A 60,948-nucleotide genomic window follows, 5' to 3' on the forward strand; every position below is an offset into this window, starting at 1 on the left:
GGCATGTCTCAAACTAAATGACTCAAATAAGGAAGACTCAATGACTTGAAAGCTCTTACAGTGGATCAGCTAAGTAAAAATTGTGGCCCTTATATTACAGCATGGCACACGGGACCAAAAATAAAAAATGACCAATTTGATATTAAGAAATTTAATGAGAAGGTCAGAGAAGAAAATGGGTTACTACAGTGCAATTTCTACAGACTTTCCAAGGCAGTTGTGCTTCCAAAATCTTGGAATTAATAGCACTCAAAATTCCTCAGCCTCACAAGTTTATAAAGCGGCAGGGTGTTTAGCAAAGAGAGGGCTAGACTGAAAATCAAGAGACCTGTAGTTTAGCTTTGACCTTGTACTAAACTGTACAGCTTAGGCTGAGCCATTAAACCTGCCATACAACAAAGGGGCTGGAACAGATAGTGGGTGCCTACCAGTCACCCTCAAAAGTGGCAGTGGGCCTCCTTGCCCTATTTTTGCTTTTCAGAAAAAGCCTAACAGAAATCATACATTTATCCATGATAAGATAACACAGGAAAATTTAAATGTTACATTTATCTGATTTTTCTATTATATTGGGTTGGCCAAACATCTTACTGAAAAACACGAACGAACTTTCTGGCCAATCCAATATCAGCTGAAAGAGGGAACACTAGGTATTCCATGCTAATGCAATACTCTAATTGGAGGATCATGTTTTTACTTAGTGGGAAATCAAGTTAATTGCTACTTAATAAGTGCAAATTGTAAAGGGAATCTTTCAAAAAGTAAAACTCACAGGGAAAAATAAGTTTTAATAGAAACTTGATGGTGGCCAGTTTAGAAATGGTTTCACAAAAATCCCTTCCAGCTCAGGATTTCTATTACTACATATCTGTAGAGATTAAAAAAAAAATTTTTTTTTTTAGTTCTTTCCATGTCTTTCGACTTTCAGCACAGAACGTTTTTTATTTACTAAATCTGTGGCTTTATAACTCCTTTCCCATTCAGTTCTATACATACCTGCAGTAAGAGCATTTTAACCAAACCTCACAATTTCCTTGGCTTACACACTCCTTGCTTCACTGGCCTAATTATTTTAATAAGCGGCTTAACTGAAATGCTGGCTTACATTTATATTTCAATTTAATTGTGTACAGGTCCTAGTACAATGAAAACCTTGAAAGTCTTCCCTATTTGTGACAGTGTTTTACTGCGTCTAGCTGTTAGGGACACTAATAAAGTAACTTCATTTTATTTCTATGCATACATCTTTTCTTTCCTTTTTTCTTGCTATTTTTTTTTTTTTCGGATTAACAATGGAGAGGTCCCAAAGTTCTATCATTTTGGCTGTCTAGATGAAAAGAGAATCTCCATCCAGGCCTGCAGGAAAGCCTAGATCTGGCTGGCGAGAATAAGAAAAACTAGCAGCATTCCTTGGGTCAGCCATATGGCTTGGGGTGCTTGGGTATCCCCACTCTTTTTGTTCCCGCCATTTACCAATTTTCTCAAACAGGAACAAAACAGGAAGTGGAAAAAAGAATGACATGGAAAGTCACTTACTAATCCTACTCCCTGGGGAATGGAAAACAGAATTCCCCTCATGGTCTAATTATTCTTTGGTATCTTTAATGAAACCAAATCATGAGAGTTTCCAGCGTCTGGCTGATGTTTCAGAGGCCTGATTTCCACGTGTCCTTGGCTCTGAAAGGAAATATCTGCTAACTTCCTGAAGTCTCCTTATTATCATCTATTACCATTTAGTTCCCAGAAAAAATCTTTGTCATTTTTCTAACATGGAAGGAAAAATCTAGAGGAACAGAAATGATCTCTGTAAACTGTCATGTGTTTTTGCTTGCTTGAAACCAAAATAGCGTGACTTCAGAATTTGGTTTTGGAGCCACTGGCTCTTTGGTGACCACTTGGTAGGCACGTAGCAATCTTAAGCATGACCCTGCTTTACCAGGCAAAAGTGAACATACGTGTCTCTTTTCATCCATGCTCCTGCATGTGGGTCTATAAAAGAAGAAAAATTCTATAGAGAGATGCTTTAGAAACTGAATTCTATTGCCTACTACAAACTGCGGCATACCAGAATCAGGGGATTTTGGTAAATCCGTTAAAACACATTCTGGAATCCTTGGCTCGAAAGCCGTATTTACAGAGTCACAGAAAAAACAGCAAGAATACCATAATAGCTACTTCTATTCTGCACTACTATTAGGCCAGGCTAGACTTCAATCTTCATTCCGTTGAAAAAACACAAAAAACCAAACCCTTACAAATTGGGCATTATTTCATATTACTTATGCAGGGTTTGAAACTCAGAAACGTTAAGCACCTTCCCCAAGACCACACAGATGCCAATGGCAGAGCCCAGCTGAACGTTTTCCAGGTACCTTAAGGATTTTGCAGACCCATTCCCCTCATTTTACATACGAGATGCTGAAATCTAGCCATAAGGTATTTAGACACGGTAAAATAGTATGAAATGTTAAGGATTTGTATACATCCAACTCTGATGATTCATGATAACTGAAGAGAATGTTACTTTGATGGTTAGCTTCTTGTGGGCCAGAAAAAAAGTCTGTTTTGCTCACCTTAGTGGTGGCACAGACTAGGCATTTAATCAATATTTGTGAATGAAAAGACAATGTATACAACTGAAAACAGAAAATATAGAAGTCAATTTATATTTGGTTTGGAAATACATGTTCTTCTTAGCAGATTTATCCTCTTAGGAAATTATAACTTCTTCAGGGTTACCACAGCCAGTTTGCTCTTTTTCCTTTCCTTTTCTTTTCTTTTTTAACACTTTAGTGAAAATCAGAGCCAGATGTGTGCTGCTAGAAGCCAGATGAAGATGTGAAATGCAAAACACCCCCATGCGCAGTCAGATTATAGGTCCCAACTGTGATATTTTCTGGGGCCCTGGGGCTCCAAGCCCTCTCCTCCAAGCAATCCCAACTCCCTTCATAACCACTGTATCGGCCCACTCAGGTCTCCATGCTGGATGGGATGCGGCAGGGAGAAGGGAAGGGGTGTCGGATGCCAGTGGGAGAAATGATGTGCCCCTCGCTACGTCTTCACACACAAGCCAGCTCTGTCAGACTATTCTCCCGCTTGATTTCCTTGGCATTGAAGGCACATCTCAAATCTGATCGTAAACTCCCACTAGAGAAAGCTGCAGCGCAACCTACTCAGTTGAACAGAACTGGCCCCCAATTTGGGACATCCTGCCTGCTCAATCTGAGGGCAGCCTGCTTTCATGTCAGACACATCTGCCTGCCAGGTTAGGTGGGGAAGATGCTTGCTCAACAGTGAGGCATGAGCTGACATTCAGGGACTTGAGCAGAACCTGCTGTGCAACGTTGGAGAGGAAAGCTCTTCCTTACAGACTGACAGCCAGCAATACCATTTTCTTGTTCGGTGAATGCAAATCTTTTCATTTCTACCCCAAAGCGCGGGAGCCTGGCTATACATTTTGACTCTCCCCTGAGAGCAGTCTGAAAAGACTGACATGGGTTTAACAGACACGATCAACTTAGGTGGGCACTGTAGTTGGCAAATGGAACGTAAAGTTAATTGTTTCACTAGCGGAAGAAGAGATTCAGAGGCTTTCTTCGCTGGCAGAGCTGGGTGTGTTTCAGGCACAGTGACGCTTGGCTGAAATTACCAGTAGTTCCGTGTCAGGAGGGCCTGTTTCTGAAAGGTTTTTTCCAATGTGACATTAATAATTTATGAATAGGCCAGTACACAAAACTGTATCTGTAAGAAGAACTGAGGGGTAAGATAAACAGGAACTTAACTTCTTAATAAAAAGTGAAGGATGAAAAAGACCAAAAAAAAAAAAAAAAGCACTTGTGGGTAATATGTGGAGTATAAATATTATCTTGTATCTACCATCAATAATCAGAAAAAAAAGAAAGGAATCATGTAGGATCATGCCATAAAAGGTGACGCTTTGTGTCTTCTTTCTCCTCTGATCTGCTGTGAGCATCTGGTTGGATCTGAGTACATTAAATCTGATTAAAGTTTGTTTTTTACAATTGTTTAGACTCATCTAGCTAAGGAAGGCTGGGATGCATTCTATTCTATCTTGTGTATTGTCAACAGAATTGTCAGCGAAGTTTGGAATGTGGGATCTTTATTATGTAATTATGTGAGAGAGAAAGAGGGAGAACCCAGTTTTAGTTCGCAGTTTTGGCAGTTGGAAAAAATAAAACAGACTTTTTATTTTTCACTTGAAAATTGGGCCAACTGGGCATACACGTCATCTAGACACAAAAGAAATGGAGTTTGTCTCGGTCAGTTTTTGGCATATTGATTCGCTTAGACTTCTCCATCAATTAGATACAACATAACGTGAAATAAAGAGAGAATTGGATTCCTCTAATCAGCTGAATTACAAGGTTAGAGTTCTAAATTATTGCTTTGTTGTTGGAGCAGCAAATTATTGGTGAAAGGATATTTTTACTTTTATGCATGCATTTAATCTCTGTTTATATGCTTTTCTGATAGCTATCAGAAAAATGCTGTGATGCAAATATATGTTGCCACTAAATATATACAGATTACATTTTTTCATCATTCTAAATCTTAGAGAAGCTTTGAAGCTCTGAAATAACCAACACTCCACTTGCTGGAAAATAAAACCATGTCCAAACCACACAATCAAATCCCAAATCCCAAATGGATAACAAAGGTGCATAATTCCACATATGAAAGTATCAGATGTCTAATGGTAACCCCAGCTGTCATTTATTGAACATTTACCAAGCAGTTCACACCAGGATAGGTGCTAAGGGGCGGCGGGGGTTACCCACTGAAATAGAAGACCAAGTTCTGGCTCTTAATGAACTCAAGATATAGGTAACAAAAGGAAAGAAAGAGGGAAAAAATGACCATAACTGGGAATTTCTATGGGCCAGACATTAGGCAGTTACACATATACGTTTTATCCTCAAAATAAACCTACCAGGTAGGTGTCACCAAGCCCTTATTGCTGGTAAGGGTCAGTGTGTCTCTCCCTCATCACATAGCAAAGAGCTACAAAGACCTTATCTCCAGCTTCATCTCTCAACACTCTCCACCTCTCTCTGAGCTTCCTGGCACTTGTTTTTTCCTCTGTTTCTCCAATGCATTTTCATCTTTGAATTTGTGTTCAGAATGCCTCCTTTGCCATATGAGGTTGAAATACCCCTTCCTCAGAGAAGGAAGCCATCCTTGAACACCCAGGCCAGGTAAGCCTGTTATACGACTGGCACTTAAAATCTGTTATTTCCCTATTTATTTGTAGGAACATTTGATTAATGTCTCTCTCTCTCTCTCTCTCTCTCTCTCACTAGACTGTAAATTCCCTGAGAGCACAGAGCCAAAGTTTAGAAGTGAAGCTTGCCCTTTTTCTAATGCCATTCAGCCTCTATCGTGTATTTGTCACCTGCATTATTCAAAAGCATTTGCCATCTTGTGCTGTATAACAAAAGAAGGTAAACAAAGCTTGGGTCTTGATGCCCAATTGTGAAGTGTTGGTTTGTTCATTCATTCATTTATATTTTCATCATGTATTCATTTAGTCAATAAATATTTGTTGACCACCTAGTCTGTGCTAGGAGCTCTTCTAGCTGCCTGGAATACAACGATGAATAAAACAGAAAAAAATCCTTAGGATGAATGACATTTAGTCAAAAATATGCTTGGTCTTCAATCTTGATCCAGTTTCTAAGTGTCTGCTACGTATAAGACTATGTGTATAAGGTTGCATGACAGACTGACATGCAGACTAATGGACAACTTTTAATTAATATAAATACATTAAATATGAAGTCTATAAAATGATGAGGTGGATGTAGTGAGAAGCCTTCCATACTAGATATAGTCAAACGACTGTGGTGGCTTTCAAGAGCCACGTATTTATTCTGTTCATGTTCTCGTGGCTCCACAGGTAACTGGAATGCCTATTTGACAGTTCCTGTCATGGATGGTTTAAAACCACAAAAGAAAACTGAGGTTATCACCATGCAGTTGCTCTGCAATTTGTCCGTAACTTGATGATATAACTAACTGGTCCTAAGAATATCCAAGAAAAAATAACTCGGACTCTGATGGTCATTCCAAAAGAAGAATTACCCAAACGTTTAAGCCATGGCCATGTCACTAGTATAAGGAAACCACCTTCTAAAGGGACAAGATGTCACAGGGACAGCCAAAAGAAGAAATACAAATGGACCGTAAATCAGACAGGAAAGTAATTCAACCTTATCAGTAAGATAAATGCAGATAAAAGTTGCTTGTCATTTTAAAGCTAATTAGAAAATATTTAAAAGGAAAAAGAAATACCTAGTTTGTAGAGGCTTTTTCAGGAAGGTAAATGTTTTACATTTTTGATGGGAGGGTAAATTTTTATAAATTTTCAGAAGGGCAGTTTGTTCATATGTGTATGTAATATGAATTCTTTAAAGTGTTCATACACCTTTTTGAGCGCATAACTTCACTTGGGAAAAAATAAAATAATTTTTATAATGTTTATTTTTAATTGTAATAATACACAAACAGAAAAAGTCAAATGCAGTGCTTATAACTGACAAAAGCATTCTGCCCACTGCTGCCCATCTAGTGAACTTCCTGTCAGACACAACCACTTTTAATATTTTAGCTCTTTCTTGTAGTATTTACATCAACTGTTCATACACTTATACCAAGGGATTCCCTTGCAAAGAACCTAGAAATAGATTTTTGGTAGATCTAGAAATATTACCAGGTATGTGCAGCCTGTCATTATTTATAATAATAAGAAAATCAGAAGCAACATTTGCTTGGATTATTTGAATAAATGATGGCCTAAATGTGCAACAGAATATTAAGTAGCCGGGTATATTTAAATGACATGGCAATAAAATAAACATAAAAGAAATTGTCTTTAGATAGAGGCTGGTACTCTTCTGAATTTCCACATTCTCTTCAATAAATGTATGATTACTTATCAACAGAGCAATGAACACCATTTTAAAAGGTGAAACTTCTATATTCTGTAATCTAGAGGCTTTGATTTCATGTAAGGTAGTGTGGGGTAGTATGCCAGGAAAGGGTTGAGGGAAGTGCAGTTATCATAAGGTATAATTGGGAAAAATCTTTGCTTTTGGTTCACTTCTGTGTGAAGGAGACATTAATAGGGGCAATGATATAACATTTGCATGAAAAAGGAGGAGAGTTTGACTAGAGTCTACTTTAGTCACGAAGTGCGCTGTGTGTGGAGGTCTGGACAGGAGAACTGACAAGTAAATGGGGTACCAGAGCCTGGCAGATACCCAAGTAGGCAAGTGGTCAAATTCTTCAAGGTTGGTGGGACAGGAAGGGGTCATGCACATCCAGGCAGAGTCCAGAGAAAGGGGTGGGTCAGATTCAGCAAAGTATCACCAGCAATGGGGTAAAGGAACAGGGATCATCTGGGAGGGTCTCGAGGCTTATAACCACGATGAAGGATGTGGGTCACTCAGGGCCCATCAACCTTAACTGTGAAGATGCCTAAGGGGAAACTATGCCCCAGTCAAGTCAGTAAGCCAGAGAGAAAAAGACGAATATCATTTGATATTGCTTATATGTGGAATCTAATTTTAAAAAATGACACAAATGAACTTATACAGAAAACAGGAATAGACCCACAGACATAGAAAACAAACTTATGGTTACCAAAGGGGAAAGCGGAGGAGGGAAAAATTAGAAGTTTGGGATTAACGTATACGCACCACTATATATAAAATAACCAACAAGGACCTACTGTATAGCACAGGGAACTATCCTCAATATTTTGTCATAGCCTATAAGGGAAAAGAATCTCAAAAAGAATAGACGTGTATATGTGTGTGTGTTTCTATAAATCTATATCTATATAACTGAATCACTTTGCTCTACACCTGAAACTAACACAACATTGTAAACCAACTATTCTTTAATTAAAAGGAAGTTTTCATGAAGAAATAAAAAGAAATTATGGGATGACTTCACTGGCAGAACAAGGTAGAGGAGGAACAGAGGCAGACAAGGAAGAGCTGCCCAGTCATGTGCTTTGAATGAGAGGAAAAGGGCCTTGGTTTCATTCAACATGAAGTAACGGCTGTGTGCGTAGAACCATTTTGAGAGTGTAAGAATAGTGATTGAGTCCAAGGAGCTGGCAGTTGGAAAAGTTCAGATGAAAGATCATCACCCCAAAATGTACCAAAGTGGCTTTAGGAGATGTTCTGAAAGATTAGCAACAATCTCTTTGTAGCCTACAGACATGTGGCTCTAAGCTAAGTACATATAAGTCAATTTAAATAGATTTTTGTTTTTTTTTGGATGGGGAAGCGTAGATGGTAGATTGATTCAATCTCTCAAACTTGCATAGTAAAAGTTGCCTCAGAGCTGGGCAACTGGTGCATCTCATGACCACGTGGAAGTCATGTATATCAGGGTGAGTTAGGCAATGCTGCCCTGAAACTCAATGACTTGATATAAATAACAAAGGATTATTCTTCTTTCATATGACAGCTTTACGTGAGTAAGGCAGCTTTCCTCCATCACAAACTCACAGATCTAGGGACCCTCCATCTCGGCAGGCCACCATCTTGAATACAAAGTCTCCACTGTTGCCCAGGGAAGGGGCGAGAGAGAGTGGAGCACGACGCAGGGAGCTGTGTGGCCCAATTTGGAGGTGGCATATACATGCCACTGGGCCAGACCCAGTCATCTGGTCTTAACGTAAGTATAAGCACAGCTGGGAAATGCAGTGTTTCTGTGTGCTCAGGAGGAGAACTGGGATAGAGATGGTTCTCAACATCTGGTCCCAGATCAACAGAATCAGAATCAACTGGGATTTTGTTAGAAAGGAAAATTCACAGGCTCCCCTGAAGACCGACCGAATCAGTAGTTCAGCAATCAGTGTTTCGACCAGCTCTTCAGGTGATTCTGATGCACACTGAAGTTGGAGGATCACTGGGGAAGGGGATCATGTAGCCAGTCTCTTGCACACTTTTTTTTTGACTACCTACTATGCATTTATTTTTCTAAAATTGGGGTATAGTTGGTCTACAATGCTGTGTTACTTTCTGCTGTATAACAAAGTGAATCAGCTATAATGTGTACATATATCCCCTCCCTCTTGGACCTCCCACACCCCCCATCCCAGCCATCTAGGTCACCACAGAGCACTGAGCTCCCTGTACTACACAGCAGGTTCCCACTAGCTATCTGTTTTACAGATATAAAAATATCTGTAATATATATATTACAGATATATATACATATATAACAGCTATATATACATATCTGTTATACAGATATGTGTATATGTCAATCCCAGTCTCCCAGTTCATCCCACCTCCCCCGCCACCCCATCTCCACACGTCCATTCTCTACGGCTGTGTCTCTATTCCTGCCCTGCATATAGGCTCACCTGTACCATTTTTCTAGATTCCACATACACGCGTTAGGAAAACTGGGCAGCTACATGTAAAAGAATGAAGTTAGAACACTCCCTAACACCATACACAAAAATAAACTGAAAATGGATTAAAGACCTAAATGTAAGATGGGACACTATAAAACTCTTAGAGGAAAACAGGAAGAACCCTCTTTCAGCCTTTTTGGCCAATTTTTAAATGTTACAGATTACAGATAAACAGTGCATCTTCATAGAATCGTGTATGACTCTGAGCATTTATATACTTACTCTGCTGGGAATTAAACTTACACTTTCTACAATGTGCAAGTTTAAACATATCTTACCAATTATCAACTTAATACAGTAACACAGAATGTTTATGAAGAACAGCATGTATTTGTGAGCATTCTTTTACAGAGTCAAATAACTTTATGCACTTCTAGGCAGACATTTATTTACTTGAAGGTTAAAACATGCCTGACAATGGTTGAACCATTTGCAGAAACTCAAAACAAACAAGCCAGAGTAGAAATGCTAATGACAAGTTAGAGGCAGGATCAGATAGACTGAGATGGGAATGAAACCCTGGGACCAAAATGACATGAAAACCTTGAAGAGAAAGAGAAAGTTTGGAAATGCAAAGAGTGATATGTGGTGGGACCATGGGATGTGAAGAATTAACAAAAAGCTGTAATCGAGGTGGAGGACCCTTAGCATGTGAAACGGGTTCCAAGTGTGAACACCGCCACGAGTGAAGAAAATGAATAAAAATACGGAAAGCTGTGATGGAAGTGGTTCTCTTGACCCACTGACGGAAACACTTCCTGTGTTATTAAAATGCTCACTGGGGGTGTGTCATTCAAAGCGGAAAGCTACAGATACAAAAGCAGCTCAGTCATCTTCCACCCATAAACGTACCCCAGTAGGAATCACTGACCAGTATTTAATCTCAGATACCTATAAGATGCTTCAAAAGGTGGAATACTGGATTCATTAAGTGTAGTATTTTAGAACAATGAGATTGTTCATTTGTTTAGAATAAACATATGCATAAACTAACTGCATTCATATTTCATTAAAACTTTTAAGACCTGCTAGAAATGCCATGATGAGTATAGATATTTTATTTTTTAACCAGTTTATAAATTATAAAAGCAATGCACGCTCATGGACAAAAATGATTCAAACAGATGGTTACTGAATGAAAAGGAAACACTCTCCTCCACGTTTCTACACTGCCTAGACATAACCATTGCCACTAGTTCCTTATGTTATCCTTAGAGAATTTTTCTACAGGTAGGGAGTCCTTGACCTGTATTTTAGGAGCATCTCATTTAAAATAGGTACCTTAGGGATTTCTCTGGCATCACAGTGGTTAAGAATCTGCCTGCCAATGCAGGGGACATGGGTTCGATCCCTGGTCCAGGAAGATCCCACATGCCGCGGAGCAACTAAGCCCACACGCCACAACTACTGAGCCTGAACTCTAGAGCCCGTGAGCCACAACTACTGAGCCATTGTGCCACAACTACTGAAGGCCGCATGCCTAGAGCCCTGCTCTGCAACAAGAGAAACCACCACAATGAGAAGCACACGCACCACAACGAAGAGTAGACCCCACTCACCGCAACTAGAGAAAGCCCGCGGGCAGCAACGAAGACGCAACGCAGCCAAAAATAAATAAACAAAATTTATGAAAAAAAAAGGTACCTTAGCTGTCAAAAAGAAGGCAAAGACAACACATGTAGAAAATGACAGTGGAAACTGAGAAAAATTTTAAAAGCTCAAACGAAGACCAAGAATAAAATAAGTATATAAATACACAAATGTTGGAACATGGTAAAGCTCTTCACAGCATTTTCTAGTGCCATAGAGTTGAGCGTTTTTGCTGGGGTGGATTCAAAGGGCAAAGGACCAAAGGGGGAAAAATTAAACATCTATATTATTCATGGAAGCCAGAGGAGGGGAAAATGAATGACCTCCAAGGAAGAAGTGGGAACATCCTCAGTTGTTAAATTTCTCAGGTCACATCTTGTAATGTAAATGTTGGCATCTTGAATCTGTAGCCACGTTCATCTAGTCTTTTGCTCCTTTCTTTCTTTATTTTTAATTTTTATTTATTTATTTTTGAGACAAACATTATTTATTAAAGAATCTAGCTGAAAAGATAGCAATTCACCAATTCCTCTATGATCCTCATGTTATGCATAGGCATCACTCTTAAAACTTACCAAATGGCAGATGCCCAGATCCCACTCTCCAAACTAAAGAAATCAAAATCTCAGGGAGGGACCCTGACGTGTTCATTTTTAGAAAGCTCCACAGATGCTTCTTTCTAATGGGCAACCAGGATGGAGAGCTAGCATCTTAGATACTTGAAGATCTATCCCTGGATTAAATCTGAATAATGAATATGTACATGTTACATGCTTACAACAAAAGCAGACAATATATATAGCTACACATAACACACCCACATTACAACTGGTTTTGGTGGATCACAGGATGTCATGTTATAGGCCTGCATTGAGGGCATCTTAAAAAAAAACACCCTATGAAATCCATTGCCATATTTAGTATGGACTCAGTAGGGATGTTAATTAAGAAGTTAACAAGTCATCCGGTGTCTCCTTATGAGAAATCAAAGAACTTTTGAGGCCTCAGAACTAGTTGTACTTTCACAGAGAAAGTGATATATTTTTCTGTTTTAGACATCATGAATCAGGTAACCACTCCTATCCTCTCCTGTACTTTGGCTCCTACAACAAGTTCAAACTCCACTTTGTGGCCCGGCGCTAGTCCATCTACAGGGTCTCATGCCACACATTTTGCGGACTAACCCCATTCCTTTTTCCACTGTATCTTTTAATTCTCATCTTTCCTTTTCCTATTCTTCTTTCATTAAAAAAAATATGTTGGGCTTCCCTGGTGGCGCAGTGGTTGAGAATCTGCCTGCCAATGCAAGGGACACGGGTTCGAGCCCTGGTCTGGGAAGATCCCACATGCCACGGAGCAACTAGGCCCATGAGCCACAACTACTGAGCCTGCGCGTCCGGAGCCTGTGCTCCGCAACAAGAGAGGCCGCGATAGTGAGAGGCCCGCACACCACGATGAAGAATGGTCCCTGCTTGCCACAACTAGGGGAAGCCCTCGCACAGAAACGAAGACCCAACACAGCTAAAATAAATTAATTAATAAACTCCTACCCCCAACATCTTATTTAAAAAAAAAAATGTTGTGGGAGACAGAGGAGCCCGTGGAAGGTGGCGCCGACGGCCCTGTGAGAGCAAAGCGGCCGTGTGGCTGCCATGTGCCGGCGGCCCAAACATGGGCGACGACGGCCGCAAAGCTCGCGGCCTGCAGCCCTTCGCCTCAGCGGTCGGGGGCGGCGGCCCGGAGGCGGCTGTCACTGAGCAAGCTTTGGTCGTGCCCCCCTTCGGAGTCACGCGCCGCCGCGGCTCCATGTTCTATGCTGAGGATGGGGATGTGGCTCACGAGTTCTATGAGGAGACAGTGGTCACCAAGAACAGGCAGAAGCAGGCCAAGCGGAGGCGGGTGCATGAGAACCTGATTCCTCAGGGCATCGGAAGCTGGATCCCCCCCGCTCGCATCCACGTGGATTTCCCTGCGATCCTCTACGAGGTGTGAACCTGGGGGGTGGCAGGTATAAACACCTCCTGGCCCCAGCAAGAACCCCCCAGGCTCCAGGTGTGGCTTCCATCGAGGAACCTAGGCTGGGCCCACAACCCTGAATAAACTCCCCTGGCCCGGAACCTTCAACGGTGAGCAGGGCCGCCCTACAGTGCTGGTTGGGTGTTGGTTTGTACGTGGACAGGAGTTGGCCGGTGGCCGGCGAGGGCTGACGGCGGAGTTCCCAGTCCCCCTTCCCCAGCAATCCCTCTGAGGGGCGTGGCAGGGCATGTGCTGGTCAGGAACGCCTGGCTCCTGTGCCCTTGCCTGGCCTGCTTTCTTGCAAGCTTGCCCAGGGCCCAGCGCTGCTGGAGGCTACAGCGCTTTACAAGCAAGGTCTGCCTTCTTCCAGCCCCAGGGTGTGGGAGCTGTACACAGTGGGAACTGCCTTTCCTTCTCGTTGGAGCATTTCAGCCGTTTGCTACCTCAATTCCTCCTGTGTTGGACCGAAGCTGGAGGCAGAACAAGCCTGATTCTTCCTGCCTCCCTGCCCGTCTGTTTCCCCCCCACCCCCGATGGATGGACAGGCTGTTAATAGGTGTGGGAGGCTTCTCCCTCTACCCCAGGCTGGGCTCATCCCTCCCCACTGCAACTAGCTGTTGGCCCCCACCCCAATTGAGAGGGCACAGGATGGGGACCAGGAAGGGCTCTGGATGCCTGTGCCTAGGGGGCGTTGCCGCATCCCACCCACCGTGTCCAACCCCCCTTTTGCCCGTACACATCTGCGACCCTGTGGTAGGGACAGCACCCTAGGGCTGCTGCCAGTAGCTCTGAGGAGCCCAGCACCCCTTGCCCTACAGCATACCCATCCCTTCAGGATCAGTAAGAGAAAAGCACTGGAGCCCCTGGGTAGGGACCAAAAGGAGAGAACAATCATAAAGGAATACTTGAAACGTGAACGCTTGTAAACAGTCCAGTCCATGATGTTGGGGCAGAGTCTGATTTCTACAGAGAAAGGACTTTTGAAAAGAATTCCTTACCGTGCAAACTCTGTGTTTTAAGCGTGTGAGGAATGGCTTGGGGAAGGGTAGCCCTCAATCGAGGAAGGCTGTTGTGTTATTTGTTCAATAAAATTACTTGTAGACCCTGGCCATGTAGCTCTCAGTATATGTTTTTCTTTTGCTTGCGAGCACACTTGAGGCAGGATTTCTAAACGGGTAATAACTCATGTCTTTTGATGGCACTGCCTGATTTTGCATCACTGTCATGCAACCTCTGCACATGTCTTCCAGTTCGGAGTGGAGGGCCTAACTTGTCCATCTTACCTACGCGAGGGGCTGCTATCCCTTTATGGGAGGAAGACAAGGTCTGAAGTTTGTTTCCCAAAGAGCGGCTAACTGAAGACACTTTACCCGAAGGAACACCTACAACCATTTTGCTAGTGCCACTTGGCTGTGGTAATCGTGAAGATCCTGATGAGGCGGTTAAAGGAGAACTGGACTTTTTAAGTGCAGGTGGCTTACACTGTGTCCAAGAAGTGGAGTTTCCTTTGGTATCGGTACAAAATTGGCCTTTATTACTAATATGCGCTGCTTGTTCTTTACAGAAATTTATATGTCTATCAGCTGCGTTTTCATTAAATCTCCTCTGGCAATATGGACACTGAATATAATCAGGATCATAAAAAGGTGGAGGAGGCGAGGAAGTGGTGCCACCCTCTTTAAGGGCCTGACTGAGGCCTTTAGCTGCTCTTATGGTGGCAGTGAACTCTTCATGCTTTCTTCTCCAATGACATGGCTCCTTTGGTGGTTCAGGCCTGGGTTTAAGAGGCTTTACTGTTGGAATATCCGTTCCTTCAGCTCTTTGTCTGCTTGAATCAAAAGTCTTCCGTTTTTTAGTGGCAGTTTTCTGGCAAATAGGTCCATATTGTTGTTGTTTTTTTGCTGTACGCGGCCCTCTCACTGTTGCGGCCTCTCCCGTTGTGGAGCACAGGCTCCAGATGCGCAGGCTCAGCGGCCATGGCTCACGGGCCCAGCCGCTCCGCGGCATGTGGGATCTTCCCGGACCGGGGCACGAACCCGTGTCCCCCGCATAGGCAGGCGGACTCTCAACCACTGCGCCACCAGGGAAGCCCCCTGTTTTTTTAATGCCACTGGAAAGGATGTTCTTCCACAAATCTCGCAAGGTAACAGTTCTCCAACTTGGACACTTCCATTCCAGTGACTCCATAGCACCACCGCCTCGGGCTCCGCCAGACTCCTCCGGCAGCACCCACCGCCGCCGCCCAGCTCCGGCCGTAGCCTCCTTTATTTATTTATAATGTATTTATTGAGTCTCTACTGTGTAACATTAGCTCTGATCTCAAAGGGCTTATGAGAGAAAACACAACGAGCATAGATGAAACATTTGGAGAGTAAGAGGTGGTATATAAAAAGAGATAAATTGAATATAAGCAAGTGATAGCCTGCATAGTGCCCTGAGCAACACAATTAAATTCAAGCCATAATCCACGTTCTGATTTTAAAAGTTTCCTACAATTTCTCACTTTCCACTGTAACTAATACCTGGAGTTCAGTAATGTAATTTATCAATGACTATATTTCCATTCTCAAAGAGAACTCTGTTGTTCTTGAAATGCGTGTATGTGTATATGGATGCATACTTAAAAATACCTGTTTGGTTTTGGGGGAGGGAGGGTGGATTTGATTGCATCTAGTGATTGACTCTTCAAATTTAATACCTCTGGGAAAACATGCCACAGGATCATAACACCTAGAGACAGAAGCCTGAAAAGTCAACTAGGTCAATCCCTTGCCACCAGGTAGGATGGAACTTCTGACCGATTACCTAGCCAAAAAGTTATGGTATACATAACCATACATCTTTTACATATTTTCTTCCTGCATATATTGAATCAAAGAACAACCAGGCATCTGGTATTGGAGCATTATAAAGCCATATGTGACGCTCACTAATACAAAATGCCTGGAAGGAAACTAAGTTAATACATATGGCATTAAATTTACAAATGAAGGCTCATCCATCATCAAAGACCCAGAATGTGCACTGCCATGACATAAAAAAGAACTTATGAGAAATATCTGTTTTCACTTGTGCATCATCCCCCTCAACACAAGCAACTAAGAGGAAGACATGTGTGCATTTCCTGGACTTGATCTGGGGCATGCAACACATTTTACGAAGGGATTAAAGGGCCCGAGGTCTTTTACACAAGACTATTATGCCAATTCCATGTCAGAGACAACTTATATTGTGGAGTCTTCAAAAGAAAACTACGTATGCATGAAGCCAAAGCCATAAATATTATTGGAGGTTCTTAAAAAAAAATTACATGTAAGGGACAAAATAGAAGACAGCTCTGGAATGGAATCTTGTGGTTCTACTCCAAACGCTGTATGATTTCCTCTTCCAGGAGAAAGAACATGCAGCTCATCCTCCATCACCCCACATATCTGATTCGAGGAGATATTGACAAGAGAGTTTTTACAAGAATTCTATGATTCACAAAGTCAATGAGGAAACAGAATCCTCCCATGTCTTTGACGTTGGCAGTACCTTCTTAGGATCTCAAAAAGAAAGTTTCTTTCCCTGCCAATTTTGACTTTTTCTATTTGGCAGATGTTAATTTTTTTTTTTTTCTGCCCGTGTTTCTAATGGAGCTTGAAATTTACACGGCTTTTTGGTTGCCTCCTAATTTGTGTGCCGCCATCATCAACGTTATCAGCATAGTTCTGGGAATAGGGTTTATTTACTGCTTCTGTTGAGCCAGCAAATGGAGCAATGCAGAAAGGACTGTTCTGCTCATCCCATTTCAGTGTAGAGTCTCCTTCCAGTCACAGAAACAGCCTTTACTGAGCAGCCAATAACCTTCCTGGGTGCAAAAGTCAACAACCATCTTCTGTGCTTGTTCTTGATGACATTTCTGAGCTGTTTTAGACATAGTCGAGTATATCCTGACCCCTTGACCCCCCTCCTTGTTAACAGGTAACCCAGAAACTGAACTTCTCCCCCACTCATTTCCCTTCTTCAAAGAATCCCTTGTAGGCTTTCTGGGTTCTCACTTCTTTTCCACTCCTTTGTGAGATTACCTATTTCCAAGTCTTCAGATGCTCCATATATATATGTACACACATACATACACACACGCACAGAGAGAGAGAGAGAGAGAGAGAGAGAGAGAGAGAGAGAGAAAGGGAGGTGACGTCCAATTCTGTAAACCTCTGATTTTGCCTTGGCTTTTTCATTGGGTTATGCTTACTCTTCATGACCATATCAATTTCAGGTTAGGAAAAGGGGGAAATAACATTTCTCCCCCCAAGAAAGTATTATTGAAACTTCACAACACATGTTGGAAACAGAGTTTTGGTTTTGGTTTTGAAGTCTTCCTGGTCTTTGGATCCCCCTGTTTTGTCCATTAGTCGGCTTCTGTTGCTTGATTACCAACATTCATACCTTCCACATAAAGGGTTCTGCAATCAGGAAATACATTTGGGAAGCAGAGGGATCCTCATTATTTTTATGCTTTACCTAAATTTTAAATTTACTATTTAAACTATTTTTCAATGTAAAATTCAGGGCATTAAATACATTTACAATGTTGTGGAACCATGAGCACTATCCATTTCCAGAACTTTTTCATCATCCCAAATAGAAGCTTTGTACCCATTAAACAATAACTCTCCATTGTCCTCCAACTCCCAGTTCCAGGTAACATCTACTTTTTGTCACCATGAATTTGCCTATTCTAGGTACCTCATATAAGTGGAATTATACAGTATTTGTTCGTTTGTGTCTGGCTTATTTCACTTGGTATAATGTTTTCAAGGTTCATCCAGGTTGTAGCATGTATCAGAAATTCATCCCTTTTTATGACTAAATGATATTCAGTTTTATGTACATACCACATTCTGTTTACCCATTCACCTGTTGATGCACATTTAGGTTCTTTCCACTTTTGGGCAATTGTGAACAACGCTGTTGTGAACACTGCTGTACTAAGATCTGTTTAAGTCCCTGCTTTCAACAGAAGGACACTTTTGTTTTGCAAAGTTTTCATCCAGAAAAAAATGTCTAGCCAGGTCTCAATTATTAGTAATTTATCCTGGTCCACAAGTTGGATTTGGGGCTGCTCTAGTCACCTGTTTGCTTTCAGATCCATACTTTCCTCTTCTTTGCCTACTCTGTTTGCATGAAACTACATTTCCCAGACGTCCCTGCCCTCTGGCTTCCAGGCAGTTCTAGCCAGTGTAAGGCACTAGAAGGAGACTCAGGGGCAGAAAAAGGGAAAGGCCAGCGTATTTCTTCCTGGATCACTTTGCTACTGGTGGCATCAAGGGCAGGGACTGCATCTCCTGGCTCTAGCTCCCACTGGAATGGCCGACTGGGGTTCCGAGTTCTGCCAACCAACCCTGACTTCTAAACTCTGTCTCCTCGTTTATCCCTCCCGCCCCAGGGAAGGTAGAAGCTTACCACTGCTGTTAACCTCTGGGTTGTCTCATTTTTGCACTTGTGCTGCAAATTGTCTTAAGTTTTCTCTTCTAAATATACCAGGACTGGTTTCTGGGTCCCTGTATGGAACCTGAATGATAACCATTCCATTGGGAAAAGAAGGTCCAAAGTTTCCCAGGATGCAGAACCGATGGCAGTGACTCTTAGCTGTCCTCAATGTATCATCCATTTAGTAGTATATTGTTTCCAAGCTAGACCTGTAGTTTGGTGCGGCCACGTGAATGAGTTCTGGCCAACTGATGTAATCAGATGTGTTGTGTGGCAGATTCTAAACCTTCTTTAGAAGTCAGTTGCTCCATACTCTTTTACCTTCTTCCCCCTTTCCTGCGGTTTGGAACATGGATGTGACAACTGGCATTCCATCCTGGAACATGAGGACGTGGGCCACATTTGGGGGAGAGCAGGACCCAAAGCCAGAGAAGCCTGAGTCCTCGAGAACTTTGTGGAGAAAAACCACCATCCCAGGCCTCCTCTGCCTGCCTCTAGTTTTACATGAGAAGCAAATAAAATTCTCTCTTGTCTAAGCTCCTGATCCTTCCAATCTCTCTATCGCAGCCAATCTGAGATCTAACCAATTCAAGACCCAAGCCATGAGCTCAGTGTCTGTCCCGGACTGCTGATTCATTTCCCTATACTTTTCCTTAACAAACGAAAGCAAGGTCCTAGATCCTCTGGTCTTATTCTGAGTTTTGGCCTCTTCCTGTTTATACTCAGAATTGACCTATTCTCAACCACAAAGCTTTTTATTCCCTTTAACAGCTTCTGCTTTGCTTATTAAATTTTCTCTGAAAGGTAGGGGTCAGAGACAGCTACTTACCAAGCCCATATCCAACCTAGAAAATGATTAGGGTCTGGATGTTAGAGAATTTTTAATTAAAAACCTGGGAACATTGTTCCTCGGGTATTAATAAAGCCAGCAAAATGGAGAATCAGCATGGCCTAACGCTGCAAGACAGACCGTTAGTGTCCTGGTCTCAGAGCCCTCTTCCCAGAGCTGATGGGCTGGAACTATACCTAATGGCTGCCAAGCACAGATAAATCTCACCTCTACTTCACCCAAGTGGGCGTCAATTAGAAATATGGACTTCTAGGATGGTGGTTCCCAAACTTCATTGTGCATGAAAATCACTTGGGGAAACTTATCCGAAATGAAGATTCTCATCCTTCTGCTCAGGATTCAGTTGGACTGGGGTGGGGGCCATGAACCTGCGTGATGAAAAGGACCCCAGGTGTCTCTAAAGCACATGGTCTATGGACCACACTAGGAGAGACCATGCTCCTGGGAAATACATGAAGACTAGAAAACAGCCACAAGTGCAGAGAACTGTCATCAGCTGGGGGTGGGGCTGGAGCACATTCAATGATGCCTCCCACGTCCCAGGAGCTCTGCCAGGCATTTTCGAGACGTCGTCTAGTTTATGCTCTGATAACCTGCATAACTATCGTTATGACACTTGTTTTGCAGTGAGCACCCCGAGGTGCAGAGAAATTAAGCAACTTGCCTAAAGTTACACAGTGGATTCAAAGCTGGGTGTGCGTGTGTGGGTTGGATCTAGTCTACTGGTTCCTCTAGGTTTGCTCTGTACCCTTCCCCATCATGCTCCGTACTCCTAGACACCGACCTGCATGGACGGCATCACAGGGCCCTCTGCCCTCTGGCTTCCACTTGGGCTGGGTCCTGCCAATGGGAAGCGCTGGGAGAAGACTACGGGGAGAGAGGAGAGGGAGTTCAGGGTATTGATTCCCCAGCCGCCCTCACTGCGGGTCTCCAGGGTTGCATCCTTTGACCAAAGGCCACAGCTCTTGTCAGTGGCTCTTGCCACACGACTGTCCCCTTCTAAGTTCCTGTAAGTTCCGTCTTCTTGCCTCTTCCAGCCTAAGGCTGATAACTGGTACCCTTCCTCTCTTTCTGTCTAATTAGGATGAGTGAGTTTGTTGAGGGCAGGGTCTGTATCTTTTTTATCTTTTTACCCCGTGTCTAGAATAGTGCCTGTTTACATAGTCGAAAAATTTTAGTGCATGTTGACATGAATAAGCACTTTACTAGTCCAACAATGTGCTAAATATTCTCTAACTATTAACTCATTTAATTCTTGTTATTTATTTATTTTCTTTTTTTGAGAACCAATGTTTTTTTAAAAAAGAAAGCTATTGGATGTTTGTCCCAGAAAAATGAAAACGTTTATTCGCGCAGAAGTCTGTACACTAATGTTCACAGCAGCTTTATCGATATTTGCAATAGCCCAAGACTGGAAACAAGCCACATATACTTCATTGACTATAAAGTTAAACGAACTGTGGGACATCCATCCATGGTGTATGAGTCAGTGATAAAAGGGAACAAACTCTTCATACGTGGCAACAAGTCAGAAAAAAGCCCATCTCAAAAGGTTATATATATATACTCTGTGATTCCATGTAAGTAATATTCTTGAGGTAACTAAATTATAGAGATGGAGGAAAAATCAGAGATTGCCAGGGGTTAGGGGTGGGCAGTGGAGGCAGATGTGGCTATAAAAGTGTAGTACAGGGGACCCTGTGCTGATGCAACAGCTCTGTATCTTGATTGCAGTAGTGGTAACACAAAGCCACACCTGTGATAAAATCTCTCACACTCACACACACACACACACACACACATGAGTGCTTGTAAAACTAATGGATTGTATAATACCAATGTCCGTTTCCTAGTTTTGATATTGTATTATGGTTATGCAAGGTGTTAGCATTGTGGGGTGCTGGGTAAAGGGTACACAGGACCTCCTTGTACATTTTTCTGCCACTTTCTCTGAATTGATAATTATTTCAAAATAAAAAGTTGAAAAAACGAAAGCTGGTATATTTCATTTCTTCATGTTTCCATTGGCAATAGAGTCCCACTATCCTACTTTTAAAATGGCATTTAGATTTTATTTTATTCTATAGAAAGTATGAATTAAAATAGTGTAGTAGATGCAGAGAAAAAGGTATAGAAGATGTCAAGCCTTTATCTGTTCCTGTCAATTTTAAGTTAAGGGGGATCATGAGAGCTGGAATAGGGACATTTGAAGATGTCTGGAATTATACTTTCTTTTATATTTATTTCAGCAAGATTAAAGACAAACCCACCTACTTAGGAAACTTCACCTTTAGTCTCTTTCAAATAAAAATTCAGAATTATTCACCAATACGGGATCCCTCTTTTCTTCCTCTTTCCCTCCCTTCCTCCCTTTCTTTCTTTCTTTTTTTTTTTTTTTTCGGTATGCGGGCCTCTCACTGTTGTGGCCTCTCCCTTTGCGGAGCACAGGGTCCAGACGCACAGGCTTAGCAGCCATGGCTCACGGGCCCAGCCGCTCCGCGGCATGTGGGATCTTCCCGGATCGGGGCACGAACCCGTGTCCCCTGCATCGGCAGGCGGACTCTCAACCACTGCGCCACCAGGGAAGCCCCTTCCTTTCTTTATATGTATACATACACACACATTCACACACATATGTGTGTAGTGTATTCATTCATATAGTAGTTAAAAAATAAGCCACATTCGAAACCAAGAATACTAAATTAGTGTCAGGAGTGAAAATCTTTATGAATTTGAGCATTTGTTCTTCCCATCAAATCATATACACCAGGGGTAAATATTTCAGACTTAGCAAAAAATGCAATAGATGTGGTTGCTAGAGATGTTCCTTAAAAAGGTAAGTTGATCTTTCTACTTCACCTCTACCCCCAGCCACTGCCTTCTGCCTGGAGGAGCCATGTTGCTCTTTGAAATCACTTCTTATACATCCTGTCTGCTATCCCAAATAGTTCCAATATAACATGATTTCTATTTAAAAAAAGAGAATAAATTCATTAATTTCTTGATAAATGTAAGGCACTTTCCAGTTGCCAACAGAGTCTCTGCAGGTCAGTACCTGCAGGAAAGGAGAAGGGCTGGTCTCACATTTCCATCTTGGAGGAATTCCATCACCACCACCTCAGCTGCTGTTCTGTGCTTGGCCACGTGGAGAAATATAAGTGGTGTCAAGCCAGAATAGCCTCTCTCAACTTGTAAATTAGCAGATTACCAGCAGATCATCTGATTTTCCTCCCTGCTGTTCTCTCACCTGCATGCCAGCAGTGTTTTGAAGTAATATGTCAATACAGGGGCGTAAAGTGATTTATGTTCTACATAAATTTCTAGTTGGGGGTGTAGATGTTTATGACAGAAAAGATCTCCCTTAAATCCACAGCAGACATGTAACAGGAAGGAAATCTCTTAAATACCTCTGTTAATGGTTTGGTACCGGTGGCTCTTGATAAAGGGCCAATTACAGTTTTGAGATCTGTGTGATATAATCTACTCTCTGTGGTTGCAAATTTTAACTTCTTTCTGTGGTCGTGTCCTACCAATTTGGTTCAGTCAAATCAAGAAAAGATAAGATTGGGCTTCCCTGGTGGTGCATTGGTTGAGAGTCCACCTACCGATGCAGGGGACACGGGTTCGTACCCCGGTCCGGGAAGATCCCACATGCCGCGGAGCGGCTGGGCCCGTGAGCCATGGCCGCTGAGCCTGCGCGTCCGGAGCCTGTGCTCCGCAACAAGAGAGGCCGTGATAGTGAGAGGCCCGCATACCGCAAAAAAAAAAAAAAAAAAAAAAGATAAGATTCCTTCGTAGTAAAATGGGAATATTATTACTTCATTTAATACCAAACTAAGGTAACTAAGTTTCCCTGCACTAATTCTGTGTCCATCTGTGAGTCCAGTTAATGAAGAGCAGGAGTTGTGACATTAGCACAGCCTTTGAACCGAGCTCTGATTCTCACTGGGTGTGTCACCTCGGGAATCTGGATAAATGTTTTAAAATAGTTATTTTGCAATGAACCTCAATGTACGTTAAATGTCATCAGAAGGTTAAGAAAAGTCCTTCCAGAAGCCTCCCATTGGAGATGATGGGGCAAAAGCAAACGTGCACGGCCCAGCTATGGGGGAGGGTCTGAGGAAGGGAAAATTGCTGCAGCCCCAAATGAACAGCCACTGCTCTTGGGGCTGTAAGACATCTCCAGAGGAGTCAACATCCCCTGAGAGGTATTATTATCAGGGTTCACCCTGAGAGCTGCGGCCCCAACATCAGAATCAAGAGATCTAACTTCTTAGAGATTTCTGGTAACATCTCCTTTTCGGTGTGAGTTACTCTCAAAATGCTGGGGCAGGTGTGGGAGAGACAGCCAAATTTCAAAAATTAAATGAAGGCACTGGCATTGCCAACTTACCTTTCTGCCTAAGGATGTAAAAACAAGCAAGCAAAAATTCTAGATCTAGTTAACATGGTCTGAGAATGAAGTTTTCTGTGAAGATGACAGATGCCACATCCCAAAGGAAGATGCCACGAGCCTTGCACATACCACACAAGGTTTGCAAAAGAGGTGTGAAGCCAGTTTCATTATCTTGACCCCTCAGTCATACCAAGAGCATATAAAGGTTGAGAGCATATGCTTAAAGATTTCTTTAAAACAAAATATCAAGTGTTGGTGAGGATATGGAACAACCAGAACTCTTATACACTCCTGGAGGGAGGGTTTATTATTAAAACCACTTTGAGACACTGGAAGAATCTACTAAGGCTGAATATATATGTACAGACTGAATTGTATTCCTCACCCCCAAATTCATACACTGAAGTCCTAACCCTTAGTATGTCGGAATGTGACCATATTTGGAGATGGGATCTTAAAGAGGTAATTTAGTTAAAATGAGGTCATTAGGGTGGGCCCTAATCTATTATGACGGGTATCCTTATAAGGAGAGAAAATTTGGACAGTGACATACAAAAGGAAGCCCGTGAGAGAATACAGGGAAAAGACAGACATCTCCAAGCCATGAAGGAGGTCTCAGAAGAAACCAGCACTACTGACACCTTGATCTCAGACTTCTAGCTTCCAGAACTGTGAGAAAATAAGTGCTGTTGTTTAAGCCAGCCAGTATTTGGTACCTTGTTATGGTAGCCCTAGCAAACTAATACAGTCTACCTTACCCTACTCAGCAAATCCACTCCTAATATGTACCAATGGAAATGTATAGTTTTGTTCACCCAAATATGTCTGATATAATCTAGAACAGAACTTTTTACAGAGTAGCCGCAAACCAGAAACTACCCAAATACTCATGAACTGCAGAATGCAGAAATAAATTGTGATATGTTCACATGTTGACCAATTTAGAGAAATGAGAATAAACCATCTAAAACTGCAGACAACAATATGGATGAATCATCCACACGTATAATGTTGAATGAAGAAGTCACACACAAAGAGTACATAATGAATGATTCTATTTATATGATGAACAAAAACAGATGATGCTATTCTTTACCATTAGACTTGAGAATTGTGTTACCCCTTGGGCAGGGGTAGCCACTGGAAGGGAGCATAGGGAAGGCTTCTGGGAATACAAGTCATGTCTTATTTCTTGGTCTTTTCTATATGTATATGGTCTTTTCTATATGTATACTTCAATCAAAAAGTTTTAGAAGGAGTTTTTCTATAAAAAAAGATGGGCACGAGTCCTTGACATTCTAATTTGCCTCTCTTTGCTTGGGGGGAGAGAAAGGAGGGGCTGCTTTCTGATTCCAAGTCTAGAGAGGAGGCTTCAAGGAACTTTCAAACAACTTGACATATGTCTCTAGGAGCTTGCGGGACAAAGTGAGATAGCTAAAGAGCCAGAACCTGCGGCGTGCTAACTGCTCTGCTGGCAGACTAAACAAAAGATTTTAATGGTAGAGACAGTCTGCCCTCATTTGTCTGTGCAAGGACTGGATCAGCATTTCCCCTGGATCAGATCTGGGCCATCCTGAGCGAGAGAGCTGGTGTGGAAGAGCTAAGATCTCCAAGAGGCCACTTAAACAGGGAAAACACAACTCAAGCCAAGAAGCTGATGTGCTGCTGAACTACTGTGGCGTGAAGACACGTAAACTCGTGGAAGGACACAGATGCATTTGCTCTCATCAAAAGGAACGTAGATGAGTCACCTCCATCAGTGGGGGTGGTAGGGTGGTGTCCTCAGAAGAACCATCAAAGAGTAAACACTTCTCAACCCTCAAGAGCAAGGGTCGGCTTATGACAGTATTTGTCACATAAGAACTTTCTCGACCACCATGCCTTCCTCACCCTGTTCTCATTGGAAAAAGGTTAGAAACCCCTAGCCAGCAAGGGAAGAAGTTGTATGTGACATTGGGCAGAGGAACGTGGCCTATTTCTTCAACACGTTCCACACTGGGAAAGAGAGGAAAACCATTAAAATTGGAATTTTAAGTCATAACTCAGCTATCAGACTCCTGGTAGAAGTGGTGGGCCCAGGAAAGATAGTTAAAAGTCACAGAGCAAATCCTGAAAGTTCTCATCACAAGAGAAAAAAATTGTAACTATGTGTGGTCATAGATGTTAACCAGACTTTGGTGATCCTTTCACACTAGAGACATGTATTTATTCATGTTGGACACCTGAAACTAATGTAATGTCATATGTCAATTATATCTCAATAAAATAAAAACCACAGCATAATTTTCAAGGGGGTCATAAATTAATATACTCATAAAACTTATACCTGGAACATTTATTTATGTCCCAGCAGTACACATCATCCTTGGGCTCTATCAACCCGACCTCCTCAATAATGGACCAATAGGAACTACTGGTTCAGTAGAAGTAGGAGTGAGTGAGGGGAAGCAATTGAGGGAAACCCTGAGGGCTTTAGTTTGGGTGATCAGAAGAGCCTGATGTCCATAAACAAAATGCAGATGCAGGAGAAAAAAGCAGGTTTGGTGGTGGAGGCAATAGAGGAGTTCATCTTTTTTTTTTTTAATTGCGGTACACGGGCCTCTCACTGTTGTGGCCTCTCCCGTTGCGGAGCACAGACTCCGGACGAGCAGGTTCAGCGGCCATGGCTCACGGGCCTAGCCGCTCCGCGGCATGTGGGATCTTCCCGGACCGGGGCACGAACCCGTGTCCCCTGCATCGGCAGGTGGACTTCCAACCACTGCGCCACCAGGGAAGCCCAGGAATTCATCTTTGATGTGCTGAGTTTGAGGTACCTCTGGGCTATGGTGATGAAAGTTATCTTTGGACAGCTGGGAACTCAGACATGAAGCTTAGAAGTGGCTGGACTTGGAATCATCAGTGTACAGGGGGCAATTGATGTCTTAGGAGTAGATGTGGTTTCCCAAGAAGAACATTAGGAACAGTATTTTCTGAGGAGTGGTTAGCAGAGTAGTCAGTAAAGGCACTTGCAAAGTAGGCAAGGAAAAGAAAAGGGTGATTTTCCTGAAGCTGAAGCAAGAGAGTGTCCCCTGAAGAAAAATGAGATCAACAGTGGCAAAATTCTACAGATTTCAGGGAGAAGAGATACTGAAAAGTATTTGTTAAACCTCAGAGGACTCCAGTGATCTTAGAGTTACCATCTTGTGAAAAGAAGTTGGGTGCGAAAGCCAGAAAACAGTGGACTGTGGAACAAATGAGACGTGAGAAAGTACAATCCATATGGACTGTTCTAGAAATCTAGTTACATAGGGAAGGAGGCCAGAAGTTTAAACACAGAAAGGGTCAGGGGAAGGGGTCCTTCCCTTTTTTGTGCCAAAGTCTCCTTTGGCAGTCTGGTGAAGCCTATGGCCCTTCTCAAGAATGTTTTTAAATGCAAAAGGGAAAATATGTAAGATTACAAAATAATCAAGTTATATTAAAAAACACATACCAAAAGCTCTTAAAATTTTATGATAGAAGTATACAGGTGTTTCTTTATCGATGCTTTAAACGGTAGGATTTACTGGCAAGAATAATAACTACCATAATTTGAAACTTGTGATGAGCGCAAATGATATTTCAAGGTATCTTCAACGAACTGCTATGTGATTAAAAATTACCTGTGATTCTAGTGACAAAGTCACAAGAACTGCTAAGAGTAGTGAGCTTTTGTACTTAGAGTCATAATAGAAAGAAATGTTACATTTCAGTAAAAATAAAATTAAGTGTAATTCGTATACTGAATTCAGCATAAAATTAAGTGTAATTTTATTTGATTGAAATATATTTCATATATAATATTTATTCCACATAAAAATAATATATATTATGTATCTCCAACTTCATCAGCCCCACTGAATTCTAGCCAAGTTTCCCTTGGAGGAGGGAGGGATCCAGAGACCTCAGGTTAAGAGCCTTTTACTAAGGGAAGAGAGGTATTTTTGTTTTAAAGGAGAGAAATTTTGTTTATGATAGAGTGGAAGGTTTTAAGTCTTGCTCTGGCAGTATGGCAGGATAATGCAGTGAAGTAGGGATGGGCTCTGGAACTAGACTCCTTGAGTTTAAATCTTGGCCCCCTGTTTATTAGCTGTGTGCCATTAGGCTAGTTATTCAACCATTTAACTTCTTTATACCTCAGTTTCCTTATCTGTAAAATGGGGATGATAAATAGTAACCCACCTCACAGGTTGTTGTGAGAGTTACGTAAGAACACTTTGGCCAGTATTACCTTGACCACCTTCCACTCACTCAGTATCCCTTGGCTAAAGGGACACCTTCGGTTCTCTGAAAGTGTAACATTCTTCCTCGCTCAGAACCACTGCATATACTGTTTTTCTGTCTGGAAGGTTCTCCCCACTGTTCTCAGCATGACCGACTCCTCATCCTTTGGGATTCAGTTTAAATGTTACCTCCTTAGAAAGGCTTTTCCAGAAGCCATCTCTGGAATAGAACTCCCACCATTTCTCTGTCTCTCAGCATCCTTTGTCCCAATTTGTAATCGTTTTGGTTAGTTGTTGTCTATAATGAGCTCCATAATGGCTGGAGTTGTGTCTCTCTCGATCCTCTCTCTAGCCCCTGTCCCTACCACATAATAAGCTCTCCATAAATATTCATTAAATGAGCCACCAGCCAGGGAGCAACTGAAGATACAAAGGATATCCTCAGCTATATTCATGCTTGTGGATTGTGCTTCAGTTTTCGATGTGGGTATGTATTTTTTTAGTCTGTTCTCAGTCTTGTCCTGGAGCTGGTGGAAAGCCAGACATATTGCTTGCATTAAAATGTTTATAAGGCAGCATTTAGTCTTTCTTCTAACACTAGGAAGATCCCCTCTCTGGTCAAGGCTGAACCAAATTAAACAAGAGAAGAATACCAAATTCTGCGCTGTGCTATGACAGTTCATGTTCACAAAGTTGGTACACAGGACAGCCACGGGCAATTCTTTCACCGAGCCAGTCTTTTGCTATCACTCTAATTTTAGGCAATGTGAAGTGATGAAAGAGATATTGATCTAGCATTCAGGAGCCAGATCTCTAGTTCTGATAGTTCATGCTTAACTGGGTGATTTTAAGCACATCAACCTCTTTGAGCCTTCGTTTTTTCGTCTAACAAATGGCAATTTAAAAATATCTGCTGTGGCACAGACTGTTAGCTATGCCCCCAAACCCATTCTTCCCTTTACTCTGAGTACAAGCCTAGATGACAATTCCAAACTACCCCTGAGGCTGGTGTGGTTATGTGATTAAGCTCTTGCCAACAGAATGTCAGCACAAGTGATATTTGTCACCTCTGTTTCTTGCTCAAGGCCCTTTACTTCCAGGTGGGAATGGAAAGGACTGGAGCAGTAACAAAACTGGTATATCTTAAAGACAGACAGCAGAACTGCTGCCAGCCTGGGCCCCTAGATGACTGTGTGGAACAGAAACACCTCCCGACTTGCAGTCTTCAGCTCGGACTGTTAAATAAGAGAGAACTAAGCCACTAACTCTTTGGAATATATTTGTTACAGCAACTAGTGTTTCTGTAACACACATGTCCTACCTACTTTATAGAACTGTGAAAGATAGTAGTTCTCATGTATAAGGAAGAGCTTAGGGAGGTAGAAAGTGCTATAAAAATTTGTCGTCATCAATATTTTCTTCCAGCTTTTTTGAAATATAGATGACACATAGCATTGTGTAAGTTCAAGGTAGACAACGTGATGATTTGATACATGTATATATTGCAAATCATTTTATTAACACAGAGAAAACAAGCGCATATTAGAGTGCCTGACCTATAGTAGATATTTAAGGTTTACCTGTTGAACAAGTAAATGAACATCTTGCTGATGAAAAGCTTGAGATTAAAAAAAAGAGTCTATACAACACAAGAGCATGGGAAAGGTATTTGTTTGCTCAGGGAAAACTTTTAATTAATTCACTTGAGCTCACACAAGTAAAGCAAAAACCTCCTGGATATGTACTTTTTTTCAAGAAGGTTGCTTTTCTTTTTAATACTTGTTCCATCAAAAATAATTATAAGATATTAAAGGACATTTTGCAACAAGGAAAATATGCCCTTATTCACACCACCGTAACACACTCTTTCATTTTCACCCACTGGCTTAGAACTTTTATCTACATGTCAATTTTTCGTAGTTGTGAATCTGTTTCTTCTTATTATTTTTAAAAGAAATTTTAATTTGTACTTGGTAAGGAAAGCACAGGTTTGGTAATTTTCCAGAAGTGATTCCAACAAAGAACCACCTAATATTTCTAACAGTTCCAATTTAATTTTGCCAAGGGGTTCCATTCTTATTAAAAAGCCTAACAGGGAGAGGAGGTGATTTTCATAAGAAAGTACACAGGGGTGTTAGTTCTCACTACAATTAGGGTGATAAGGTTACAAATGTCACAATCTTTCTACTTCGTTTTAAAAGCTTATCTTGTGGGTCTTACAAAAATTAAATGAAGGGCAAATGAGTATATATGGATCTTATTTAAGGATAACAATGAATTCAGTGACGAATTCCACAAATGTTTCTTGAGTGCCCACTATGTGTCAGGGAGAACGTGGACCATACTGACACAGTCTCTACCACTGAAAAGGTTAAAGTATGGATGAAAGACAAGAAGACACATTTCGGTGAGCTCAGAGGAAGGGTGAGGCCATTTTCTGGAGGAAATGAGACCTGACGTCTGGCTGGAAGCTAGGCAGGCAAATGGGGAGAAGGAGGTCCAGGTTCGCTAGACACATGGACCATAATGAACGATGCTCACGAGACTGCAGGTTATTCTACTGCACTGGACACTAACAGAGCACACTGAGGGCGAACGGATGAGAAGGGAGAAGTAAACAGAGGTCAGATCGTGAAGAGGACAAAAGCTTCGTCAGAGCAGTGCTGGTGTTTGTTCAGCTCTGCCTAGGGCAGCACTTGGCACATACAAACATGCATACGTTCCATCTGTATTTGTGGAATGAATTAAGCCACATTATGCTATGCAGTTGACCATGGGTCATAGTCATTGGACTCTGGTTTCAAAGGGAGAGTAGTATACCCAGGTGGGAAGGGACAGCTAGTCTCGAGAGAGAGAGAGAGAGACTGCATCTATGATGGCCCTTATTGCCATGCTGGGTATGCCACAGGACCACTGCTCGCTTCTCAGTGCTGGGACCCTGCTTCATTTTTGTTGGTCCTGAACTGCCTGATGCTAAACAGCAGGGGTGAGGCACACTGAACCCTAATCTGAGAAATGCCTCCTTATTTCACCTTCATCTTTCGATGGCAATGGGAATGCCACCAATGGAGCTTCTCAGGACATGCTTGCGAAGCAAAGGTATAAATGCCATTTCCAACTCCTATTCCTAGAAGCAGGGAATAAGGGTGGGTGGGAGAGAGATGGGGAAGTCACAGAAGAAAGAAGGGAAGGTTGAGGAGAGAGACTGAAGACTTCTAATTGTTTCTTTTTTCTTTTCTTAAATATCCTCAAGGTTTTAATTAATTAATTTACTTATTTTGGGCTGCGCTGGGTCTTTGTTGCTGCCCGCGGGCTTTCTCTAGTTGTGGCGAGCGGGGGCTACTCTTCATTGCGGTGCGCGGGCTTCTCATTGCGGTGGCTTCTCTTTGTTGTGGAGCACGGGCTTCAGTGCTTGTGCGGGCTTCAGTAGTTGTGGCTCGCAGGCTCTAGAGCGCAGGCTCAGTAGTTGTGGCGCATGGACTTAGATGCTCCGCGGCATGTGGAATCTTCTCAGACAGGGGATGGAACCCGTGTCCCCTGAATTGGCAGGCGGATTCTTAACCACTGTGCCTCCAGGGAAGTCCCCTAATTGTTTCTTTATCCTTGATTCTTCTAGTCTTTATTTTTTGAAACTCCTCTTAGTTGAAACTGAGCATTAATGATGTAAATTAACCAGAAATCTTAGTCTCTAGGGAGATGAATGGATTAATAAACCAGATCTAGCAATACTGAATTATTTGTAGGCAAACACCGATTTGACGAATGAGAGCCCAGCAGGGTGGCTGACTTTGGAAACATTTTGCTACTGCTCTGCTGGGCATGCTGAGAATGCATGACGCTGGCTGACTCCATGGGGGTAGCGCATGGATTCAGCTGCTGAAGAGCGAGGTGAAATTAAAGAGAGAATGAAATGTGTGATCTGATTTAATCACATCTGCTGCTTCAATTTCTCAATAACAGCACCCTGCTCCACTGTGTCAAATCGGAGAATGAAAAGCAATATATATATATATATATAAATATATATATATATATGAATCATAGCTAGAAGATGGATTAACTCTCTAATGCCTGCCAATCCATTTCAGGCATCTAAAATGCAAATGACAACTGAGTTTTTCTTATAAAGAATTTGGGAGCAATTATTCCTGGACCTGGATCGGCATAAAATTACCATAAACTGAGGAGGAAATGTCACCTCCTAAAAGAGACCAAAACCTCAGGACCCAGGCTAGGGGATGGCTTGGGGAACATTATGTATTTTAATACCCAGGTCATCCTCTGCTTCTCTTCTGATGACTGAATGAATGCATGCTTCGTGTTGCTTCAGATTTCTAGTAGGATGACAGCCACCAAGTACAAGACCCAATTCAGCCTCTTTTAGGAATGCACATTTGTGAGGAGTTTAAAAGTTACAATTCTGTACTGGAGTTGATATTTAGTGGAAATAAATCATCCTCCCATCCCCAACCTGCCCTCTCACAAAGGAGCTGCTACTTTAGGGCCTCTGGGCTCTATACCGAGTATCAAACACAATACACAACATCATCCTGCAGGACCTGCATGTTTCCCTGGCTAGTCAGATACTTTATGGCAGCGAGGTCCTAAAGGTTAGTAAGGGGATTCATCTAATGCAAAATAGTTATTGTGGTTAAATGTTCCACTTTTCTGGCGTGGGGAGATGCCTTCTACAAGATTCCATTTAGCAGCAGAAGATAAATGCTTAGGTCTAATTAGCTTACCATAGGCAGTTTTACATCCCATTTACAGTGAAGCAAATCAAAGATGAAAACAACTAGACAATAGCTATTTTGGTCCCTTCCATAGAGTAAGCAGGCAGTGGCGTGCAAACATGCACACGGGTGATCCCCAAAGATGCACAGCTAGTTCAGAGAAGATTCACTTCAAAAGACAGACTCAGTGAAGGGCATTTTGTAGGGAAGACATGAATGGACAGTCCGGAATTCTAATGTAATCAATTGTTCAGAAGCATGGACTTTTGATATATTTTTTTAAAAATGACCTCCTAAAAAATAATTTCTACTGCTAGAGATCTGAGTAACCGAAAGTTCTCCTCGTTCCTCTTTTGCTTCTGAAAACCCAGAGTGTGTTAGCCATCTTGGTAGCATTTATAGCACAGTCTACTGTAATCCTCTGATCTCATCTCCTAAGACTGGAGGCCTCTCGAGGGCAGAAAGCCTGGCTTGCTCATCTTTGTCATCCATTTCCAAACATATGGTGTAGCACCTCCATGGCACAGGTATGCAACAAACAGGTGTGAACTGCACCATTCGCCACTTCAGGCAGCCTCACTCTGGAGAGCAGTCAGTTATTTCCCAGTTTATGGAAGAACAAGGGATAAATGCCACTGGAAGGAGGGAAAGGTTGGTGGGCAATCAAGTGAAGTTATATTAAAATTAATTTTCTGATTTTAAAAAGATCCGCTGAATGGGCCCTTTACAGACCTTGAGTGAGAATTTATAAACACAAGATGTTGACTTAAAACAAAGGCCCAGGGCTTCCCTGGTGGCGCAGTGGTTGAGAGTCCGCCTGCCGATGCAGGGGACACGGGTTCGTGTCCTGGTCTGGGAGGATCCCACATGCCGCGGAGTGGCTGGGTCCGTGAGCCGTGGCCGCTGAGCCTTGCGCGTCCAGAGCCTGTGCTCCGCAGCGGGAGGGGCCACAACAGTGAGAGGCCCGTGTACCACAAAAAAAAAACAAAAAAAACCCCAAAGGCCCATTCATTTTGCCACGTGGTACATTTCTTTAGCACCCTGAAGAGCCGAAGCAGTCTTAGGGGTTCCTGGCCCTGACCTTTTGTTGTCTGATTGGCAAGGGTGGGCTGTGGTAGGAGTCCCTGGGCTGCTTCAAGATCCTGGCACCTCCTATTCAGAAGACGGATCTTCAACTTGAAAAGCTGTGAATGCCAGAGATGTCTTTTAAGGTGTGCCAGATCTATTTTCAATTTCCAATATGTAGAGTGAGAGTGACATATTTTTATCCATTTAAAGAGCCTTATGGAAACTATAGACTTACAAACAAGTCTATAATAATATAGGAGATAATTAGTATATGTTAATCATCCCCGATTATATTTTGGCTTAAGATAAGCTGGTCTGCGCTCTTTACCCTCTTTTTATAGACAAAGCAATGGATATGACGATGCCTCGCCTCTTCTTGAAACCTTGCGGAGACTTGTCCTTACTTTTAGAATAAAACCAAAATCCTGACCACGGCCCTGCAAAGTGTGTGGCTCTCCATCCTTGGCTACTGTCCACCTGCCTCACTAGGCCCTTCTGCTAATTTCTTCAGTTTACCAAGTTCCTCCCAGACTCTGGGCTCTTCCTACAGGCTGTACCTCTATTGTGTTGCTCTTCTCCCCGCTTCTTTGCTTGGTTAACTTGTTTATCATTTGGGGTTCAGATGATTGGCCACTCCCTTACGAAATCCTTTCCCTCACCCTGTAGTCTTGGTTCCCCTTTGTACACACACTATCACACAGGCACTTCTTCACAACTGTCATTTCATAGCTATTTGTGCAATTCTTTCTTTAATGCCCACCTTCTGTCCTATATTTTAAGTGTCAGGGTAGCAGTGAAAAGGTACGCCTCATTCATTGTTGTGTCCTTAGCACCTGGTCCAGCACATAATAGGTGCTCAATAAATAATTACTGAATGACAAAGTATCTTTCAACTAGCACTGACTATAGACTTGAAGCATCCGGCATTGCAGTGGAGTGGATGGGGGTGGGCTCTGGACTCTGAAATCAGCTTCAGCAAGAGGGACAAGTCATTTCAATGCCCTGAGGCTTGTTGTCCTCATCTGGAATCATAATGACATGGACGCTACCTCTGAAGAAAGTGAATACACGCAGTGCAGCTTGACAATGACGCTCTGCACTGTTCACAGTCACACTACTGTTAATATCGCTGTGTGTATGGCTCTAGCCATGCTTCCTATTTCTGGGGAAAAGTCTCACATGAAAGCAAGCTTCCGACCTTCCTCCTTTCAGAAATCTAAAGAGAAGCAGGGGTAGGGAAAAGCCTAACTTTAGTGCTGAACCAGGTCACCTAATAAAGCCATTTACAAGCATCCAGAAACCTCAGACTGAGGGAAGACATACAAATTCTCATTCTGAGAGTGGAGCACAGTTGTTTGGTGACAAGTAAGAGGAAGGCATTTTGGGAAAGTCAAGTAACATCACTAAATCGGGAGGCCGGGCTCCATGGGTGGGTGGGGGGAAGGAACTGGGCCCCACACGGAGTCCCCTTCCCTACTGTGGACACAGCGCCCTGTAGGGCCACAGCTGGGGGAAAGCGAGGACAGTTGAATGGTTACCCTTCGCTATTTTTTCTCTTACATGGCTTATTTTTACTTTTAATTTTTTTAAAATTGTGAAGTGTCATTCATAAAAAGAAGTTATGAAAATTGTTGTGATTAGATTTCACATATCATTGAATTAAAACTTCAGATGCATTAAAACTTCAGATGTATAATTATTTGACATATCATTGAATTAAAACTTTAGATGTATTAAAACTTCAGATGTATAATTATTTGTATAATGTATAATTTGTATAATGTATAATTATTTAAATTATACATTTAATATATAATATATATATATATATAATATATATAATTATTTAAAACCATTGTCATTAAAAATTAATATTACTATTAAAAATAACAGTAAAGCAAATACCAATGCATCAGCTACCGATCTTAGCAAGTAGAATGTTAGCAGGACCTTCGAATGTCTGGAGGGCATTTTCCTGATTCCATCCCCTCCCCTCCACCTGTGAGCATCACTATCTGGTACTTGCGCTCACTGTTAACTTGCTTTTTAAGAAAATACCTCTACCACCTATGTATATATCTCTAGTCTAAGTAACGTATTGCTTAGCTTTGCCTGTTTGGAAATGGATGTGAGTGGACCATACTGAATGTCTTCTGTCGGACTCTTGCTCAACTTTGTTTCTGACATTTGTTCACACTGATGCATGTGGCTAATTAAGATTTACTTTCCATTGTACAAACGTACCGCAATTTATTAACCATAACCGCAGAGGGATTGTGGGCTTATTTCCAGTTTGGGGCTATTACTTGAGTTTTTTGTGGACTGACTCTGACATCTAGGGGAGAGGTTCCGGAGGCAGGGCAGTCTGCTGGAAGTAGAGAGACTCATTTTTATGGAACAATGTGGAATATGCAGTGTGGGAAAATAATGCATATGGCCCAACCACACAGAACTCCTGTGAAGTGGGGATGTTCTCTAACCCAACTGTCACCAATGTGGTCATTCATGAAGAAATAGGACGAACACTCTGGAACTAGACAGGCTACTGCTCCAACTCATGTAAATTCCATCCAGCTCACAGGGATAGACAATTCATGTGAAATACGAGATGTAGCCACACGAGGTACACAGAATAGTGGGTAGAGTGAAGTGTACCCAAGATACGGAGAGACGGGTCTTGATGCAAGAGTCCCCAGGCTGAGTCTACATGCTGAGAGTCCTCAGCATGTAGGAAATGCTGAGTAAGGCCAAGCTCTCCTGCTGGGTCTACTCAAGAAACTGGCTACTCTCCATTCTCCTGAGGCTACTGAATGACAAAACTTATTATGTAAATGCATATCACGCAGCCCTCAAATTAAGAGTGCCTGGGAATGCAGAGAAGTCACCCAAGGCACCAATGAAGAGTAAGTTATCAAATAGGCTCCCAACAAGGAATTAAAAGAAAAGGTTCTACACCACAGACTATAAATATAATATAAACCCAAGGAAATAAACATATGAGAAAACAGTAGACTTTGGAAAAAATTTGCCATAAGAGAAAGACAAAAGTTTAAGAGAGTAACTACTTTGTATTCTCAAGGTAATTTCTCAAAATACAAACTTGCTAAAAAGAGAGGTCATGAGGCAACAAATGCAAATAAAAAGGGATTTTATGAAAAGAATACAAGGAAGCAAATAATTCCATTGCAGAATTTAAAACTGCTAAAAAGCAGTGAAGAGGAGAATTGTTCCTGAATTAAATGGAATTAGACTAGTGAAATAGGACAGTGGTTCCAAACCTAGACGATCACAGAAATATGGTGTGGGGGGGAAGCAGGTACTTAAAATATATACTCCTAGGGTTAAATATAGGAGATTTTTGATTCAGTGGGCCTTGGGTGAAGCTAAGAAATCTGTACTTCTAAAATTCCCTGAAGTGATTCAGAAAATCAATCTGGTTTAGAAACTATTAAGGTGAGTGCAAACTTGAGACACTCACCCAGAATTCAGAGAGAGAAAAAAAGCAAGTGAAAATGACTAAAGAGAAAAAGATGGGCTGGAATCATGGACACAGTATATGTAGCATATGCATAATGGGAGTAAATGAGGAAGCAATCGGAACCATTGCAAGAGAACCAATTTCAAAAACGTAAATTGCCCTAAACAGAGTGAAAAATACAATCTACAGAATGGGAAAAAATATTTGTAAACCATGTATCTGATAGGGGTTAATAGCCAAAACATAAAGAACTCATACAACTCAGTAAGAAAAAACGCAAATAACCCAATTTAAAAATGGGCCAAGGATCTGAAAAGACATTTCTCCAAGGAAGATATATGAAAGGCTAAAAGGTACATGGGAAGCTGCTCAGCATCACTAGTCATTAGGGAAATGCAAATCAAAACCACAATGAGATATCACCTCACACCTGTTAGAACGGCCACCATCAAAAAGACAAGAGAGGGCTTCCCTGGTGGCGCAGTGGTTGAGAGTCCGCCTGCCGATGCAGGGGACATGGGTTTGGGTCCCGGTCCGGGAAGATCCCACATGCCACGGAGTGGCTGGGCCCGTGAGCCATGGCTGCTGAGCCTGTGCGTCCGAAGCCTGTGCTCCGCAACGGGAGAGGCCACAACAGTGAGAGGCCCGTGTACCGCAAAAAAAAAAAAAAGAAAAAAAAAAGAGATAACAAATATTAGTGTGGATATGAAGAAAAGGGAATCCTTGTAAATAATGGGGGGGGGGCTGTAAATTGGGACAGTCGCTATGTGGAAAACAGTATAAAGGATCCTCAAAAAATTAAAAATAAAACTACCATATGATCCAGCAATTCCACTTCTGAGAAAATACTCAAAGGTAACAAAAACACTAACTAGAAAAGATATCTACACCTCCATATTCACAGCAGCATCATTTACAAAAGCCAAGACATGGAAATGACCTAAGTATCCACTGATGGATGAAGGGATAAAGAAGTTGTGGTATATATAAACAATGGAATATTATTCTGCCATAAAAAGCGAGGAAATCCTAACATTTGTAATAACAGAGGTGGATCTTGAAGACATTATGTGAAGTGAAATAGTCACACAGAGAAAGACAAATATTCTATGATCCTACTTATATGTAGAATCAACCCCCCACCCAAAAAAAAACAGAGAAAGAGATCAGAATTGTGGTCACCAGAGGCAGAGCGGGGAACGGGGGTGGAGAATTGGAGGAAGGTGGTCAAAAGGTACAAACTTGCGGTTATAAGATGAATGAGTACTAGGGGTGTCACGTACAACATGATGAGTATAGCTAACACTGCTGTGCGATATACAGGAGAGTTAAGAGAGTAAATCCTAAGCATTCTCACCACGAGGAGAAATTTTTTATTCTTTTCTTCTTTCTTTTTATTGTATCTACATGAGAAGGTGGATGTTTGCTGAACCAATTGTGGAAATCACTTACAATGTATGTACATCAAACCATCATGCTGTATGCCTTAAACTTATATAGTGATGTATGTCAATTGTTTCTCAATAAAACTAAAAAAAGATAAGCTAGAAAAAGGATAATAAAATGGATAAATGCAAACCAAAAAAATGGATACTGAAGAAAAATCACTCTGAAATGAGAGAAAAAACATCACTAAAGTTTTACTGTGGACTTTCTGAAAACTGATAAATATTTAGATCCACTGAATATCAGGTCTAAAGAAGGAAACTTTCCCAAATCCAGGAAAAAGAAATAGATCCTGTATAAAAGAAAAAATATATCAGTCTAATTTGTCTATGTGGTTTTCAGGGAGAATGGTTACGCTATGCTTCCCAAATTCTATCATCAGTAATAAATGAAGGCAAGGAGAAGACATTTTCAGCTGGGAAAGGGCTTTAGAATGCTGATGTGTTCTGTACGGTAACTGAGATGAACCAACAATATGGGCGTCGAGGAATGCAAACACTGTTAAATAGCGTTGTTTCTAAGGAGAATGTAAACGCTATCTCATTCTTGAAACAAGAGGTCCGATCATGTGACAATGAACAATTTAACTATTGCAGGGACTTCCCTGGTGGTGCAGTGGTTAAGAATCTGCCTGCCAATGCAGGGGACACAGGTTCGAGCCCTGGTCCGGGAAGATCCCACATGCCGCGGAGCAACTAAGCCTGTGCGCCACAACTAGTGAGCCCACGCGCGTAGAGCCCGTGCTCCACAACAAGAGAAGCCACCGCAGTAAGAAGCCCGTGCACTGCAACAAAGAGTAGCCCCCGCTTGCTGCAACTAGAGAAAGCCCGCGCGCAGCAACGAAGACCCAATGCAACCAAAAATAAAACCAAAACCAAAAAACAAAAAACAATTTAACTATTGCAGACTGAGGTAAAAACCTAAAGTAGAATAACAAAAACTGGGGGAAGGGGTGGTGTGTGTCCGGAGCTGGAGGAAGGAAAGCGTGGGCACTTTTCATCTGTACGTGGGGTGAGTAAGTAGATATTGTTTCATTCTTGACATTAATAATGTGAGAAACAGAGGTTTAGAACATAGGTTTTAAACATGTGTCAATATTATTTAAAAATTTGATAGTAATGATCAAAAGAACTTTAAACAAGTACCATACCTTCCAAATTCCTGGAGTAGGATGCAGAGCGGGGGAGGAATCAAAGATAAACTCATAACGTAGAGCAAAACTAGGCACATCCATTTAAAAAAGGAGGAACAAAAGGGACCCCAAAAATGGAAGTCAGACGTAAGCTAAGAGAACAGAACAAAATAATCGACTTTTATAATCATACATATTTATGAAAGTCTGAAAGTCTATGCACCAAAAGGTTAACAGTTGTTCCTGCATGGTGTGTTTAGAGTAACTTTAACTTTAAAATTTTTGACTAACTAAATTAAAAAAAATTTTTCTGGCAGCAATTACATCTATGTGATGAAAAATAAAACATACACCGAAAATTCCTCTTCATTCATCTGAATGAACACTGATCACGGAGGACCTCATTAAAACTAGAAATGACCAGCCTAGCTGCCATGGCTGAGATTGGCATTTGCTGTGATTGTGTGACTTGTTTCACTAATCTGACTCATTTCCCCAAACAGGATGCACAGGTGGTGTGTTCATTTATTTAGTCACAACACTAATTACTTTTACCATTGTGCTCTTCCCTGGTTTTCTCAACATAACCACTGCAATGGTAGGAAAGCACCCTTGGGTGTTGCTTGTGTGCGTGTGCAGAAGGTGTGGGACCGTGGCTCCTAGCCCAGTGAGTCTGGGTCCTCAGCTGTGGGTCACTCCCTGTAAGGATGTGAGGGCTCACTGGTGACCGTTCAGCCCCTTCGCACCACACGCTTCTATGTGCCCTCCAGCTTCAGCTCTTATAATTGCCCCAGCACAAACCTCAAATTCCAGCCACACTGAGCAAGTCATTTCTCGAATCTTGCTGCCATGCCTGGACTGCTTTGCCACATTAGGGGAAAATGAAGGGCCACTCCTAAGGGTCCACGGCCCCTCTGCCTATCCCCTGATTCACCTCATGTATTGTGACTGCTTTAGTCATCTGCTGAGGAAATGTCTGTCTCACCACGTGGATGCCTGCTGCCAGGGAAGTATGGTGTTTGCCTTCCCGCATTAGCACCGTGCCTACAAAGTAGAAAGTGCTTAACAGACACTGCTGCATGGGGAGCTTCTCTGAGCTGCTTCACTTCAGCTCCCAGCACCCCCTCTTCCCTTGCTCACACCTCTCTTCTCGGTGGGAGAGATCCTGAAACCCAGTCCCCCTAAAACTGAGTGCCCTCCGTCTGAAACTTTATTCCTTTTCTTGTCCTGCCCCTGTTCCCCTCAGGACTGAGGAGCATGAAAGAAAAGGGGGACTGAAACCGAGCAGGACCCTGTTGGGGGCTTCCTGGGTACAAGCCCCTCCACGTCCCACGCTTCTTGTTTGCCATTCTCTTGAGTTCCAGAGAACAGACTCAAGCAGTTAATGATTAGAACAGAATCACAGGCCTCCTACTTCCTCCTGAAGGGATAAAGATAACAATCTGATGCAGATCTCTGAGTCGTTCTACAAAAACTAAGACACCCACAAACTAAGACACCCACGCCTCAGCCGGTGGAGGATGGTGACCACATGCTGACCACGAGCACAAAGGCCCCAGGCTGGTTGGAATGACCGACATTCCTGAAACATCACTGTTAGCTCACCACCAACCAATCAGAAAAATGTCCAGGGGCAGTTCCCGCACCCTGTGACCTCACCCCTAATGCTGCCTTTAAAAACCCTTGTCAGAAAGCCAGCGGGACTTTTGGGTCTTTTGAGCATTAACTGCCCGATCTCCTTGCTTGGTAAATACATGCTGTACATTCCTTCACCACAACCCAGTGTCGGGAGATTGGTGAGTGAAGCCGAGTCCGGTTAGGTAACAATTTTAGGGTCTAAGAGGCAGCGTCCGGCAAACCTTGTTCTCTGAGCTTCGGAGCTCCACAGGGACACTCTCTCCTGGAGGAGCGCAGATGAGATTTTTATGCAATGAAATAAGCGGGCAAGAGTTCAACGGCATGGCTGCTGTGCTCTGTGGCCGGCTCCACCCTCACCGAAGAGCCTAGCTACTTTGTCCTTCCTTCTCTTCCACCTCCTACCCAAAGTCCCACCACTCTCCGGAAAGAAGCTGGCACCAGGCTTGTTCAGTTTTCTGTATCATGATCCCAAGTGGGTCTCCCCTGAAAGAGAGGGGATGTTCGCAAAGACCTGATGTTGACGTTGAATATTCCCAAGTTGAAGAATTTCCTCACCCAGCCCTATCTTTTACAATATGATCAAGCAATAATCCTTCTGTTTTACAAATTTACAAAGGACAAAAAAAGAGTGTCTTATTTTCAGGCTGGGTCAGGAAAGTATTGAATACAGTAGGACCTCACTTACAAAGCGTTAGAGTCACTAGGAGTCCAAGAGACTCTCTGAAGAATTGGGGTTTATGCATTTCGCCTTCCTCCCACCTCCTCTCTGATCACTGGTCCCCTCAATCTCCACTAGGTCACCTCTACTCCAGTCACACTGTACTCAGCGTCCAAACAGCCCATCACTGTGCCTCTTGTATGTGTGTGTCCCTCCCTTCATGCCCACCCCGCAAAACAACAGTCATCTTTCTAGATGTTGCCCAAATGCCAACTGTTCGGCAAAGCACTCTTGAATGACTTTGCCCACAGTCATATAAACAGTACTGGGGCAGCTCTTAGTATTATGTCATTGCATGAGAAGTTATCTGTTTCTACATCTTCATTTATGTTTTTATTCAACTAGATATTGGGTAAGCGGCACGAGTGGGTGAGCTCTTTGAGGATGGAGCCTGTGTCTGTCATCCCTGGGACCTTAGATCCCAGCTCTGCACCTGTGTAAGTTATGAGCACAATAACTCTTTGGTGCATAAAAAATGATGGAAAGATAAAGCCCAGCTCTTTGATATTCAGGAATGACTATGCTCATTTTACAAGAGAGGTGCCCGCCTTTGTGTCTAAGATAGGTAAGGAAGATACCACAGTTTCTTTCTTTTTTTAATAGATTGCTCTTACTATCAGGAAGTTCTTCTCATATCTAATCTGAATCGCACCTCCCATAATTCAAGCTTCCCCTTGATCCTCCCTTGCTTTGAAAATGACGAAATGTTGTTCTTCACCACTCTTCTGATATTTGAAAATTATTCTAAAATTTTCTCAGCTAGTTCCAACTAACAAAAAAATGTGGTGTTGAGAATCTCAATTAACTTTATTCCTATGGAGGCCAGTTTCAAGGCTATATATCTTTTACAGATATTTTCTCCTGGGGACTGTGGAAGGCCTTTGCATCACATGCCACAGTTGCAGGGCCAGAAGCTTCCTAGGCCTGGTAAAGGCACAGCCCTGGCTAGAGGAAGAGAGACTTCCTGGATCTAAGAAGAGTGTACATCCCCTGTCTCAAAGACCCTTTACCTATTGTGACACTTTATTTTTTCTGTTTAAGTTTTTATTGAATTTGTTACAATATTGCTTCTGTTTAATGTTTTGGTTTTTTGGCCCCGAGGCATGTGGGATCTTAGCTCCCTGACCAGGGATCGAACCCACACGCCCTGCATTGGAAGGCGAAGTCTTAACCACGAGGGAAGTCCCTTGTGTGACATTCTTGATGTGGCTCAGCTACGACCTCTGTGGCTGTCTCGTCCACTGCATCCAGGCTTTTCCTCCCCTTCCATTTGTGCACGTGACTCTGTGGCTCTCTACTGTGACACGTTTCCATATTCTCCTAATATCCAGGGGTTTGAGGTTGGTTTTCCAAGGAATTGTCTTTCGGCAACATCTGAGGGGCTGGCCACAAATTACTTTGTCCTGAGTTCCAAATATAATGTCAAATAGTACCCGGCAAAAGATTTTTAGGAACTACGAACTGTCCCACAACTTAGTGTATTAGGGGTTGAAATGTGTCTCCCCCAGATTCACATATCGATTCAAAGATTCACAATCCTCATCAAGTCAGAGTGTGAGACCTGATTTGGTGGTGTCGACGGAATAATGTAAGATGAGGTCAAATTGGAGTAGCATGGTCCCCTCAGCCAATACGACTGATGTCCTTATAAAAGGGGAAGACTGGGCAGAGAGAGAGAGGCATGTGAAGACCGGAGTTATCCTGCCACACAAGAAACTATGAGAAGGTAGGAGAGAAGCCTGGAACAGGCCCTTCCCTAATGCCTTCATGTGACGATTTCTGTTGTTCTAAGCTATCCAGTTTTTGGCACTTTGTTACTGCAGCCCTAGTAAACTAACACAAAATGCGATATACTACCTGATTTCTTAGTTTATCTGGCTGTTCTGAAGGGGGCAAGCATGTTTCCCTTTAAAGTTTGTGTCAAGTCTTCAAGTTACATCACACTAACTACTCCCCTAGGGAATGATTAGACATTTGACATTGTCCTCTGCACTGAGGCAGAGAACACTAAGAATGCAGCAGCATGAGAGATTACTACACGCACCTATATGCCAATAAAATGGACAACCTGGAAGAAATGGACAAATTCTTAGAAAAGCAAAACTTTCCGAGACTGAACCAGGAAGAAACAGAAAATATAAACAGAACAACTACAAGCACTGAAATTGAAACTGTGATTAAAAATCTTCCAACAAACAAAAGCCCAGGACCAGATGACTTCACAGGCAAATTCTATCAAACATTTAGAGAAGAGCTAACACCTATCGTTCTCAAACTCTTCCAAAATATAGCAGAGGGAGGAACACTCCCAAAGTCATTCTACAAGGCCACCATCACCCTGATACCCAAACCAGACAAAGATGACACAAAGAAAGAAAACTACAGGCCAGTTTCACTGATGAACATAGATGCAAAAATCCTCAACAAAATACTAGAAAACGGAATCCAACAGCACATTAAAAGGATCATACACCATGATCAAGTGGGGTTTATCCCAGGAATGCAAGGATTCTTCAGTATATGCAAATCAATCAATGTGATATACCATATTAACAAACTGAAGGAGAAAAACCATATGATCATCTCAATAGATGCAGGAAAAGCTTTCGACAAAATTCAACACCCATTTATGATAAAAATCCTCCAGACAGTAGGCATAGAGGGAACTTACCTCAACATAATAAAGGCCATATATGACAAACCCACAGCCAACATCATTCTCAATGGTGAAAAACTGAAACCATTTCCACTAAGATCAGGAACAAGACAAGGCTGCCCACTCTCACCACTATTACTCAACTTAGTTTTGGAATTTTTAGCCACAGAAATCAGAGAAGAAAAAGAAATAAAAGAAATCCAAATCAGAAAAGAAGAAGTAAAACTGTCACTGTTTCCAGATGACATGATACTATACATAAAGAATCCTAAAGATGCTACCAGAAAACTACTAGAGCTAATCAATGAATTTGGTAAAGTAGCAGGATACAAAACTAATGCACAGAAATCTCTTTCATTCCTATACACTAATGATGAAAAATCTGAAAGAGAAATTAAAGAAACACTCCCATTTACCATTGCAACAAAAAGAATAAAATATCTAGGAATAAACCTACCTAAGGAGACAAAAGACCTGTATGCAGAAAACTATAAGACACTGATGAAAGAAGATAAAAATGATACAAACAGATGGAGAGATATACCATGTTCTTGGATTGGAAGAATCAACATTGTGAAAATGATTATAGTACCCAAAGCAACCTACAGATTCAATGCAATCCCTACCATACTACCAATGGCATTTTTCACAGAACTAGAATAAAAAATTTCACCATTTGTATGGGTTTTCCTTCTGGGGAAGGTAATTAAGCATCAGGATAAGTTAGCAAAGAAAGCTGGCTACCATCATTTTCTTGAAGGCTTAACAACGGACACACAGTTATCTTGTATGGGTAGGTTGTGCATCGTTTTTCCTGAAGTCATGAGCATGGGCAATACAATCTTTCAAAGTTCTTTTTGGGTCTATTATGTTTATGGTCATAGAACAGTCTTCATGAATGGAAGAAGAAGGAACCTTACGCTTCAGGACTTTTATCCATGTAGTCCTCATTTGAGAGTTCAGCTCTCTGGACTAAGGGACAAGACTATGCAACCAAGAGGGTCCCTAGTAATTGCTGGCTTGGGACCAGTAATCCACGTCACATGCCAGTTCTGCTTTTACACACCAGTGTCTCTTCCATGCTTTGAGTCCCAAGGTATTGAGTGATTTCAGACCCTGTTGGAGGCAGGGAGACCAAGCATGCTATCTTGACATGCTTTCATTAACCTTATTTCACCTTCTAGTCACCTCCTGAAGATTAAGCGATAAAACTTTTTATTCACGTAAGAACACACTGCCCATCTAAAGACAGGAACCGTGGGCCATGAGATTCTAGATTTAAACGAAATCACAGGGATAGTGGATAACACCAGAAACACTCACCACAGTTAAGAGCAGTGCAAAACTAATTTACAGATTATAGGAAGGTGGCAAAACTTAAAAGAATAGAAACAAAACTAGCAAGCAGGCTCTGCTTTCAGGAATATATAAAGTTCTTCTCCCTTTGAAAGTGGATCTCTTCAGCCAGAATTGGATGAGGTGCATAGTCAGTGATTAGTAATCACAAGCTAATCACCACTTAACTAGCAACAGTTTCTGTAGCTGCTAATTAATTTTAAAAAAATCTTTATTTTTTATAGTTGTACCTTATTACCAAGACAGTGAGTTTGTTTACTTTGGATTCCAGTGATGGGATGATGAAAAAGCTACTCTGTAAAAAAGACAATGACCCTTGATAAAGATGACATTTTCTCCTCAAAGCATTAAGACACTGACATTTTTAAATTGTGAGGAATGGGAGAGAAGTTGGGTTGCATTGTTGTTGCTTTTACCTTTTCTTACGGGATTTCTACTTGAAGGAGCTCAGAGTCTATTGAACACAGAAAGTTAACTACTGGTTAGGTATTTCACCAAGTTCTACTGGACAAACAGAAAGTCATTTCCACCTGTGGAGCTCGGCCTCCCCGGCTAGAACACAGCTCTGCTGCTTGGAAACTGACCAGACCGCCACCCCCCCACCCCCCCACCCCCCCACCCCCGCATCGCTCCCCAGCAATTTCCTGACATCCTTGTGGTCTTGCTATTTAACACAAACAAAAAGAAATCTTTCAAAGCCCCAAAGCATGGTAATCAAGGCTCTGTACAATGTTGATTGTATCAATATATTGACACTGATACTCAATCTCTCCAGTTGAATAAAGAACCAGAAGCCACTTATCTTTAAACAAAAGTGTTCACCTCCCCTCTCTCCTACCTCCCCAAAGTCCTCAATTATAAAGAAAGAAAAAGGAAAAAAAATAAAAAATAAAGAGCACAAATTGACACTTTGCCAAAGTTACTTGGGGTGGAAAAAAAAGATAATTCCTCAAAGCCCACATGGGCCAGGCTGATGAAAATCAGGGACTTCCTCACCTCTCTTAAAAAGCAAAACAGAACTCTGGTGTTTGCCCTGAAACCTTTCAGCTCTGGCTGCTGCTTTGAGGGGTGGCGGCCATGGCGTGGCCTTGCAGCCTCTCTGCAGTCCATGCAAGCTGACGCTGATGGAACCATGCGTCAGTGGTCCTGTTCCTGCTTTTCTGATGGGTCCCTGAGGGGCTTCTGAGTAACTGTGCCCGGCCTTCCACAGCTCTGATGGGATGTCCCTCCCTTTCCCCTCTTCATGCCAAGGTTAAGACCTGAGCACGGGGAGGGTGCCTCTTCAGGGTGGGTGGTTTGCAGCCCCCTGCCCTATCCTGGGCTCCTCTGAAGCATGTTTCCCTGAAGCCTGTCGTTCCATCGCGTTATGGGTGTGAACAGCGGCTCGACACAGACAAAATGATGTTTCTGAATAAAAGAATGTGCTACCCAGGAGGCATAACCAGTATTTAATTTGCTGCCTGTGTTCGATAGACTGTGAGCTCCTCAAGGGCAGGGACTACACCTCATTTGTCTTTGTAGCCTTGGAGACTAACACACGTTCACTTGTTCATTCATTTACTCCACAACTATTTACTAAGAGCAAGAGGTACCAGATGAGAAAGGCACAGGCCTCCACAAAGAATTAGACATTTCTTGTGCCCCACAGGTTGGACTGCCATGGAATCCATATACTTTCTAATATATTACAAGAGACAAAAATACACACTCAAAATAAACAATACAAAAGCAGAGCTATCTTCCTCCTAGGCTCACTGAATGTCAAAGATGAATGGGACCTGCTTTTATAGATAAGGAAGGAGGAGCTGACCAATCCCTGATCTTATGCTGTCGTCACCTTGAGGAAGGTGGTCTGTGGAAGATAAAGTACTTCACGTAGACATTTCCATTGCTCCCTGCAGCCCTCCTGCCCTCAGAACCCAATTTTTTCACACACACACACACACACACATATATATATATGTTTATTTATTTTTAGTATTCTAATTTTCAAAAGTTCACATAATTCAAGGGTCTCCAGATAGGTTTAAATATGGATTGTGAACCCACATACCTACAGGAGTCAAAATGTAAAACAATTTGAGAAAGTAAACCAGGGGAAAGAATGGAGGCCAGAACAGAGCAAACTAGAAACACATGCTCTTGTTTCAGTTCTCTAGACCGAATTGATGGCTTAAAGCAAGGATTTTTCTTTTGCTTATGCTTTTGTTGGATGGGAACTCATGAAGAGCTCAGCTGGGTGGCCCATCTTTGATCCATGTGACGTCCCGTCATGGGGATGGAGGATGCATTTCCAAGATGGCTTCCTCAGTCATGTGTCCGGCACCCAGGTGCTCGTTGACCTTTGTCTTTCTCCCCATGATGTCTCTTCTAAGGCATCTTCTTGTGGCTTGGGTTTCTCACAGCATGGTGAGCTCAGGGCAGTTGAACTTGTTATATGGTGGTGCACCTCCTTGAACAAGTGTCTCAAGAGACAGGAAGTAGATGCTGCCAGTTTCTGCCACATTATACTGGTCAGGGCAGTCACTCAGCCTTCTAGGGGAGGATACCCTGACACCACCTCTCCATAGGAGGAATGTTAAAGAATTTACAAATGTCTTTAGTGTGCCTTAGTCTGTTTCAAAGACCAGCCACTGGGTATCAGGTTGTTGCACTGGGGGACTGTGGTCCCACATGAAATATTTTAAAAAATTTAAGTAGAAGATGGAATAAATATTTTAAAATGTTGGCAATTAATTCAAATTTTCTGAAAAACTCTGTGTGTCAAACACGCACATTTGCAGATTCTGGCCGTGCCCACCAGTATGTACCCTGGGCTTAATGCACTAAACAAAATTCTTATAAAGGAGTTTTAGGAAAATACTGACATGTATTTTCTGCCTATAACTGAAAATGAAGATCTTAAGAGCGTTTTACCATCTTTGACAACAGAATTTTACTGAAAACACACCAGTAGGTAAATGACAGACCTTTCTATATAACTCTATCATGACCGACAAGAGAAAACGGAATGTCTCCTATTTTGAGAATTCCCTTCTCCCATTTCTATCTTGGCTGAATCACAGTTTGATGAAATATATGGTGATTTCCATTTCTTGTTGAATTTGACTGAGAACTAGAAACACAAGATGATGATACTGACTTCATGCCCCAAAGGAAAACAAAGAGAAGCCCAGAAACTAAATAAAAAGTCACTGATATAAACAGTCTAATCTCCACATTAGTACTTTTTAAACTTTAGTGACCGAATCACCTTCTGAGTCAGAAGAACTAGGGGATGTCCCGAGACTCAGCATTTTGAATCAAAACTCCAGATGATTCTGATGTAGATGGCCCCTATACTACATTGCTGGTACTCAATTACAGGGGCAGGTTTTGAGAGAGAGAGCAAAACTGGGCACAAGGCTTCCCTGGTGGCGCAGTGGTTGAGAGTCCGCCTGCCGATGCAGGGGACATGGGTTCCGGACATGCCCCGGTCCGGGAAGATCCCACATGCTGCAGAGCGGCTGGGCCTGTGAGCCATGGCCGCTGAGCCTATGTATCCGGAGCCTGTGCTCCACAACAGGAGAGGCCACAACAGTGAGAGGCCCGTGTACTGCAAAAAACAGAAAACAACAAAAAAAAAACTGGGCACAGCTGAAGTATGAATCATGCCTCCTTTTATGATTTGGTGGCCATGGTAGTAATGGAATTGGGCTCCATCTCCCGACTCAGTGAAGAAGATGTGCTAGGAGTAGCAGATTGGGTTTCTAAGCCTGGTTTTGCATTAGCCAGTTGATTGAGCTCAGGGAAGTCACCCCCCTTCTCATGGCCTCCGTTCCCTCTTCTGTATGATGAGAGGGAGCGACCCGGGGAATAACAATGGCCAGCACAACTACCCACATCCCAGGCCTGAGGTGAAGCCCACTCACACAGGCCACCTTGCTCTCCGCTCTGCCCTGGCCTGGCCTCCCAGTCCTCATCCACTCAGCCACGTCCAACAGAATGGAGCTGACACCTGGGGTGAGACCAGTTCTGTAGCCCTGGCAGAGGATCCCTGTGGCCTCCTCCTGCTTGGGAGGCATATTACGGTTTGGGAGGGGAAATCAGGTGAAAAAGAAACCATGAAAGGTAGTTTTGGAGGAAGGAGAAGAGTTTTAGGGGCAGGAATTGTCCAGAAATAGAAACGTGCAATCTGAGAAAGGTGGAGGTGGGCATGGGGAGCAAACAGCCTGCCAGCCAGTCTTAGGCCCATCCTGGTTCTCACCGTGATGGAGGTCTAGGGGTAGCTGTCTTTAGCAAATCCCAGCGGCTATACTGCAGGACAGCTGGCTTCAGGAAGGGCAGGGCTGGGATAAGGGTGAGCAAGATTGTGGGTCGACACATACATGAACCTGGGAGTGAGGGTCTCCCTTACATTTTGCACCAGGCCCTTCATTTGCCTCACCCTAGTCCCAGCCCTGAAAAGGCTGTATTAGGGTGCTGGAGTTATAAGCTTGCTGTGAAGTTGTCACTTCTACCACAGACCCCTGGGGCAGAGTGGGAGTGGGTCTTGTAGAAGGGGAAACGCAGACAGATCAGCCCAGACTCCGCCAGGACTTCCAAGGATTTGATTTACTGAAGGGCGTTTGGTGTTAAGGGGAAAGGCTTCGGGTCTGTGTTGGGTTAGCTGTGCAACTTTGGTCAAGTTACTTAACCTCTTTAAGTCTCAGTTTTAAAATCTTTCAAGGGGCTTCCCTGGTGGTGCAGTGGTTAAGAATCTGCCTGCCAATGCAGGCGATAGGGGTTTGAACCCTGGTCCAGGAAGATCCCACATGCTGCGGAGCAACTAAGCCCGTGAGCCACACCTACTGGGCCTGAGCTCTAGAGCCCGCGAGCCACAACTACTGAGCCCACGTGCCACAACTACTGAAGCCCATGCGCCTAGAGCCCATGCTCCGCAACAAGAGAAGCCACTGCAATGAGAAGGCCCCGCTTGCTGCAACTGGAGAAAGCCCACGCACAGCAACGAAGATCCAACACAGCTAAAAATAAATAAATAGATAAATTTATAAAAAAGTAAAAATAAAATCTTTCAAATGAGAGTAAGATCACCTTCTCGGCAGGGATGCTGAAAATGGAGACTGCATACATGGCACCTGGCACACTGTATTCTGTCATGACATGGAAAGTCTTCCCTTTTTTCCAGCCTCCATTCCACATGGAGTGACTGTCAGGAAACACAACAAACTAGGGACAGCAACCTTCATGCCAAAAATGGATGTGGAAATGCACGTCCTTGGGCAGAGGAAGCCTGGCAGGTCTTGACACGCACTGTTGACTTTCTGAGTCTCTACTGCTTTCTCTTTTAACTCCTCCCATCTTGCTAAGGTTGGACCTGATGGAAGGTGGAGGTACAATGCCAGGATCTTGCCCACCAGGAAAAATCTCCTAGTGCTGCTCTGAGGCCAAAGTTCCAGGAAAAACCATGACAAACTCTTGTGTCACAGGCCTGCTTAGTGAGAATTATAGCTACTATGTACTTACAGGATTAGCACGTGCTTGGCCCTGTGCTAGGCTATGAACATTACCCACCTCAGCCCTTACAACTCGGTCGGACAGATATGACTATTCCCAGTTTACAGATGAGCGAATAGAGATGAATATGGCTCTCGACTGTAGAAATGGGCTAGGAACTGAGCCTTTTCCTGAGTTCTTAACCACTATTTACTATTGAAGATTCATCACTCTGGAAATGCAGAAAACCCAAGAAGAGTTCATGATTCTCAGACTGTTAAGAGATGCAGAGAGGAATTAGCACTGGTGTGTGAAAAATAATATAACACTGCGAAGCAGCTCAGACAGTGAGCTCCTTGGGGGCAGGGACTCCTCTTCGTAGGAGCTCAACCACTGTGGGTCTGGATGTATAAGCAGATAAAGTAATCATGTAGGCTACAGACAGAGATACTGTTGGGAACTCAAGGTCCAGGGAGGTCCACAGTGGTGCAATGGAGAAGGCCAGCTTCATGGAGGACAGAGTAAGGCCTGAGCTGGGATTTGGAGATGTCAGAAAGAGCAAGAAGGATACAAGAAACACATAAAGAAACACATAAACGGAGGCAGGATCCAGCATGAACCTAAGGTACTGAGACCATGAGGATGACGAACTGTTTAGTCAACTTGGCAAGTAGCCAGTTAAACCAACTAATAACTGGCTGGTTCTGGCTGTAAGACTGTATGTTATCTGGAAACAGGTCAACCATGGCTGTGAGAACAAGGTCAAAGGCAAACAATGCAGGCTGGTCCAGACATACAATGTAGGGAAGTGAGCTGGAGCAGGCTGGGCTGCAGGAAGTACACCCATGGCAGAGGATATGCAAATATAACTTAGAGCAGCTGTGAAAAACACGAGGAGGACAAGTCAGCCATGAAGAATGTGCAGGAGGAAGACCAGGGAAGGGGCTGGAAGGAACACACACTGGGGCTGACTCACCCTCTTCATCTGGTTTTTCATGCACCATAGCAGCCTACCTGCTCTCAGGGGACGCTTGGTGCATCTGTTTATTCTCTACAGTGAACTTAAGGAAGTCGTATTTACTAAGGGATAAGCCACAGGCTCGGCCATGAGGCTCAAAAACCTCCCTTTAGTAGAGTTGTCTAACTAGATATATGAAAAATTCCCTATGCACATATGTAATTTTATATAATACATTTTCATACAAATGTTAATGTAATGTAATATAAAATTATATAAATAATTTTATCCTGGGCTAAAGAGCTAAGTCTAAAAAAATGGAAGAACATGAAAGATGGTTCTATCTTGAAGCTATTGGTTCCATCCTTACCCTTGCCACCCAACTGTGCCAAGAGTGTGACGAAATAGTACCAGCCAGTTCTGCTCTGTCACTGTTTAATTAATCTGTGTATTCCCACCAGGAAGGAAATGATTACTTGGTAATGACCTCCACATGGGCCTCAGGAACCCTAACATTTTCCACCAAGAAGCCCAGAGTGGTGACGTTGGGTGATCTCTGCCTCTAAGTTGTGGGACTGAACAGCTCATCCTTGCCCACACTGTACGCTGTAGAACCCCAGTGAGCCACATGGCATTAAAAGGCATCATGAAGAAGAGGGTTTTCTGGTTGTGATAGGGGGTCCTAAAGAACATCCCAGGCTTGCTGATTCACTGGGGGGACCAACAGGACTCAGCGTACAGTTGTGCTCACAGCTAAGATTTATCCCATCACAGCAAAAGGATGCAGAGCAAGATCTGCAAAGGGAAAGGCCCCTGGGGTGAAGTCTGGAGGAAACCAGGCACTAGCTTCCGAGCATCCTCTCCCCTTGGAGTCACACAGGATGCTCTTAATTCCTCCAGCCATGAATTGTGAAACATGTGTGAAATGCTCTCTACCAGGGAAGCTCATTAGAGGCTCACCGCCTAAGGTTTCTCATCAGGGGCTGGTCACACAGGCATCCTTGGCTCGGCAGGTACCAAATTTCTAGATTCCCGGAAAGAAAGCAAGTGTTTAACATAAATGATATTGTTTGGACAAATGGTTTAGGCACATGGGCCCTTCTGATCAGGGGGTGGTGGGGACTCTCCAGAAATCCAGTAGGGGCCAACCTCACAAGCCGGACCTTCTAAGAAAAGCAGTCTCAGTCCTGTTATGTTAATTTTTTCCCATACAATAGTCTATTAAGTCTAGAAAACTGTGTGCCATGGCCACCTCTGGGAGATTAATAATACACGTTAGCACATGAAAGTGCTCTGAGAAGTACTATAGTATAAAAGACTGTTTTAAAATTTTAACCAACAGTTCCCAACCCTATTTGATCATTATCCTTTAAAAAAGTACAGTACTTATCACATCCCTTTGGATAGTAGCATTCTGCAGAATATGATTTGGGAAATCCTGGGCTAAGTGTGTGAACTTGCATTACTTCTCTGGCCTCAGCTTTCACCAGCTATTAAACACACTAATAACAACAGCCGGCACTTACATTGCTCTTACTGTGTGTAAAGAGTTTTTTATACAATAACTCAATCAAATAAGAGGTTGGACAAGGTAGCCTCTAAGCAGGGTAAAGCGGCACAGTTGGGGGAAACAGTGCAGACACTGAATTACTCAATGAGATCATTTCCTGGCTTTGCCAGTTACCAGCTGTATGACAAGTTCCTTAACCTTGGTGTGCCTTGGTTTCTTTATCTGTGAAATGAGAAAGTGCTTAATACACAGGGAGTGCTACACATGGGCTTGTTGACATATATATTTGTTTAAGTAAATGAAATTCTTTCCAGCTCAAGCAGTCTTGATCCTTTGCTCCATGCCACGAACCACGGACGGGCACAGACAACAGACTCTTGTGGCTTCAGAGACTAAGGGATCGGACAGTAGGATGAGGGTGGCCTGAGGAAACCAGGAGGGTCCCAGGTGGAGCTTGTTCCAGGTCCTAGGGAGCCGTGACACCCAAGGCCAGTCAAAGACAAGGCCCACGCCAGGGAGTAGACGCAGACCACCACCAGCCAAGGGGCACTATTTCCTTGGAGTCTAGGACTGAGGCCAACAACTGTAAATAGAGCAAGACTCCAAACAGCCTTCAGTTAAACCTGGTGATTTTATCCATATGGTTGAAGGAAGGCACCTCGCAAGAAAATCCCCTCTGAATCAAGACTCAGACAGATCTACGTGGTAGAAAAAAGAACAGGGAAGGATGCTAAATTGAAAAATGACAAACTGCCACCAAGAAAAAGCTAATTTTTAATATGCCTCATCACTTCTTTTTTCTCCCTTCTCAAGCTATCTTCAGTTGAGGAATGTTCTATATAACTGAATAATCCTTCATTGAGACATACGACGACTTAGCAGTGTCATTCTGGAACGTGAAGGACAGCGATACATTCTGTAGTGAGTCGACAGACACAGGTGGGTATAGAGGGTGTGGGGGGAGAAGACCCCTCAGTGCACCTGGGTGTGCTAACACTGCTGCCTAAATAAAGAACTGTGCAAGGCCTTGGTAAAGAAATTAGATTATTATCTCTCTGAGGCAATCCTAGGTCTGTCATACCCCTGACTGTTTTCACAGGTAATTCCTTGTGGCCATTTTCCTAGGACTCATCTCTTTTTTGAAGTCAGAATCTAGAACATTCCATATACTTTCACTGTGCCATCCATGCCTCTCCATCCCTAACTAACACTGAGCTGAGTGCTTGCCTCACCATACAGGTTCAAAAAACGTGTTGAATAAATGAAGCCATTCGTTCACAGATCCTTCTGTTTTAAATATCCAACGTTTGCCTCCTTACCTAGCAATACCTGATGTGTCAAAGCCTGTTTCTCTCTGAATCCTGCCTGCCTCATTCGGGCAGGCAGTACCGATTCTAACAAAACTAGCACTTTGTGGGTAATAATAAGAGTGACCACTGTAGGAGCCTTTACTTTGTTTCAGGTGCTGCTCTAGCATCTTTACATATATCAACTCTTTATACAATCACCTATCAGGTAGGTCCTTTTATGCCCTTGCTTTTGCAGGTGCAGGGTGATGAAGCCCAGAGGTGAAAGGAACGTGCCCAAGCTTCCATAGCTAGGATGTGCAGATGCCTCTTCTCCAGCTGCCTCAGTCACAACCTCATAGTATTGAATATTTAGCATCCTGTTGTGCCTTATGGTCTAACCATTCACGGGTCCACAACAGTGCTAGCCTGGGAGCTAGCCTGGGAGCTAGCCTGGGATGCAGCAGGGGTGTTCCTCACACAATTCCTCAAACAATCCATAGAACAGGTAGAATAACCTACAACAATGCAACTCAAACACTGAAAAAATAAAGCCAAGGGTTTTGTGGTCAGACAGATCTGGGTTGAGTTCCAAATTCTAACCTTGTCACCTTGACCATGTCATTTCTGTCTCTCAGAGTATCAGTTTTCTCTCCATAAAATGGGAATTGTGGAACCTATTTGATGGTGCTCGTGAGAATTAAATGAGTTAAAGAACATGAAGTGTTCAGTTAAGTGCCTAGCACAGAGCTTAATTAATACTGATACTCATCTAAAGGTTCATTTGATAACCATATAGCCTAAGATTTGCCTGAAGTCTAGTGGGTATTCTACATTATGTCTCAATTTGGGGATCCAATGCAATAGGACCCACACAGAAAGGCTAATTGTATTTTGTTTGCCTCAAAATGGATCTTCTTACTTCCAGGATGCAAGCTTTGTAAAATATGCATAAGTTGGTGTCTAGATTCTTAAACGTGGTACCAAAATAGCCATATTCACTATGGGAAACCTGCCTGCCTCTTACGAGCTAGCCCTTCCGTGGTTTACTTTCCTTGCTGTCATTCCTAGTTCTGATATTTTACTTCAGTTTCTTTAATCACATCCCATCATCTCCCTGACATCTCTCTGAAAATCTCTTATGTCAAGAACATAACCTGTTCTTTCTTGCCACATAGGAAAGAAGTCTTCAAAGCTCACTTCTTCCCCTCTGGCTTCATCTTCATGAGCTATATGCTTCTTCCTCTAAATATTAATACAAAAAAAAGATTTTAATTTGGTAACTTTATATCCCTGTCATTGATTAAGTACAATGGAGGCATCAACCACATAACAACTGTGGTCAACACCTTTTAGGGTGTCTGTCTGCCTCACAATGACCCCAAGGGATATCTCTGGACAGTGAGGGGGACACATTACAGCCCTGCTGCTGGCTGTTGTTGACTGGATCCAAGCCGGGCCAATCAGAGTTCCTGTCCAGAGGATAAGGAATTGGGTTGGGAAGGGGCAGAGAATAATTGGGAGCAGAAAGGTGAGAAACGGAGAGCACTTGGGAGAGTTCTGAGGGCTCTGGCCACAGTCAGTGAACTCAAAAGGGGTGAGACAGCACCTGCCATTCTGTGGCTTGAGTTGTAGAGAGACTGTATAGAAAATGAAGTAGCTAGAAAAGGAGAAATGAGAGGTCCTGCTGCCTTTTTGCTCTGAAGCCTGTCAAAGACTACTTCCCTGTGCATATCAGGAACACCTCACCAAGCCCTGTTGTTTTGCAGAAGCCAACTTCAGCTTTCTGTTCTTTTTTTTTTTTTGGTTGTGCCGGGTCTTAGTTGTGGCAGGCAGGCTCCTTACCTGCAGCTCCAAGGCTCCTTAGTTGTGGCTCGCCAGCTCCTTAGTTGTGGCACATGGGATCCTTAGTTGTGGCATGCATGTGGGATCTAGTTCCCTGACCAGGGATCGAACCTGGGCCCCCTGCGTTGGGAGCGCAAAGTCTCATCCACTGCACCGCCAAGAAGTCCCCAGCTTTCTGTTCTTTGAAACCACAAGAATCCTAAATCACCTAATGGCAAAACTGACTACAATTTGGGTTATGAACAATAATCCTTATGTGCATTCAACACTGTATACACATTTACGAACTGCTTATTATTATTAACATCTACTACAAGCAAGTACTAGAGCAAAGCTGCTGAAGCAGCCATCCGAAGAACTAATAATTGGGTAGCAGCTGGAGGTTAAAAAGCAAGCCAGGGAAAGGGAGTGGATTTCCTGAAATGATGACTAATATGAGAAGTCATCAGATCACTGGCAATGATTCCATTTACAAGAGTCCATCAAGGTCGGATGATTATAGATCAGGAGGACAGTAGTGGGGAGTGTTTTCTTATCAGGAAAGAATAAAACAATGAAACAGATGAATTGCTGTTTTTAAGATGAAGATTACAAGAGCACAAAATACTGGCTCTGCTCAGGTAGTTCCAAAAAAAGAAATGGCTACTGTCTCCGTGGTTCCTAAGAAATGTGCTTCACTCTTACAGATGCCAATAAAGCATTATGCAACCGTCAATTTAATAAGGAAGTGCCACCAAAGATTCATATTTAACAGAGGCCAAATGTAATAGACAATGGGGAAAGGTGGGGACCTGAATTAACTAACCATGTTTGAGGAAATAATTGAGGCAATAAAAAGATTAATAGGAAATCAGGCCATTCTCCAGGACCTAAGGAATTCTCAGTGGCATGTTTTAAAAGAAGAGCATTTTATTAACTCATCCCATTTTTAATGCACTAAGAAATGTAACTCAGGTCCCTGTCATCACTGCAGAAATGGGTACTGTATATAGTGAGACTCAAGTTAACTGCAGAGCTAGTGAATGACTGATAAAAAAGACATGGTCACATACTGCTCTCTGCTCAGTGTAGCCTTGCAGATATCTCAAGAACAACAGAACATTGTTCCAGATCAGAAAAATGCAGTAATTATGTTGCTTTAGAAAATCTGGAAAACCGAGGAGAGTGCACAGAGGAAAATAAAAAGCACCCTCAAACCACCATCCAGAGATACCACTGTTAAAATATTGGTGTATTTCTTTCCAGTTTTCTTTTTTTTCCCCGTAAGTATGAATAATACACATTTATATGTTTACTGAATATACACTAAAAATAACATTTTAAACTTCTTGTATATGCTATTCTCATATTCTTTGTTTAATGTCTAGTGAGAATTTTCTCTTGTCATTGCATATAATTTCAATGCTGCACCACATTCAACTGTATGGTTTTTTCATAATTTAACCAACATATTAGATATTTATATAGTCCCCACTTTACCATTTGTTATGGACTAAATATTTGTATTGCCCCCAAAGTCATATGCTGAAGCTCTAATCCCCAATGTGAAGGTATTAGGAAGTGGGGCCTCTGGGAGGAAATTAGGTCATGAGGGTGGAGCCCTCAGGAATGGGATTAGTGCCCTTATAACATGAGACATGAGAGAGCTTGCTTTCTCCTTCTCTCTCCCACCTATACTACTGCCACCCCCCCACACCCCCAATCATACAAGGACACAGCAAGGAAGCAACTGTCTGCAAACCAGGAGGAGAGTTCTCACCAGGAACGGAATCAGCTAGCAACTTGGTCTTGGACTTCCCAGCCTCCAGAATTGTGAGAAATAAATTTCTGTTGTTTATGTCACCCAGCCTACGGTATTTTTGTTTTAGCAGCACTAACTAAGACACTACTTTTTTAAACATTAAGAAAAAGAGAGCTGTTTATTTCTACCTCCTTTCCCCGCCCCTTCTCCATGATCCATTCTTGCCTTTTTCTGTCCAGCTCTGATGGGAGGCTGACTCCTGTGGACTGCGTTACCTGTGATCTCATGCCATCTTGCTTCTGGCTGCCTTTCTCTACTGAGAGGCACCAGCAGGAGGCAGCAGGCAAGAGGTTTCACTATTCTCTCGTTCTCTTCCTGCTTGGACTGGATGGTTCTGCACAGCCTACACCTCTCTGCTACTGTGTCTCCAGGCAGCTAACCCCTCTCCCACGGCTCCGGCTCCCCACAGACTCTGTGGATACAGTCCTTCGCTTTGCCCCCTCTGGCTTCTGCTGTTGTTAGCCTCTGGGTGACTAAACAACCCTTGTGGGTTCCTTTAAACTCTGCTATGTAATCGCTTCTTAATTATCTTTAGATTCTCATTGGATTTGTATTGAAAGTTTCGATGAACACCTGGTACACTATATGGTATAACTCTATGGAATTCATTTATTCATAAAAAGCATAACAAAATCAATACTATGCAACCCTATTCCAAATATGGGAGGTTTAATGCAGGTAAAATACTCATACCAAACTTGTGAAATAGAGGAATGGTCTAGATTCTAGAAACTTCTTCCCTGACACTTTCAGAAAGTCTCACTCATCTAACTTCCCTCAGTGCTCTTCCCTCTGTAATGCTCACAAAGTGCACACTTTCCCCTTCCTCAAAGCCTCTGTTCATGCTGTTGCCCTAGATGGAGTGGTCCTCCAGTTTCCTCCTTACTTCTAAGATCAGGCTGCAGTCCTACCTCCTTCCTGAGTTCTTGGAGCCCACAGCCATCTCTCCTTAGATATACTGGAGCTGCACCATTCATTATGGTAGCCAGTAGCCACATATGGCTGCTTAAATGTAAATTAAAATGAAATTAGAAACTCAGACCCTGAGTCACACTAACCACATTTCAAGTGTTCAATAGTCACAGGTGGTCAGTGGCTACTGTACTGAGCAGTGCAGAGTTAGAATATTTCCATCATTTCAGAAAGTTCTACTGGACAGAGCTGTTCTAGAGCACCTAATTATGTACGATTCCAATGAGTATCAAATCATATATACTCTTGTATTGTTCTCCAGTTGCAGAGTCAATGAAAAACAAGGAAGAGTCTTCATTCTGAGTCCAAACAGTGCTGGCCACACAGGAGATGCTTAGCGGATACACATGCTGACCTAGGTAATGACCATGACTATTTCTCAGTAGAACATTAAAACACAAGGAACATTAAAACACATTCCACTCCATTAATAATGGAAGCAAGGGTATAACAATGGTAGAGAATGGACAATTTGCTGGTAGTTGTGGTAGGGATTCTTCTAGTCCCACAATAATACAGTAAGTCCCCTACATACGAACGAGTTCCGTTCTGAGAGCACGTTCGTAAGTCCAATTTGTTCCTGAGTCCAACAAAGTTAGCCTAGGTACCCAACTAACACAATTGGCTATATAGTACCATACTGTAATAGGTTTATAATACTTTTCACACAAATAATACATAAAAACAAAAAAATAAAGAAAACATTTTAAATCTTACAGTACAGTACCTTGAAAAGTACAGTAGTACCAGCTACATCACCACTGCTTGTACACTTGCTTCTGGACATCCTGGACTTGAAATAAAGATACTGTACTACCATACTCTATATAGTACTGTACAGTAAAGTACACAAA

General features: G+C 42.6%; 2 protein-coding genes across 2 annotated transcripts; one reads left to right on the top strand and one right to left on the bottom strand.

Moving 5' to 3' along the window:
* Positions 1-12,718: 12,718 nt before the first annotated feature.
* LOC307065482 (tumor suppressor candidate 2-like) lies at positions 12,719-13,039 on the top strand (the record flags this gene model as incomplete). Its single annotated transcript, XM_079722321.1, has 1 exon — positions 12,719-13,039. One exon carries the CDS (start codon positions 12,719-12,721, stop codon positions 13,037-13,039), a length of 321 nt encoding a protein of 106 aa, XP_079578447.1.
* Positions 13,040-14,154: 1,115 nt separating this feature from the next.
* On the bottom strand, positions 14,155-50,311 carry LOC307065354 (zinc finger C2HC domain-containing protein 1A-like; the record flags this gene model as incomplete). The annotated part of the gene is made up of 4 exons (XM_079722160.1): positions 14,155-14,230; positions 14,295-14,929; positions 20,173-20,463; positions 50,159-50,311. The coding sequence occupies 4 exons, from the start codon at positions 50,309-50,311 to the stop codon at positions 14,155-14,157; spliced, it is 1,155 nt and encodes a 384-aa protein (XP_079578286.1).
* Between the last annotated feature and the right edge of the window lie 10,637 nt (positions 50,312-60,948).

The sequence above is a fragment of the Hyperoodon ampullatus genome (assembly GCF_949752795.1).
Source record: "Hyperoodon ampullatus genome assembly, chromosome: 17".
NCBI classification, from domain to species: Eukaryota; Metazoa; Chordata; class Mammalia; order Artiodactyla; family Ziphiidae; genus Hyperoodon; species Hyperoodon ampullatus.